Source organism: Oncorhynchus clarkii, chromosome 4, assembly GCF_045791955.1.
Source record: "Oncorhynchus clarkii lewisi isolate Uvic-CL-2024 chromosome 4, UVic_Ocla_1.0, whole genome shotgun sequence".
In the NCBI taxonomy this organism is placed as follows: domain Eukaryota; kingdom Metazoa; phylum Chordata; class Actinopteri; order Salmoniformes; family Salmonidae; genus Oncorhynchus; species Oncorhynchus clarkii.
The window spans coordinates 65063597-65124544 of NC_092150.1; the positions used below are offsets into that span (position 1 = coordinate 65063597).

Consider the following 60948-nt stretch of genomic DNA (forward strand, 5'->3'; position numbering starts at 1 on the left):
AATAAGGTAATTCTGTTTATTTATTTTTAATACATTTGCAAACATTTCTAAACCTGCTTTCACTTAGTCATTATGTGCTTTTGTGTGTAGATTGATGAGGAACTTGTTTTATTGAATCCATTTTAGAATTAGGCCTGTAACGTAACAAAATGTGGAAAAAGTAAAGGGGTCTGAATACTTTCCGAATGCACTGTATGCTACAGATCCTTCCTCTGGTCTATATAAAGTGACTCCAATCTGATATTGACGTACTCTCTACCAGACAAGCTGAACAATTACTCTTACAAGCTTGGTCCAGAGTGTGTGAGCAAGGCAACAAGGCCAGTAAACTCCTTTCACATCAGATCCGTGAATCAGAGGCCTCACATTTAATCCCACAAAACAGGACCCTGTCTGGTGCTACCACAGTTATACATAAAGAGATCAATGATCCGTTTTTTAAAAATTACTCTGCGCTGTACAACTCTGAATCTCCGCAAGACCCTTTGTTGATTGATTCGTTCTTCGACGGTCTGAATAGGCTTTCAATTGATACAGACTTTCATGACGGTTTAGAACAGGGGTGTCAAAGTCAAATGGACGGAGGGCCAAATAAAAAAATCAGCTACAAGACGAGGGCCGGACTGTTCGAATGTTCATTGAAAAATTTTTAAATGACGCATATAGTCTAGTGAACCTAATTGAACCTACTGAAAACCTAACAAATATATTACAATATGATCAGATAAATAAAGCAATATTTTCTTATGGCTCTGTCAGTAATCTTTAATTTTCAACAGACACAAAAGACAAATTTCCTTTATATAAATATCCCCATAACATGAACATTAAATGAAAGAAACCGGTATTCAAGGCACCATCAGTAGACTATATTTTCTATTTTAGCAAAAGTGGGCTAAATTTACTTCAAAGAAAAAACAATAATAGCAATTTTCTATCATCCACTCAACTGAAATATTTTTAAAATATAATTGGATTGAAATACAAAAAAATAAAGTGCAAAAATCTATTAATCAAAAACAACACTTTGTTTAAGGAGAAGTAACATGCAGTGAAAACAAATATTAAATTTTAACTTTTAAACTTGAACTGAGTAAAAACTCTAAATATGTGATTGCACAGTAATGTTCACTTGTTTGAGGTTGAGGGTGATACTTGGTGGTGTCCCATCTTTTCCACAAGTTCATCAATGTTCGGGGTAAGGCTCTGAGCTGAAGAAATCCTCAGAATTGAGTGGAGGTGTTCAGCAGTAAGTCGACTTCTGTGTGATGTTTTGTTCAGGTTCATCAAAGAAAACAGTTGTTCACACAGGTATGTGCTGCCAAACATAGACAACGTTTGAGCAGCCTGGATGCGCAGCTGGGGCATTGTGCCGGGGAGGAAACGGGCGAACTCCGCAGCACCCACTGCCGCATATTTTGCCCTCAGTGCATCATTGCATTGGAGGTCAATCAACTCCATTTGGAGGTTTGGTGGTGAGCTTTCCACGTCAACAGCAAATGGGTTACCGAGCAGTTCCAACCTGCTTTTTTGTGCTTCAAAGTCAGCAAATCGGCGTCGAAAGTCAGCGGCAAGCATACCTATTTTATCAGCCAACTGTGTGCTCGGGAACGCACTGGTAGAGAGCTTCTCTTTCATGGTCTGGCAGCTGGGAAAGTGGCTCAAATTTTCTTTCCGCATCTGCGTCTCCCACAGAGTCAGTTTGGTTTTAAATGCCTTCACTGTACTGTACATATCAGAGATGACACGATCCCGACCCTGCAGCTGCAAGTTTATTGCATTCAGATGACTCGTAATGTCACACAGAAAAGCCATTTCACACAGAAACATTTCGTCTCGGAGTTGTGTTGTGTCTTTCCCTTTGCTGTCCAAGAACAGACAAATCTCCTCACGAAGCTCGAAACATCTTTGAAGCACCTTTCCCTGGCTTAGCCATCGCACCTCTGTGTGATAAGGCAAATCACCATGCTCCGTTTCTAACTCCGTCAGAAATGCCTTGAACTGGCGGTGATTCAAACCTTTGGCTCTGATAAAGTTAACTGTGCGCGTGATGATGCTCATTACATGCTCCATTTTCAAGGCTTTACCGCACAACGCTTCCTGGTGTATGATACAATGATAAGCTGTCAGCTCACCTGTCGCGTTTTCCTCTTGCATCTTTTCCCGTATCTTCGCCACCAGTCCGCTCCTGTGTCCACACATCGCAGGTGCTCCGTCGGTTGTCAAACCCACGAGTTTTTCCCAAGGCAGCTCCATCTCATTTACACATCTTGACACCTCTTCATACAAATCATGCCCCGTAGTTGTGCCATGCATAGGACGTAAAGCCAAAAACTCCTCTGTCACGCTTAGGTTGGAGTCCACTCCGCGGATGAAAATTGACAACTGGGCAATGTCAGAAATGTCGGTGCTCTCATCCACAGCCAAGGAATATGCAATAAAATCTTTTCCCTTTTTCACAAGCTGCTCTTTTAGATTGATGGACAACTGGTCTACTCTCTCGGCAATGGTGTTTCTGCTCAGACTCACATTTAAAAAGAGTTGCCTTTTTTCTGGGCAAACTTCGTCACAAACTTTAATCATGCAGTTTTTGATGAAATCCCCCTCCGTAAATGGCCGGGCTGATTTAGCGATCTCTTCTGCCAAAATAAAACTGGCCTTGACAGCAGCCTGGCCTTGTGATTTGGCTTTTTTGAACAGAGCCTGTCGAGATTTGAGGCCTCGTTTTAATTCCTCTGCCTTTTGTAGCCTTTGTTCCATGTCCATATTCTTGTTTTTGTCCGCGTGTTTCGTTTCATAATGTCGTCTCAGATTATACTCTTTCAGTACCGCCACACTTTCTCCACACAGAAGACACACAGGTTTTCCAGCTACCTTCGTGAACATATACTCCGACTCCCACCTTGTTTGAAACCCCCGGTTCTCAGTATCCACCTTCCGTTTTGCCATTTTTGATGGGTATCTGAAAGTTAATTTTACTGTGATGCTGACGACTGCTGTGCCAATAAATATTGAAATGAAGCAGCCTACTGCTCGGTGCGTCACCTTTGCATTGTGGGAAATGTAGTATTGGTGCGTGTAAAAGATCTGCGGGCTGCCGGCTTGCTGCGGGCCGGTTCTAATAATAAATCAAGATCATCCCAGGGGCCGTAAAAAACCTTCTTGCGGGCCGGATGTGGCCCGCGGGCCTTGACTCTGACATATGTGGTTTAGAAGAACAATTTACACTTGAGGATATTGCAACTGTAGTGTCCGCAATGAAAAGTGGTAAATCACCGGGTTTGGACAGTTTTCCAAACTAATTTTAGAGGACCGAACGTTTTCCGGTCTGCTTTACCCATTCCTGTCTCGATTATTTGCAGAGTGCCTTGATACATCACAGCTACCGCCTAGTCTTTATCAGGCTTCAATTTCATTACTATTAAAGGAAAGCAAGGACCTCCTGGAATGTGGATCTTATCTCCCAATCTCGCTTTTAAATTGTGATTACAAAATCCGAGCCAAGCTCTAAGCTATCCGTATGGAGGGCTCGCTGCACCAAGTAATACACTGTGACCAGACTGGCTTTATGAGAAATAGGCATTTGTTTTTCAATATTAGATGCCTTATGAATATCCTGTATGCCCCAGCGTCTGGGAACCCGGAGGTGCTGGTCTCGCTCAATGCGGAAAAAGCTGTTGACCGCTTTGAGTGGGACTACCTAACAGCCGCCCTTCATAGATTTGGCTTTGGTCCCAAATTCATTGCGTGGGTAAAGATGATTTATTTCTCTCCCATGGCTTCGGTACGGACTAATAACTTGTCCTCTGATTATTTTCCCTTGGACCGGATCCAGACAGGGTTGTCCACTCTCCACCAAATTAATTACTTACAAATCATACCATGTGATTTTCTGGATTTTTAGATTCCGTCTCTCACTGTTGAAGTGTACCTATGATAAAAATTACAGACCTCTACATGCTTTGTAAGTAGGAAAACCTGCAAAAAGAAAGTGAAAAAGCACTAGACACCACGTCCTCGCCCCATTCTCTCCTGCCAACAATCATGTCCACATCTACACTTGGTTTCAGAAACATCCATGGAGGAACATTCCCCAATGCAATTGCCAGCCCTATCTCTCTCTCCCCCAGTCCATATTCTACCAATAAGATGTCCTTCTGATCTCCCTTTCAAACTCACTCAGTAGGCTAATGCAAGTTTGTCCTGCCTTACTCCTTGTCCTGCACCCACTCACAGTCTAAGGACCGTTGACGGTATCCTATCCAGGCGCCGTAGTACTGTTTTGGCTGCCAATCCATATACAAAGCACCCATAATCCAAAGATGACCTGATCAATGCCTGATACATATACAACAGTGTTGGTGTATCCAACCCCAAATCATACCCTGCTACTGCTTTTGTGAGGTTCAGCACCTTCCTACACTAAATTTCAATATACTCAACATGTCCCTTCCATGTAAGCCTCTCATTAAACCCCATACCTAAATACTTAAACTCAGACACCATATAGAATGGGGAGAACAAGTATTTGATAACCTGAAAAATCGGCAGTGTTTCCTACTTACAAAGCATGTAGAGGTCTGTAATTCTTATCATAGGTACACTTCAACTGTGAGAGATGGAATCTAAAACAAAAATACAAAAATCACATTGTATGATTTTTAAGTAATTCATTTGTATTTTATTGCATGACATAAGTATTTGATACATCATAAAAGCAGAACTTAATATTTGGTACAGAAACCTTTGTTTGCAATTACAGAGATCATACGTTTCCTGTAGTTCTTGACCAGGTTTGCACACACTGCAGCAGGGATTTTGGCCCACTCCTTCATACAGACCTTCTCCAGATCCTTCAGGTTTCGGTGCTGTCGCTGGGCAATACGGACTTTCAGCTCCCTCCAAAGATTTTCTATTGGGTTCAGGTCTGGAGACTGGCTAGGCCACTCCAGGACATTGAGATGCTTCTTACGGAGCCACTCCTTAGTTGCCCTGGCTGTGTGTTTCGGGTGGTTGTCATTCTGGAAGACCCAGCCACGACCCATCTTCAATGCTCTTACTGAGGGAAGGAGGTTGTTGAGCAAGATCTCGCGATACATGGCCACATCCATCCTCCCCTCAATAAGGTGCAGTCGTCCTGTCCCCTTTGCAGAAAAGCATCCCCAAAGAATGATGTTTCCACCTCCATGCTTCACGGTTGGGATGGTGTTCTTGGGGTTGTACTCATCCTTCCTCCAAACACTGCGAGTGGAGTTTAGACCAAAAAGCTCTATTTTTGTCTCATCAGACCACATGACCTTCTCCCATTCCTCCTCTGGATCATCCAGATGGTCATTGGCAAACTTCAGACAGGCCTGGACATGCGCTGGCTTGAGCAGGGGGACCTTGCGTGCGCTGCAGGATTTTAATCCATGACGGCGTAGTGTGTTACTAATGGTTTTCTTTGAGACTGTGGTCCCAGCTCTCTTCAGGTCATTGACCAGATCCTGCCGTGTAGTTCTGGGATGATCCCTCACCTTCTTCATGATCATTGATGCCCCACGAGGTGAGATCTTGCACGGAGCCCCAGACGGAGGATGATTGACCGTCATCTTGAACTTCTTCCATTTTCTAATAATTGCGCCAACAGTTGTTGCCTTCTCACCAAGCTGCTTGCCTATTGTCCTGTAGCCCATCCCAGCTTTGTGCAGGTCTACAATTTTATCCCTGATGTCCTTACACAGCTCTCTGGTCTTGGCCATTGTGGAGAGGTTGGAGTCTGTTTGATTGAGTGTGTGGACAGGTGTCTTTTATACAGGTAACGAGTTCAAACAGGTGCAGTTAATATAGGTAATGAGTGGAGAACAGGAGGGCTTCTTAAAGAAAAACGAATAGGTATGTGAGAGCCGGAATTCTTACTGGTTGGTAGGTGATCAAATACTTATGTCATGCATTATAAAATGCAAATTAATTACTTAAAAATCATACAATGTGATTTTTGTATTTTTGTTTTAGATTCCATCTCTCACAGTTGAAATGTACCTATGATAAAAATTACAGACATCTACATGCTTTGTAAGTAGGAAAACCTGCAAGATCGGCAGTGTATCAAATTCTTGTTCTCCCCGCTGTATTTGCAGCCTAAAATATTTAACCTTCCTCCTAGAATACACCATCAAGCAGGACTTGGCCAGAGACATCCTAAACCCCCATGTTAGAGACCAATCTTCCACAACTCTCTCAGCTTCTTGCATCTTCCTCATCACACATTTGACATTCCCACCTCTCTTTCATACTCATCGGCATACAAAGCCACGCCCACTCCCTGTCCCACCTCCTTAAAGATGCAATTTGCAGAGAAATCACTGCCATTTCCTGGTTGCCAAAATTCGAATAGTCAGCCTAATTTCAGTTTGTGACAAAAAAGCAGTCAATGTAAATAATAATTTTACCATCTAAACCACTGTGAATATATATTTTCCATAACCAAAAATATTGTATTTTCAGCTGTTTGAAGCTGGTGTATAAAAGTGAAGGTAAAATATGCAAAAATGAAACTTACAAACAGGCAGCATAGAAATCGTACACATGGAACAGATCTACTGCATTTTAGACTTGCTTTCTATGAGACTGACAGATCTATAACTCACATTTCTATGTTAATTTGGACAGATCGCCCAAAACGTTACATATTTTAAATATGTAATCTATCATCAGGGTTAACAACACCGGACTAACTACACTTCCCTGAGAAGAAACATTGCCCACTTAAAACCACACTGACAATTCTGACCCCACCTTCACCCATATGACTCAATCGAACTTGATCAACAACCCTTCCCTCCACATGGTATTGAAAGCTTTCTCAATGACAAAATACACAACACTCATCACCTCTTTTATTGTCAGGGCCTTGGCTATCTCTGTGCTAACTGTCATCAGGGCATCCATGGCAGACCTCCCTCTCCTGAACCAACTCTGTGCTATGCTCATCAAATCCTTAACTTCCCAGAGATACAGTACATCATCCTACTCACTATCATCTTTTCTGTCAAGTCACACATGTATCCATCTGCGCGATCGGCCGAAAACTGCACGCCCTAGCAGCATCTTTACCTAGTTTTACAAACGGCAACACCACAGCACATTTCCACCCAGCAGGTACCACCCCAGTCATCCACAGCATATTAAACAACCCTAACACAGCTTCCAACACACTGTCCGGTGCGTGCTTAAATATCACATAACACACCCTCGAGGAGCAGTCCGCCTGCAGCCCTCCAACACCCTTGTCATCTCAAACACCCTTGTCATCTCAAACATGCCCTTACGAAAAAAGATTGCAGTCAGAGTGCAGTATAACTCCAGTGCACAACAGTATGCTGCAAATACTGCACCCAAAATACTTTTATGCAGTAATTTTGCAGTGTAACGACAATACGAGTGCAGTACACTGCAGTTATTCTGCAATTACTGTGTCCAAAATACCACAGTCAACTGCAATTACTGCACTTTCAAAGCTGTAATAGTTTTTGTAAGGGTAGAGAACTCATCCATAGCTTCTCCTGACTCCCCCTTTCTCTTTAAGACATATCCATGCTTCTTTAACTTTTCAATACGTCTCTTCTTACTCTCATAACACAGGTGCTCACATCTATGAACCGCTGCATTTGTCTTTTCTGTACTTGATACAGCTGTGACGTTTTCTTCTACCAACACTGGAATTCCAACTCTGCTTTTACTCCGCTTCGCCTCTTCGCTGTAAACTGTCCCAAAGTTCAACAGGGATCGACTATCTCTGCTATCGATATATTTTTCTCTGCTGTGTGGCAGACTGTGTAGTCGATTCATAGCTTTAAAATGTGGCGGATAAATAAAGATGTCCCACTCAGGCCGTTTACAATTGAAAAAAATGGTCACAGTTCCGGTCTGCTTAAGGGGTGTTTCTCCCATAGGCACCAATGCATTAGCAGCTGGGTCTGGTCCGCTTAGTTCATTGATTTGTATATGAACCAGAAAAAAGGAGCGAGTGAGATGTCTCGCTTCCTGTTTTATCTCTGATTGCTATGATCCATATCCGATTTCGGATTTCCTGATATGATTAGGGGTTGGGAAAGAACGAAGTTCATTCAATTTAGCTAGTCTTTTCTGAAACGTAACTGTTTCGTATGATTTGGGCATTTAGAGTACGATGTAACTCAAGTATTACGATTCAGTAAACGTACAAAGGCAAAGCGCTGTTTTTATTTGTGAAAAGAAGCGGCTAGGTTAGCCAGCTAGATTTAGCTAAAGCCTTTAGCCTGCACTGTTGAAATGTCTGCCTCGGCCGGTGTCTCTCCGTCAGCCCAGGGCACTGCCCTGGTCAGTCCAGGCACGGGGATGTCCATGTTTCGGTGGCTTGAGGTTCTGGAGAAGGAGTTTGACAAGGCGTTTGTTGACGTCGATTTACTACTGGGAGAAATCGATCCAGATCAAGCTGACATCACCTACGAGGGTCGTCAAAAGATGACAAGTCTCAGCTCCTGTTTTGCTCAGCTTTGCCACAAAGCCCAGACGATTTTTCAACTTAATCACAAAGTCGAGGTGAGCACAAGCTTTTCTTGTATCAATGTTAAAAAGTATGTGTATGATCATCTGGTATGTAAGGGTATGCTGGTTATGTATGAATTATTAAATAGCTGTCAGAATGTCACTTTCCATGACAGTGCGTCTCTGCCCATCCAGCTGACTGTCAATTGAAATAGCTAATTGACATAGCTAATCAGGCATCACACACACACGATTTGAGTGCCCCTCCACGTTGACAAATCTATTGATGAGAGAAACAAAATGAAGGATCATGCTATCCCTTACTTCACGTATGACCTCACCATGCTCACATTAATGAATGTTTGATCAGGAGTGTAGTTGACTCTGTCAACAAGACTTTCCCAGCAATTCCTGACTACCATAGAGCTCTTATTACTGCATGTAAATCAATACTGCATTTCAGCCTTCAGCTTCAGCTCAATATATTGCTGAGGCCCCCAACAACACCAGAACGTCATTGCCTATTAGGCTATTTGACGTGGCTAAAGTAAACAACATTTGTGGAAAATCCGCTATCATGCAATTTGCGAAGTGCCTCAGTTTTCTGTCCATTGGCAGAGTGTGTGACCATTTAAAATGATTCTAAGATATATTTAGAGAAAATAGGTTAGATCTGCATTGTTACATCCTTACCTAGGCCTACATGTTTTCTACCGGCCTACAGTAGTTTTATGAGCTAATGGTAGGTTGATACAATGGTCATATTAGATGGTGGTTGTCCCCATGTCAGGTATCGGGTTTATAGCAGGAAGGGTAAGTCAGAAGCCCATGCTAAATATACATCAAAGGCCCTAAAAAATCCATGCCTTGTGCGGCCAGTGCCCATTGTGCCCTTCTCCCTGAGTGCTGCGTGCTCCATCACGTGATTGGGTCTTTCTCACAGGCTACAAGTGAAGACAGACACATCGGATCAAATTCCGAGGTGCATATTGAAGATATTGGAAGAACGTCCACATTTACTTTTCTTCAGCCAACAAGATGAGTAGGCATAATGGACAGCAAAAGCACTAGCCTATGTCAATCTACTATCCCCCATAGTACAAAAGTCAACCTATTCTGTGCGAGAAATAAATATTTGTTTACTACATGATTCCATATGTGTTATTTCATAGTTTTGATGTCTTCCCTATTATTCTACAATATAGAAAATAATAAAGAAAAACCCTGGAATGAGTAGTTGTCAACTTTTGACTGGTACTGTATGTATGCATTTTGTTTTGTTTTAGAATGGAGCATTATCATGCACCTGTATCAAAACAGGGGCATCGGGAAAAATACATGTCATCTATGCACTTAAATAGCGAATGGAAGACACTTTTATCCGTGGTTTATTTTCATGCCAGGCAGGTAGGCTATACTCCTGTTGTAAATATAAGCAAAGTGCTTAATATTAGGGAAGTTGAGAAATAAATATAGAAAGCTGGTGCGATTCTCCTCTTTTTAGTAAAGACCATCACTCTGTTTGCTCACGCAATTGCATAGCCTATGGAAATGTTGCGCAGCATGAGCTCAAGGGTTCTCATGAAGTGTTTGATTAGATTTTCAAACACATTTGCATTGTCGTCAGTGATTAGAGGGACAATAGAGTGCTGAGTACCAGGCAGTTAGCAAGTTTGGTAGGCTACTAATGACCAGCAGCATCAGAGCTTGGAGAAGCCTAATCACCGTGACTATACGGTCACTTGGAATTTGACTGCCCTCATGACTCGTGACTGCCGATGCGGCGGTAATACGGTCACCGCAACAGCCCTATTTAGGCCTGCCCTACTAGACTGTTATTGATTACCAAACATAAAAAAGTGATTGCTCAGCTATTAAGACTTCCTCAGTCTCGTCTCCGGACTGTTACTCGGGTATTGTTTATCAGGAAGAGGTCAGCCGGACGGACGCCTGTTTTTTCCTTCCTTCATGCTTAGAGAGCACAGTGTTTAGGAGCAAGGATATAGAGACTCCAACCACGAGACACACATTCCACACTTGCCCAACACTCTGTGTCAAATCAGGAAGTCCTGCCCCTTTTTGACGTGTGTGTGTGTGTGTGTGCATTTGTCTGCTTGCATGCGTGTGTCTGTATGTGTCTTTGTATTTTGTTGGTTTGGCGTGCGATGCCAGCAGCTGCACTGTGTAGGCTAATGTTTCTCCTGATGTAGCATACTGCCACCTGTGTGTCCAGACATGTGGGCTGTCTCAGTCTGAATAGGCAAAAGTGGTCAGCAAACAGACACACACACTCCTAATGTCCTGAATTATTTAAACTTTTTTTCCCCCTACTACCCTACATTTGAGGAGTAAATACAGGCTAAACTGTCTTAAATGGTGGGTTGTACTGTAGAATATTCTAGGCCTGTTTGATTTAGACTGGGTCTCTATTATAATGAAGGCCTGCCTGATTACTGCAATGATAGATGAGTCTCTGTCTGAGGATGATGATTGATAAATCATTTAGGAGACGGGTAGTTTAGTATTCAGGTAGATTCACATGATATAATCACACTCCTCTTTCATCATCATAGGTGGAGTGAATCCTAACCTTATTCAAAGCATACTGTGGATCAATTCATTCCTACAGCTGTGACATGCAGGTGGCCCCATTTCAATGCCATAAATAAATAGATGAATTGTTCTCTGCACTCCACTCTGCTTCCCGTGTTGCCAAGCTGAATAAGCTCCAGAGACGAGCACAAATATATCTATTTTTTTCCCAGGGTTTTGTTGTGTACAATAGACAACCTTCAGCGCAAGATCTGTAGGCCAATTCATTTTGGCACAATTCCTTCAGGCTTGAATAACAAGGAGCCTGCTTTCTAAGAAAAATAGCATTGTAAAATCTGATGGAGAACAGAGTGGAAATGTAAAACGGGAAAAATCAAAAATGGAATTTGATCCGTGCTGGGATAATGATTTGGGCCTGGTACACTTGACTTGACTAAACATACATGATGATGAGGGTTCCTAAGAATCTAGGAAGTCTGAAGAAGCGTACAATTATGTAACTCTGTCTGTCTGACTCTCTCCCTCTCTCCTCCAGGCTCAGCTGGTTGGCCTGCGATCGGAGCTGACTGACGTGCAGGCAGAGAGGGTGGTGGTGGAGAGGGAGGTTCACGACCAGCTCCTCCAGCTCCATGCCATGCAGCTGCAGCTTCACGCCAAGGCTGGGCAGACCGTGGACTCGGACTCCATCAAAGACAGGATGGTAGGGCACCGACCACACACCCTTACACCCACACGACTCTCGCTCTAGTTTCTACTACGTACGTCCTACTGTGGTTTCTTATGTCGCTATTCCGTCCGATAATAAAACTACCTGTATGCGTCTTGGACATTCTTGGGAAGAAATACAAAGACCTTTTTTATTTTTTTTACCGTTGTTGATGCGTTACTGTACCTGAATCTTCGGACTGCTAAACACATTTATGGTATACCTGCTAAGGTTCCAGTGGGCCTGTAAAGTGGTAAATGGTCGCATTCTTCCCCACTGCTTGGCTGTGATTTTCTAACCTCTGACCCCTTCTCTGTTCTTCTCACCTTAAGCCTGTTCCCTCAGTGGAGGAGATGGTAAGTGTGTGCATGTCCTCTGTGTGTTTGTTTCTTTTGGTTGGGGATAGCTGTGCGTCTGTGTCTGTACTCATCCCACCCTCAAGTTCTGTCTTTTCCTGCTCTTGCTAACAACAGTTCATCAACAAGTCCAACAGGCTGCCTATGGGGCTCATGCTGGCAATGACTGACAGTGACAACTGATCTGGAATTATTGTAGCTTTGTTACATTGTCTATAATTGCCTATTCATGTATGTCCGTGTTGCCCCATTTGATTGGAACGTGCATGTTTTGATACTTGGAACATGTTTTGTTTCAATTGTCAAAAAAGTGCAAAGGGAAGTCAATGATTTCCAGGATGTGTGTGTGTGTGAGTAACCCAGTTTGTGTGTTGTTCGTTCTTAATCAGCAGAAGTGTCAATGCTTTGAACTTATGACAGCCAAACCCACAGTCACCTATCTTGTTTGCGTGTATTTTGTTACCAAGTAGATATTTAATTTCTGCTTCACCGATACTGTGTATTGTATCCATGTTTGTCTGTGACATGGTCTTTGTGGCTGCAGCCCAGCCTGTGAGGATGCAGCAGTGGACTGCTCTTTTCCTGCTCCCTGCCCTGCGGGCCGGCTGCAGTGCCTGTCGACTGCGCTTCCTCTAATGTTGATCAGAGGAGATTGCTCCAACCTCCAGTCATGGCCCATTCTCTCTGACTCCTCAGTGGAGCAGGGAGGGGTCTCTGTACAGCAAAGTGCCAGCTGACCGGAGTAAAGCACTTTCTCTGTAGAGTTTAACTCAACCATTTCTCTTTGTGTGTGTGTGTGTGACAGGAGAGGGAGCTGCAGGACAACAAGAAGGAGAAGGTGAAGGAAGTGAAGTTGGAGGCAGAGGTCAAGCTGCATAAGAAGGAGAATGAGGCCCTCCGCAGGCACATCGCCGTACTGCAGGCTGAGGTCTACGGGGCTAGACTGGCAGCCAAGTACCTGGACAAAGAGCTGGCTGGAAGGTAACCCTAGCTCCAGCTCCAACCCTAGCTCCAGCTCCAACCCTAGCTCCAGCTCCAACCCTAGCTCCAGCTCCAACCCTAATCTTGACATAACGCAAATAGGATCTTCCCCTCCAAATTCCCAATTTAACCCCTGATCAGGGCCATATCCATTTTTCCACAAACAGAAGCAAGCAGATTTGAAATAGGGAGGGACTACCTGAAACCAATAATGCTGGCATTGGTAACTGGTTGTTTTTGTGTCCATTGTCTCCAGAGTTCAGCAGATCCAGTTACTGGGTCGGGACATGAAGGGGCCCGCTCATGACAAACTATGGAACCAGCTGGAGGCTGAGATCCACCTCCACCGCCACAAGACAGTCATCCGAGCCTGCAGGGGGCGCAACGATCCCAAGAAACCCCTACCTTCTCCAGTAGGGCATGTGAGTAGACATCAGAGCCATCGCTAGGGGATTGATCTTAATTGTAGTTAAGGTATTTGTACTGTTTGCTTTTCACTATTTATTTGCCTGTTTGATCTCTCCCTCAGGAAACAGATGTACTGAAGAAGACCCAAGGAGTTGGTCCTATTCGTAAAGTAGTGCTGGCCAAAGAAGATCACGAGGGACTTGGAATTTCAATCACGGTAACCTCCACCAATTTAGCCCAAACCAGAAAGTGTTAAATGCTATGTCTTAACCCGTAGTGTGTTGCTCATCTGTCATGGTCCATACCTTAATATGTGTTTGTATGTCTTATTTCCGGATGGAAAGGGTGGTAAGGAACACGGGGTGCCCATCCTGATCTCAGAGATCCATCCTACCCAGCCTGCGGAGCGCTGTGGGGGGCTCCATGTGGGTGATGCCATCCTGGCTGTCAACAGCATCAACCTGAGGGACGCCAAACACAAGGAAGCCGTCACCATCCTCTCACAACAGGTCAGACTCGGGTCCTGGGAGAGAGAAGGGCTGAGTGCTCGCATCTTGAATTCAGGCAAACTTAGCCTGCTGGTCCAGATATGTTTGCTTTGTTATGTTTGTTGTCATGCTATACATGTATGACATAATGACTGCATTGAAGCGTTGGTACATGTACACTAAGGGACCATTCTAAGTAAAACAATAGTAAAAAGCTAAGACATTCTTTTTGTGATTTCAAAAGCATTTATTGAGTTGGGGACACCTTTTTGTGTGAGTCTGTGTGACCATTTAGTGGTTAGCCTGGGAGTTAAAGCTTTTACTGAGAGTCAGTCATCTCTCCTCTCTCTAAACATCAGTGGTGACCTCGGTCAGTCTACAACCGGAGGTTCATGCTGGGGTTAGTCAATTCAGCCTGCGGGACTGCTGCTCTGCATTGGGGGGGAAAACAGTTAATCATGCCTCAGCAAACCAACAAATGAACTAAGTAAGCTCTTGTTAAGTTTTGTCTCACCCTCTGTGGTGTGTGTGTGTGTGTGTGTCTCCTCCAGAGGGGAGAGATAGAGTTTGAGGTTGTGTACGTAGCCCCGGAGGTGGACTCTGACGATGAGAACGTGGAGTATGAGGATGACGACGGCCATCGCTACCGGCTCTACCTAGATGAGCTGGAGGAGGGGTCAGCCTCCAGCAGGAACAACGGCACCGCAGACTCCGCATCGCTACAAGGTATGTTATGTCTACTGTACCTCATTATTCATAGAAAACAAACACATTGTTTTCATAATAGTATGGCTTTATTTTAATGTGCGTGCATTTTAAACAATGTTGTCTTACTTCACATTTCGCTTGCTTTATACAAATGGGAGTCTTTGTGTTAATGGACTTTAAAGAGTGCCAAAATGCCATATGAGCATATGGGAATGAACCGAAAATGTAGCGTTTCATCCACCTGAAAGGCCCACAGAATGTGATGGTAGATCCTCCAGTAAAGAGAGTATTCATGTCTGTCTCTCTCTGTCTCTGTGCCTACTGCTGCAGCTCTGGAGAAGATGTCCGTGAGTGACAGCCCGGAGAACGGAGACACCGGGATCTCCAGTGAGACGACATCGGAGGAGACCATGTCTAAGGCTGCTGAGTCCGGAGAGAGCTCGTCATAGAGCGAGGGAGGGGGGGGGGGGGGGGCTGAAAGACTGAAGTGCATGTGTGTTTGTGTACTATACTGTATGAGATTTGAGAGACTGGCCTGCACCAGATTCCCCCGGAGGATATATGTGGGGATAGAGTTGACTCATCATTAAGTTGTTATGGAAACACACTCGGAGCTCTGTTGAATTCACGTTACTATCTTCGTGCAGTGGTGAGGAGCCAATTAGATGAGACCCGATATTGAGGAGAGGATGTGGGTCTAGTTTGGAGAAGATGGTAGATCTCTCAACTGAGTGGTATTTTTCTCTGTTTGCGTATAGTTACTGATCCTTTTTTCCCCCACACTGACGACACTACCTTACTGGGACTGCCCTGCTGGTAATGAAAACTATTTTATAAGGCCGAGAAAGATTTTCTCCCTTCATAAATGTTGGCTTTTATTTCTCTCTTCCACATGTAGCTACTGTAGATGAGGGTTTTTCTCTCAACTTGAATGTTCATCTTCTACCACTGATTATGGTATCGATGTTGAATCCCACGTCAAACCTGCACCGCTCTTAGATCCACCTACCAGTAGGCCTAGTCCTTAGTGTTCAGAATATGAGAGAGCTACATTCACCTACTGTATGTCAAAACAGAATGTACAGTGAAAGAATTCTAACTATATCAGCTATGAGGGTGTTCCATCTGTGTTTGATCAATGGTATCACATAATGTCACCATAGTTCAGTGTTTAAATGCTGGATACATCTGTTTTTCAGTCCTCTGAGCACTCATTACACAATGTTTTTCTTTAATGGCTCAGTTAAAAAATATATATATAAAAAAACTCAATATAAAATCATTTCTGGGTAGCAATCAATTAAAATGGTTAAATAGAAGCAAATTGCTCCTTAGCAAGAGCAGTTTCTCAAGCAAGAATTGTGGTAGAACTGTCTGAGTGGTTTGAGTGAGGAGGTAAAAACTAGCTGTTATTGGCAGAGAGGTTTGGAACTCTCTCTTTCTTATTGGTCTAACAAATGTACCACCTGGTGATGTCACCAGGCAGGCAAAAACTCCATCCCACCAAAACTGGCTGAAATGTCAGGTGATCTTTTCAAACAGCTCTTATACTAAAAGGGCATTATCATAGTTAATGGTGTTTAACTGACCAGTGTTTTTGCAAAGTTGGGCTATATCTTCAACATTACACGGACAATGATATGATTCGCCTGTGTATAAAGCACTGCAAATTGAGTCGTCTGTAAGAGGAAGTGAGCGGTCAGGGGGACAACTCAAAAGGACAGAATAGGGAGACACCGGATTGGAGGGCCAAATCTTGTCTTTTCAGTTGTTGTCACGTTGACCGAAATCAGAAGTGCAATGTCTTTATTTTTCCCCTCTTAAACTCAACTAGGATTTCTCCTTTGTTCTATTCCCTTTTAACAAAGTACATATCTTGCCTTTTGGATGCATCTCCCAAAAGTCCATCGTTGGTTGGTTTTCCCCACCCTTCTCTACTGTCAGTGGCAGTCAAACTGTCTTCAGACTCGTTAGGACCCAAAGATGACTGACAACAGTGTGTCTGCTGCACTGTGTTCTGATATCTTCTTTAAATGTATTTATGTCACCTTTATTTAACCAGGTAGGCCAGTTGAGAACAAGTTCTCATTTACAACTGCGACCTGGCGATAAAGCAAAGCAGTGCGACACAAACAACACTTACAAACAAACTTCGTCAATAGAAAAAAAATATGTACACGCCGTCATAGGTTGGTAACCTTATCTGAGTGATGGGGGTTTGTTTTCTAGCTTTATTCAATTCATTTTACACAACCAAAAGGTTTCTGTATATGCAAAGGATAATAGCAATAGAATATTTTTATGCACGATCCATTTATTCAAATTCACAAACTATCATCTTAGACTATAGTAATAAATCTGTATATGCTATATTAATGTATTAGCTATTTTAAAATAATAATTTTTGTACATCATATTGGAATTTAGCTACTGTAGTAGCATCTCTACTTATTACAAATGTACCCCCATGGGTGGGGTCATGACAATCTGCAGCCTTGTGTTGATTTCATTCATGGCCATTTCTTATCAGTGAGGCTAAACTGCAGGTCCGGTTTTGGATGTAAATTGCGCTTTGATCTAACGCAAATGCTCTGCATGAAGGATGTGTCCACACCCTGCTTAACGTTAGTGAAATGAGACCGAGGCGTCATCCCAACACTGGCGCTGCATGTCATGCCATAGAGAATGTTCTTCTTTCCGCTTGTTGCCAGGGATTTCGCCTGAAGGAACAAAGGCAACCTTTTTGTACACAGTTTTTTTTAACCCGACCTTGTTTTCTTAATGTTATTTTAAAAGGGGTCTCTGAAGTATCTGTACGTAATGTATAACATTAAATAAACAAATGTATTTGCCCAATGTGGTCTGTGGATAGCCCTGCCGTCAGGGCTCAGATCTCTTGAAGGATTCAATCTTCACTAGGTTGAAATGTGAAGATCCAAATGTTTGAATGAGGAACAGAATTATTAAGTGGAAGTTAATTTTTTCTGATCTGTTTGTTACTATAATATTGCTTTTGTTCAGTGAACCACAATGAACACCAGGGGGCGATGTAAACTGTAGAACCAGTCGGTAGTCTGAGTTTATACATACATGAAATGTTGCTAATTAAAAGTTATGATTCAAACTGCTGATCTTAGTTATGGTAAAAAAAATTGCCAAATACTTTAAATAGGCTGCAATTTTAGATTTGAACCGTTTAAGCCGTTTCGATGGGAGGCACAGTACAAAACAGATGGGCCTTCAATCAATTGCATACTCCTCACGTCCTTTCATCTCCTCAAAACCCATTGGAGAAGGTCAGAGGGGAGGGACATCAGGCTTGGTTTTGAGGATACAGAGGTCTCGAGTAGTATGCAATTGAGAAAAAGCCATACTCTTCAAGCTCATATGAACAAAGTCAGCAGTCTGCAAGAAGAGACATGACTGGAATTTGAGGGGATAAGCTGAATAGCTAGGAGCAGTATGTTAACAGAGAGCTGCTCTGAGTCTGAGCTTTCATGTAGTTTTGGGTTGGAGGCTGGAGGTGTAAACAGTGTTCCACACCCCTGTGTGAACGACCAAGCCGAGGCCACTGGCAGACACCACTTCACACACACACAAAACAGGCTCTACTCAAGCCTAGTCTATCTCCATCAGACCATCACCCTACCCCCTGCTTCTGAAGAGACCAGTGACGTGTTATCAGGGTCCTCAGATAGGCCGTCATACCCCCCACAACCCAGCTCTCTCCCCTCGGGTGGGCCCATAGCTGGGAGGACTGGGCAGCAGCAGTGTGGCTGATCATCAGCTGCTTCCCCACGACCGACACCAAACTGCCACATTCCTCCACAGACAGACACAGGCTGAGTGGAGGTGGGGGGGATCCTGCAAACTTCCTGCTTCTTTGGGCGCTGGGACTGGAATGCCGGGCATCCTAGGGCCGAGGCTACGGCTGCTGAGAAACACATTTTCACATAGTAAAGAGACCTTGACATGAAGAAGTCAACTGCTGGTGTTTTTATTCAGGGCTCAGCTTACAGCCAACATGCAGTAGACACACAGAACATTTTGAAAGAGTGACATCACAGAGAGAGTCTGAAGAGAATAACTTCTCGCAGTACATGTACATACAACCCAGCTGAAAAGATCTCCCAAAAATATTTCACAGAAATGAAAGAGTTCTTAGCTCGATCCCAAGTTCTGTCTTCAGTACACAGCAGCAACACCACACGCACAGGTGCTTTAAATACAGTCGACAGCATTTATTCCATTTCTTTTTTTCTTTCCTCTTGGCAATATACATTTTCAAACTATGCCCTTGTATGTACACACCTATACACAATCGACTAGACTGTAGTATTGGTACCATTCAACATGGCTTTGTATTCAACATCCATTTAAATGGAACTGGCCTGTATAGTAGTTCACCATGTCCAGCTAAACAGAGCATCTGAAAAACACAGCTCTGTGATGTGTTTCAGTCCAGTTTACTCCCCTAAATCCCCTGCCGGGCGTTCCTCAATACGCCAGACTAACTGTAAACACTCTCCTGTTGCCTTTTCATTGGCTCGCTGATCCCACTGACCAGATCTGCCTTCAGACTGACACAGAGCAGCGATGCAGCCGTCGGCTTCAGAGCCCCCTGCAACATAGTGACAAAGCCCCCATTGTGGGGGACCCCATGCGGTGACACCAGTCCTTTCAGTCACTTCATTCAGTGTGTACTTACAATTCTTTGTTAAGAGCACGGACTGACTTTGTTAAACATCCTATAGTAGGACCCGCTGGGGACAAATCTACCACTTTTAACTGGGGTGCTGCTTTATTTAATAAAGCACTCTGCTTCCTCTATGCTTCCCTGCTGAAAGCAGCTTAACCTCAGACCGAGAGATTCTGAAAGCTTTATCGTGACCTCAAAATATACTGTACAGTTAAGGAACGAAGTCACATTATTTCGTAATGTATGTTACAGTCACAAGCATCAGTCACAGTTGAGAATGAGGAGAGGTATTTTCCCATTTTCAGGATATTTCCTGTCTCCATCACCATTTGCTTTTTAATAAAATCACCCCACCCCTTAAAAGAAATAGGACAGTTGAAGTAACCATCCGTATTTTCTTATTCACAAAATGTCTGCCAGCACAGCCTCAGATACAAGCACTCTCGTCTCCCACATTCCTGAAAGTCAGTTGAGAAATAATTTAGCGGTTGTGTTTGCTACAGTAAGCTCAGTCCAAAATGGCCGTGAACTGATCAAAATCACAGTTTGACAGTTTATTCCTGTAGTCCCAGACATGTTCCATCTTCAGGTTCCTCCAGAACTGCCCTCAGGGTCTGGTCTATGGTCCGGCCTGTGGCCCATGGTGGGAGCCACCCTCACACAGTCCCTGGGGGTGGAGTAGGATTCCAGCACGCCTGGCTTGGCCTGGGGCCTCTGGTAGTCTGAGAGGCCACTGCTCTGGCCCACAGGCTTGTTCACCTTGGGGCTGTCGTAGACCCCCTCAGAGTTACTGTGTCCCCGGTCTATTTTGAGCTGGGGTATCTGGTAGCCCCCGGAGGAGCCCACCCCTGCCTTCCTGTCCAGGGTTTTAAAGGATGGGGTCTTGCTGAGGACCACACCTGGGACGCTGTAACTAGCCGGGTCGGGCAGGAACCCGTCCTTGTGGAAGGTGTGATGCTCGATGATGGGCGTGGCGTACTCTGGCTCCTGGTTGGTGAGAGGCAGGGCATACTGGTTGGCTGTGTGCAGGTAGTCGTAGTGGGTGGAGGGGTTGCTAGGATCCTCTTTGGTCTCCGTGTCCATAGGCCGGAACGTAGAGCCCTTCCTGGCCACTGTGCCAACCCCAATCATCAGAGGCTGCTGGTACTCTGGAGGACAAGGACACAGGCCACTTAAGAACAGAATACTACCAACTTTATTACTGGTGATCAAACGTGACAATCTGTTTTAGAATGAGCATATTAAAACACCAAATCAAAAAATTGTTTTCACTCAGTTATAATGAATAACATGACTCTGTTATAGATCAAAAGGACGCCAATTTTTCAACACGGACATTATCTCTTTGATTTCTCTGCATATACAGGTAGCAGGTTAACAGTGCACAGGGAGCCTGTGATCTATCTAAATATAGAATATTCAACCCTGGCAAAGTATGTGAATCATTAATAATTGGTGCCCTGAAGGGAAGCTGTGGATTATTAACAGTAGCAGTAGACCATTATTCATCTGGCTGCCTCTCAGCCTGTCAGGAACTATTCAGCAGACTAGTAGAGGACTTTCCAAAGTCAAGGATTACACCGGCTAGCCTCCTGCTGACTCCAGCTTTAATGATCAAACCCTCTCCAGCTTACCCAGAATTACATGTAATTACTGATAAGAGCCAGAGAAGAGAGGATCGTCAACTGGCTTTACAGGCCATTGTGTGATGTCTTCTTACTTTGTATGGTCGGTTCACACACTGAGCCAGGAGCTTACAATGAGTTCTAGATTACCTTGGCCATGGAGTGAGCAGAGAACTGTAAAGCAGAGAATTGTGTGTGCGAGAAGGGTCACAGTTACTGTGAATGGAGTTGTCTGTAAAGAGTGGAGAGCTTGACTTTCAGAGTTCACCACAACACACTGCCTGGGTGATGGAGTAATTATGGATCAATACAAGTAACCCAGCCTCTCGTGAAGGAAGATGGAAGTTCAATAGCAGGTGGTGGTGCTTAGGGCCTAGGGCTGTTACGGTGACTGTATTACCGCCACACCGGCAGTCACAAGTCATGAAGGGAGTCAAATTCAATGTGATCATTTAGTCACGGTGATTAGGCTTCTCCAGGCTCTGATACTGCTGATGGTCATTAGTAACCTACCAAACTTGCTAACTGGTACTCAGCACTCGATTGTCCCTCTAATCACTCTGACATCAATGCAAATGTAATCGAAAATCTAAATCAAACACTTCATGAGAGCCCATGAGCTCATGTTCTAAAACATTTCTATAGGCTATGCAATTAGGTGAGAAAACAGAGTGATGGCCTCCACTAAAAAGAGGAGGATCCCATCAGCTTTCTAATATTAAGTAGGGCTGGGCGATATGACGATGTATACCGTGTGACGATAAATAAAGTATATCGTTTCATATTAAGCTCTCGTTTATTTCATTGTGTCGCAAATCACACTATACGGCAATATTTTTAGTCAGTTGGGCGGCGCTTTGCGTTCTTCCACACGGCACGTGTGAAAGGAAATTTGCAACACAAACAAACATGGAGGAAGGAGAGTGAACGTGACACAGAGCATGGAGGCACGGAGCTCGGCCCTAAAAGAGGGGCTACTTCGGTCACATGGACGTGGTTTGGGTATGAAAAGTCTGACACGGACCAGAAAACAGTCCTCTGCTAAATATGCCGCAGGCCTCAAATACCACTAACCTATTTTACCACCTACGCAAGAATCATGTCAAACAGTACGGTGAGAGTATGGATGAGACCCCAAAAAATGTGTAGAGTGCTCAAAACAAACCCCCAACTTGCTGAGGCTTTTGCCCGCGGCAAACCATATGAAAAAGAATCAAAGATGGAAGGAGATAACAGCTGCCGTTACAACTTACATCTGCAAAGACATGGTCCCAATTTACACGGTAGAGAAACGGGGGTTTTGTGAGTTGGTGCTAACACTCTGCCCAAGGTACCAAATGCAAATTGATTTGTGACATGTATTAAATGCGAAAATAACATGCAAAGCGGGCAAGCTGCCCGAGTTACACCAGGAACGCACAATCCCTGCATCAGTGCTCAGACTGTCCGCAATAGGCTTGATTGAGGGCTTGTAGGCCTGTTGTAAGGCAGGTCCTCACTAGACATCACCGGCAACAACGGTGCCTATGGGCACAAACCCACCGTCGCTGGACCAGACAGGATTGGCAAAAAGTGCTCTTCACTGACGAGTCACGGTTTTGTCTCACCAGGGGTGATGGTCGGATTCGGGTTTATCGTCGAAAGAATGATCGTTACACCGAGGCCTGTACTCTTGAGTGAGATCGATTTGGAGGTGGAGGGTCCGTCATAGTCTAGGGCAGTGTGTCACAGCATCATCGGACTGAGCTTGTTGTCATTGCAGGCAATCTCAACGCTGTGCATTACAGGGAAGACATCCTCCTCCCTCATGTGGTACCCTTCCTGCAAGCTTATCCTGACATGAAAGTTACATTAATTAATCTAAATTAATTATTTCTTTGTTAAACGCTCAACACAGAATTGCCGCATGTGCACACTCCAGCAAATTATTTGGAGAAAATATCCCTTCTATTTTATTCAGCTTTGTAAAATAATATAAAATAATGCCACGGAATTCTAAGCTAATCTTGTCCACTAAATGAACTAGTGTAGCCCACAGCCATATGGCATAGTCAGATCAGGACCTAACATAAAGACAACTCAGTATGCTATTCTGTTCTTCTGAAATAGACTACATTTTCTTAATTTCATGTTTCTTTAGAACTTATTGTGAAGGTGTAGGCTATATTACATGGATTTATTCAAATGTAGTTGTTCCAAAGGTCTGCATCAGTGGCTTGTAGGTTGTGTGTGGAAGCCAGGAGATGCTAAAAGTGTTCATGCTAATTAACGGTCAATTACCATGGGACAGGCAGTTATTTGTTTGACAATCACCGGCTGACGAAATTTCGTGACCGCCACAGCCCTAGTGGTGCCGCCACAGCCCTAGTGGTGCCGCCACAGCCCTAGTGGTGCCGCCACAGCCCTAGTGGTGCCGCCACAGCCCTAGTGGTGCCGCCACAGCCCTAGTGGTGCCGCCACAGAATGCTTCTATTTCACTTCCATGGGTGCCTCAGCCTCTTGAGTTGTGATGATTGGACATGTACGTCCATACTCTCACGTCTCAGTGAGTGCATGTGTCCTCACCTGCCATGGTGCTGGTGACCAGGTCTAGTTTCTGTATTGGGTCTTTCTCTGAACTGTAGCTGATGGTGAACTCTGTGGACTGGTGCCTGGCAAACGGCTGCTTGATCTGCTTCCAGCAACCTGAGGGCCGGCAGGCAGTAAAAAGACAACTCCACAGACAGACATAATGACAGGACTCTAGCATGGAGAGATAGCACATATATAAGCCCCAGATGCAAGCCCAGGCCTGACTGAATTTTCACTAACCACAACCCCCCATTACACAGCACAGACATGTTGTCACAGAACAACAAATGGGCTCTGGTAGTTTCATTAAAGCAGCCATAATGATAAGGAATGATATGTAACCTGTCCACTGCCTGGGTATCACTATAACATGGATTATCCTGCCTACAGTTTGTAAACAAAGGATTCTAGGGCTCATCTTCACCATACATGTTGTTTCTCACAAAAAAAATGATTCAATTTTGATGTGCAGTAATATGAATGACATCTTTTACAATGTCAATTGTTCACCGACCTGGTTTCTGGGCATCTGAAGATCCGTACGAGTTCTCCTTTGTCTTCTTCCTGTGACAGAAAGACAAATGCCTTTGTGAACTCCAGTTACAGGGAGGACAGTGGTGCTCCCTCACCCCATTCCTCTGATAACCTCCTGGGGGGAGATGAGGCACCACTGCCTGGCTCTGCTGAGCACCCCTTCTCTCGTTTCTCTTCCCCCTCTCCCTTTTGCTCCCTCTCCTCCCCAGTGGAGTCAAACAGCTGGCCACATCTTCTGACACTGACAGATGACCCCGTAAGGCATTAGCATGCTTCAGCCGAACCGAATGAGAGTGCTCGCATACTCCGTTAGAAAGACCTTCGCTTGAAAAACGAGAATAGTCAATAGTACTGTTTGTCCATTTTGAGACGCAATAGCCAGTTCCTAGTCTGAATTAGGGTTGCGCATTTTCCATGTGAAGTTAAGCCCAGGAATTTTGCTTAAAATTCATCAAAGAAGTTAGCTTATGACAGTGAACCTTTTTTTGTGGGATATACAAGGCAATTCTAGGTCTTGTGGCATATTTTGGTTAACCTATCCCCAATTCAATGGAATTGCAACCGTCTGTATGCACAGTGCACTCTTCCATTACATGTACAGCTGATTTTCAAGATCTTTCACACTAATGTGATGCTATTGAGCCCACACTACTACACTGTCTGAGCCAAGGACTACATGCTTTGATTACAATACTGGGTGGAGTAAATATTTTATATGACATACATGTTTTTTAGTTAACAAGTAAATAGTAGCCTACAGCAAAGTGTGTTTAAATCATTTCTAACTAGTTAGTTTTTGCTACCATGTGGGTTTTAGCTTGCCTGCTAACTGAGGAGTGTTAATTCACCTGTTTCCATACATGTTTCATTTAAAAAAATATATCTTACACAGGAGTTGTTTAATCTAACTGCTTAACAATTTATCTGTGGAATTGTATTTGTTTGTTTTTTTACTATTGTTTTCTAATCTTTACAGGAAAATGCCATGGGCACTATCTGATGTGTGGAGACATTTCACTGCTTCTAATGTAGTAGTAAAAGCAATTTGCAAATAATGTGTCAAACCATATGAGAAGAATGCAACAAAGATGCAGAATAATCTGAAGTGCATAAAGTTGCCTCAGTGCTCACAACAAGCAACCTCTGACAAAAGTCCCTCTGCCTCTCTTCGAGGTGAAAATGACAAATCAGACACCTTATCAATAGCAACAGCTCACGGTCCTCCTGGAATCAGAAGTTTTTTTTTTACCTCAATGGAGGAACGTAGTCAGAGAAATGCTGATGAATGTCTTGCTTGAGCTGTGTATGCAACTGATTCACCTCTTATGCTCACAAGCAATGTGTATTGGAAGACATTTCTGAATGTTCTTCGCCCAACATACACCCCTCCAACCAGACATGCTTTATCTACTAATTTGCTGGATGCCGATTTCAGAGTTCAAGTGAAGGTCAAGCAAATCATAGAGAAAGCAGACTGTATTGCAATCATCTCTGATGGGTGGTCAAATGTTTGTGGGCAAGGAATCATCTCCACCTCTCAACCAGTATTCTAAAAGAGCACAGACACAAGGGACAACAGACACACCGGTCTCTACATTGCAGATGAGCTGAAGGCAGTCATCAATGACCTTGGACCACAGAAGGTGTTTGCACAGGTGACAGACAATGCTGCGAACATGAAGGCTGCTTGGTCTAAAGTGGAGGAGTCCGACCCTCACATCACACCCATTGGCTGTGCTGCTCATGCATTGAATCTGCTCCTCAAGGACATCAGGCACTGAAAACAATGGATACACTCTAGAAGAGAGCCAAGGAAAATGGTTAGGTATGTGAAGGGTCATCAAGTTATAGCAGCAATCTACTTCATCCAGCAAAGTAAGAAGAATAAGAGCACCACATTGAAGCTGCCCAGCAGCACCAGTTGGGGTGGTGTTGTCATCATGTTTGACAATCTCCTGGAGAGGAAGAAGTCTCTCCAAGAAATGGCCATATCACAGTCTGCTGATATGGACAGCCCCATCAAGAGGATCCTCCTGGATGATGTATTTTGGGAGAGAGTGGTAAGCAGCCTGAAACCTATAGCAGTAGCGGATTGAGGGAGACAATGCCATCCTGTCTGTTGCTCCAAGCAGAGGAAACTGCAGTTCTGAAATACATCAAAAAGCATGAAGACTTCTGCCTGAAGCCCATACACGCTGCAGCGTTCATGTTGGACCCCAAGTATGCTGGCAAGAGCATCCTGTCTGATGCAGAGATCAACAAGGCTTATGGTGTCATCACTACCGTGTTTCGCCACCTTGTCCTGGATGAGAGAAAGTTTATTGGCAGCCTGGCAAAGTACACTTCCAAGCAAGGGCTTTGGGATGGAGATGCAATATGGCAGTCGTGCCAACATATCTCATCAGCCACCTGGTGGAAGGGACTTTGTGGATCTGAGGCTCTTTCCCCTGTTGACTCCATCATCCTCCAAATCCAACCAACATCAGCCGCCTCAGAGCGCAACTGGTCCTTGTTTGGACACACACACACCAAAACACACAACAGGCTGACCAATACAAGGGTTGAAAAATTGGTGGCCATCTGGGCAAATTTGAGGCTTTTTGATCCAGACAACGAACCATCCTCAACAAGGTTGGACAGTGACAGTGAAGATGAGGCCTCAGAGTCTGATGTTTAAGAGGTGGACATTGAGGAGGTCCAAGGAGAAGACATGGAAGTCTGAGAGGAAGACAACCAATGCTTTAGTTTCTACACTATCATTTTACAGATGTATGTTGAAAAAGTTTTTTGGGGAGATGTGATGGATCATTGGGGATCATTCAATATTCCCTTTCTTTTGTTGTTCAGTGAAATCATCCCATGTGAAGAGTCAACTCATTTAATTAAAGTTCAACTTGTAACTATTTTTTTTTTTTCTATTGGAAGGATCTACTTATGATAAGTATGGTAAATATATCCAATGCAAAAAAAACAGCTACATTTAAATGGATTAATATTACATTTGTATATATTTCCATTTATTCCCAAGGAAAGTTTCCACCTCTGAATATTCCCCTAACGAAGACTCAAGAAATCTGTAATTCATTTTGAAGTTTTTGCCGAGATCTTAGAAGCGCAATTTATCTAACCAAGTTGTTTGGTTTATTATTTCTTAATGAAAAAAACTACATGAAAACAAGTCGTCTCTCATTGAATGGCAACAAAGACTTTATTGAATAATCCCTACTGTTTTTTTTGCACTTTTTACCCCTTTTTTCTCCCCAATTTTGTGATATCCAAATTGGTACTTAGTCTTGTCCCAACACTGCAACTCCCGGACGGACGCACTTGGGAGAGGCGAAGGTTGAGAGCTATGCGTCCTCCGAAACACGTTCCTGCCAAGCCGCACTGCTTCTTGACACAATGCTCGCTTTACCCGGAAGCCAGCTGCACCAATGTGTCAGGAGAAACACCATACAGCTGGGGACTGAAGTCAGCGTGCATGCGCCTGGCCTCCACAAGGAGTCGCTAGAGCGGTATTGGACAAGGACACAAGGCCAAACCCTCCACTAACCCGGACAATGCTTGGTCAATTGTGCGCCGCCTCATGGGTCTCCCGGTTAAGGCCGGCTGCGACACAGCCCGGGATCGAACCCGGATCAGTAGTGATGCCTCTAGCACTGCGATGCAGTACCTTAGACCGCTGCGCCACTCAGGAGGCCCTATAATCCCCACTGTTGACCAATCACAGACAAAGAAGCGCAAACTTCAGCTACCGACTTCGGTTTGCCTCCAGAAATAAAATGTGCCGGAACAGCCGACCAAACAAACATTTCACAAAATATCGTCATAATATAAGCGCAAACTCTTCCGAACTGTTTTGGCTGGGAACCTTGAGGAAGCTTTTAAGCCCCTCTACCTTCCACCTCCACATAACTAAAGACAACAAAGGCTGATAATAAAAAGATGAATGGTATACAACCACATACAGTGGGACAAAAAAGTATTTAGTCAGCCACCAATTGTGCATGTTCTCCCACTTAAAAAGATGAGGCCTGTCATTTTCATCATAGGTACACTTCAACTATGACAGACAAAATGACCAAAAAAATCCAGAAAATCACATTGTAGGATTTTTAATGAATTTATTTGCAAATTATGGTGGAAAATAAGTATTTGGTCATTAACAAAAGTTTCAATACTTTGTTATATACCCTTTGTTGGCAATGACAGAGGTCAAACGTTTTCTGTTAGTCTTCACAAGGTTTTCACACACTGTTGCTGGTATTTTGGCCCATTCCTCCATGCAGATCTCCTCTAGAGCAATGATGTTTTGGGGCTGTTGCTGGGCAACACGGACTTTCAACTCCCTCCAAAGATTTTCTATGGGGTTGAGATCTGGAGACTGGCTAGGCCACTCCAAGACCTTGAAATGCTTCTTACAAAGCCACTCCTTCGTTGCCCGGGCGGTGTGTTTGGGATCATTGTCATGCTGAAAGACCCAGCCACGTTTCATATTCAAAGCCCTTGCTGATGGAAGGAGGTTTTCACTCAAAATCTCACGATACATGGCCCCATTCATTATTTCCTTTACACAGATCAGTCATCCTGGTCCCTTTGCAGAAAAACAGCCCCATAGCATGACGTTTCCACCCCCATGCTTCACAGTAGGTATGGTGTTCTTTGGATGCAACTCAGCATTATTAGTCCTCCAAACACGACGAGTTGAGTTTTTACCAAAACGTTCTATTTTGGTCTCATCTGACCATATGACATTCTCCCAATCTTCTTCTGGATCATCCAAATACTCTCAAGCAAACTTCAGACGGGCCTGGACATGTACTTTTTTTTTATTTTTATTTTACCTTTATTTAGCCAGGCAAGTCAATTAAGAACAAATTCTTATTTTCAATGACGGCCTGGGAACAGTGGGTTAACTGCCTGTTCAGGGGCAGAACGACAGATTTGTACCTTGTCAGCTCGGGGGTTTGAACTCGCAACCTTCCGGTTACTAGTCCAACGCTCTAACCACTAGGCTACCCTTAAGCAGGGGGACACGTCTGGCACTGCAGGATTTGAGTCCCTGGCGGCGTAGTGTGTTACTGATGGTAGGCTTTGTTTCTTTGGTCCCAGCTCTCTGCAGGTCATTCACTAGGTCCCCCCGTGTGGTTCTGGGATTTTTGCTCACAGTTCTTGTGATCATTTTGACCCCACGGGGTGAGATCTTGAGTGGAGCCCCAGATCGAGGGAGCTTATCAGTGGTCTTGTATGTCTTCCATTTCCTAATATTTGCTCCCACAGTTGATTTCTTCAAACCAAGCTGCTTACCTATTGCAGATTCAGTCTTCCCATCCTGGTGCAGGTCTACAATTTTGTTTCTGGTGTCCTTTGACAGCTCTTTGGTCTTGGCCAAAGTGGAGTTTGGAGTGTGACTGTTTGAGGTTGTGGACAGGTGTCTTTTATACTGATAACAAGTTCAAATAGGTGCCATTAATACAGGTAACGAGTGGATGACAGAGGAGCCTCTTAAAGAAGAAGTTACAGGTCTGTGAGAGCCAGAAATCTTGCTTGTTTGTTATTGACCAAATACTTATTTTCCACCATAATTTGCAAATAAATTCATTAAAAATCCTACAATACTATTTTTTTTTCTCGTTTCGTCTATCATAGTTGAAGTGTACCTATGATGAAAATTACAGGCCTCTCATCTCTTTAAGTGGGAGAACTTGCACAATTGGTGGCTGACTAAATACTTTTTTGCCCCACTGTATGTTGTGCATCCTCCTCCAGTGTTCTCTCACTGACACGAATGACTGGTTGTGTTGGTGGTCAGGCTTGTTATGTGAGCTGAGCAACAGACAGGCAGCTATTTCAAAGGACCGTTCTAGGAATCTTCCTGACCCTCATTGTCCCTTACATCTCTCCCTTGCTCCAATCTATTCCTTGTCCTCACCTCTCTCTTTTCCTGAAAATATCTCCTCCTCAGGCACATCCATACTGACAGACACACAGGCAGACAGACGACATCTCCCACACATAATTAACAGACATCGTCTAGAGAGTAGGCACACGGTAGAGAGAACCCGCTGCTACGGGGCCATATAAGGTCAGGCCAATCTGAGCTAGTCAGTCACGTTGTCATGGGGACAGGAACCCCATGAGTCATTAAGGTGCAAGCTCTTCTTACACGACCTTACACTACCGTCTCTAAAAGCATTACATTATCTATTCAAATGACATGAACGACCCACTTACTTCTGCAGCATCTTGAATAGACAAATCCCAATGAGCACCACAGATAAGACTGTGGGTACGATGATGATGGCCAGCTTTACTGAGAATAGAGAGGAGAGAGCATGTTAGCCAGCTATGACACAAACAAACATCTGCTGGAAGCAATGTTTTAATGAGATGGGTACCTAGGTCTGCCTGGGAGGGCAACGGCTCAGTGATCTCCTCGTCCCCCACCGGAGGCTTGGGTTTGGTGGGTACCGTCTCCAGGGTGACCTGGGATGACATGTTCACTGAGGGTAAAGAGGGAAAGGGAGAAGAGTAGAGAAAAAAAAGTGGTAGCGAGTGAGCGTTGAACGATCAACAGATGTGCCAATAACATTCAGCAAAATTACAGATCTATCCTACTTCCCCACTTTATAGTAAACGTACTGTAAAACAATAGGTCAGTTCCCTACAGGAGCTGATCTTCCTCACCAAAGCTTCTCTAAAAGGCAGTCATCAATCGCAAATACTGACTCACTGATAACACCATCTTGTCCTGCAGCCAAACCCACTCAACCAGACTGTTACAGTGGGGAGAACAAGTATTTGATACACTGCCGATTTTGCAGGTTTTCCTACTTACAAAGCATGTAGAGGTCTGTATTTTTTTTATCATCGGTACACTTGAACTGTGAGAGACATAATCTAAAACAAAAATCCAGAAAATCACATTGTATGATTTTTAAGTCATTTATTTGCATTTTATTGCATGACATAAGTATTTGATACATCAGAAAAGCAGAACTTAATATTTGGTACAGAAACCTTTGTTTGCAATTACAGAGATCATACGTTTCCTGTAGTTCTTGACCAGGTTTGCACACACTGCAGCAGGGATTTTGGCCCACTCCTCCATATAGACCTTCTCCAGATCCTTCAGGTTTCGGTGCTGTCGCTGGGCAATACAGACTTTCAGCTCCCTCCAAAGATTTTCTATTGGGTTCAGGTCTGGAGACTGGTTAGGCCACTCCAGGACCTTGAGATGCTTCTTACGGAGCCACTCCTTAGTTGCCCTGGCTGTGTGTTTCGGGTGGTTGTCATGCTGGAAGACCCAGCCATGACCCATCTTCAATGCTCTTACTGAGGGAAGGAGGTTGTTGGCCAAGATCTCGCGATACATGGCCCCATCCATCCTCCCCTCAATACGGTGCAGTCGTCCTGTCCCCTTTGCAGAAAAGCATCCCCAAAGAAGGATGTTTCCACCACCATGCTTCACGGTTGGGATGGTGTTATTGGGGCTGTACTCATCCTTCTTCTTCCTCCAAACACAGCGAGTGGAGTTTAGACCAAAAAGCTCTCTTTTTGTCTCATCAGACCACATGACCTTCTCCCATTCCTCCTCTGGATCATCCAGATGGTCATTGGCAAACTTCAGACGGGCCTGGACATGCGCTGGCTTGAGCAGGGGGACCTTGCGTGCGCTGTAGGATTTTAATCCATGACGGCGTAGTGTGTTACTAATGGTTTTCTTTGAGACTGTGGTCCCAGCTCTCTTCAGGTCATTGACCAGGTCCTGACGTGTAGTTCTGGACTGATCCCTCACCTTCCTCATGATCATTGATGCCCCACGAGGTGAGATCTTGCATGGAGCCCCAGACCGAGGGTGATTGGCCGTCATCTTGAACTTCCATTTTCTAATAATTGCGCCAACAGTTGTTGCCTTCTCACCAAGCCACTTGTCTATTGTTCTGTAGCCCATCCCAGCCTTCTGCAGGTCTACAATTTTATCCCTGATATCCTTACACAGCTCTCTGGTCTTGGCCATTGTGGAGAGGTTGGAGTCCGTTTGATTGAGTGTGTGGACAGGTGTCTTTTATACAGGTAACGAGTTCAAACAGGTGCAGTTAATACAGGTAATGAGTGGAGAACAGGAGGGCTTCTTAAAGAAAAACTAACAGGTCTGTGAGAGCCGGAATTCTTGCTGGTTGGTAGGTGATCAAGTACTTATGTCATGCAATAAAATGCAAATTGATTACTTAAAAAATCATACAATGTGGATTTTTGTTTTAGATTCCGTCTCTCACAGTTGAAGTGTACCTATGACAAAAATTACAGACCTCTACATGCTTTGTACGTAGGAAAACCTGCAAAATCATCAGTGTATAAAATACTTCTTCTCCCCACTGTATATTTCTGCTGTAGTCAGGTTAGATGTGGTTAGGATTTGTACCTCTGACATAGTTGCAGCCCAGCAACTCTACTGTCATGGCAATCCTCTGGTGCCAGGTGTGAGGTATGATGCGTAAATAGCGGGCTATGATTGGAGGGTGGAAGGTGTTCCTGGTCTGATGCAGACTGTCCTGGTTCCCCTCAAATACCTGACCGGGAGAAAGGGAGAGACCAAGAGAGAGAGAGGAGAGGGTCAGAGGGACTGGCAAGCATTCTTGTGACTCATGAGTAACAGAAGACATTGATTATGCATATAGGAAGGTCTGTTGTTGTACAATAATGTATAAAGACAGTTAATTATGGAACAATAGACATAACAGGCAATTGAATATGGAAGTCAGATATCAGACAACTGGATTTGGAATACTCACCATGTTCTGTGTTCTATTGTTCTGTGTGTAGGTCCTCCACCGACGACTCTCCTTGTGATCGATCACAAAGCTCATCACATAGTAGTTATAGTCCAACATTGTGGAGCCAGTCGTGATAATTCCTGTAGAACAAAAACAGAGCGCATTTTCTTTCTATTGCTTAACATGTGTCCCCCCCCCCCCCCCCCTTCCCTTTAAATGTTTTATCTCGGTGTCCGAGGCAGTGATGTCACCCATTGGTCAGTCCTGGAATGTACTGGAACTGGGACAGGAGACATCACCTCAGAGAGCAGAACAATCACTGAACCACCACGTGGAAACCGTCACAGTCATTTGCAGCTCCCAGACAGTATGATTGAGCATTTTTGTGGCAGATGAGCACCTGACACTGGGCCAGAACAATATGGCGGCAGACGGGCGACCCGCAACATGTCATTACTCCACATTACACACGGCATTGTGGGGCATATATGGAGACGCAGCACACCTATCATTATAGGAAATGACTGTCATAATTCCAATACAGGATCTCAGACCCTCAAGGTATTGAAAGTAACTATTGGATTGTTGGCTCATGGTTGAAATTGTACTTTTGGTGAACTTTGAGTGTAAGAGTTTCCAATTCATATTTGTTAAATCTAATTTTAATTTGCCACGCGCAGAATACAACAGGTATTCCTTACAGTGAAATGCTTACTTACAAGCCCTTAACCAACAATGTTTTAAGAAGTTAAGAAAATAAATACAATTAAGTGTTAAGTAAAAAAAAAATAGATAAGTAGAAAATACAAAAGTTACAAATAATTAAACAGCAGCAGTTAAATAACAAGTGAGGCAATATACAGGGGATACCAGTACAGAGTCAATGTGCGGGGCCACCGGTTAATTGAGGTAATATGTACATGTAGGTAGAGTTCATTAAAGTGACTATGCATAGATTATAAACAGAGAGTAGCAGAAGTGTAAAAGAGGGGTCTGGGTAGCCCTTTGATTAGCTATTCAGGAGTCTTACGGTTTGGGGGGGTAGAAGCTGTTAAGAAGCCTTTTGGACCTCGACTTGGCGCTCCGGTACCGCTTACTGTGCGGTAGCAGAGAGAACAGTCTATGACTAGGGTGGCTGAAGTCTGACAATTTTTTAGGTCCTTCCTCTGACACCGCCTAATATAGAGGTCTTGGATGGCAGGAAGCTTGGCCCCAGTGATGTACTGTGTCGTAGGCACTACCCTCTGTAGTGCCTTGCGGTCGGAGGCCGAGCAGGTGCTCCCCGGACAGCCCCGTCGATGAGAATGGGGGCATGCTAGGTCCTCCTTTTCCTGTAGTCCACAATCATCTTCTTTGTCTTAATCACGTTGAGGGAGAGGTTGTTGTCCTGGCACCACACGGTCAGGTCTCTGACCTCCCTATAGGCTGTCTCATTGTTGTCCGTGATCAGGCCTACCACTGTTGTGTCATCAAACTTGATGATGGGGTTGGATTCTTGCCTGGCCATGCAGTCATGAGTGAACAGGGAGTACAGGAGCGGACTGGGCACGCATCCCTGAGGGACCTGCATGTTGAGGAGCAGCGTGGTGGATGGGTTGTTCCCTATCTTTACCACCTGGGGGCAGCCCGTCAGGAAGTCCACAATCCAGTTGCAGAGGGAGGTTTTAGTAGCAGGGTCCTTAGCTTAGTGATGAGCTTTGAGGGCACTATGGGGTTGAACGCTGAGCTGTAGTCAAATAATAGCATTCTCACATAGGTGGGGAAGGGCAGTGTGGAGTGCAATAGAGATTGCATCATCTGTGGATCTGTTGGAGTGGTATGCAAATTGGAGTGGGTCTAGGATTTCTGGGACAATGGTGTTGATGTGAGCCATGACCAGCCTTTCAAAGCACTTCATGGCTACAGAAAAATGAGTGCTACAGATCGGTAATCATTTAGGCAGGTTACCTTCGTGTTCTTGGGCACCTGGACTATGGTGGTCTGCTTGAAACAGAGACAGGATGAAAATGTCAATGAAGACACTTGCCTGTTGGTCAGTGCATACTTGGAATACACGTCCTGGTAATCCGTCTGGCCCTGCGGCCTTGTGACCTGTTGAAAGGTCTTACTAACATTGGCTACGGAGAGCGTGATCACACAGTCGTTCGGAACAGCTGGTGCTCTCATGCATGTTTCAGTGTTACTTGCCTCGAAACGAGCATAGAAGTAATTTAGCTCGTCTGGTATGTTCGTGTAACTGGGCAGCTCGTGGCTGTGCTTCACTTTGTTGTCTGTAATAGTTTGCAAGCCCTGCCACATCTGACGAGCGTCGGAGCCGGTGAGGTACGATTCGATCTTAGTCCTGTATTGAAGCTTTGCCTGTTTGATGGTTCGTCGGAGGGCATAGCTGGATTCTTACAGGCTTGCGGGTTAGAACCTTGAAAGCGGCAGCTCAGTGCGGACGTTGCCTGTAATCCATGGCTTCTGGTTGGGGTATGTACGTACAGTCACTGTGGGGACGACGTCATCGATGCACTTATTGATGAAGCCAGTTACTGATGTGGTGTACTCCTCAACGCCATCTGAAGAATCCCAGAACATATTCTGACAACAGAAATCCAATCTACCATAATGTGATTATCAGAAAAGCATGACCGTCTAGGAAAGAAAGGGTTGTATTCCTCAGACTATAGAATCTTATGATTGTTGCACAACAACAATTCTACTATAAAAGTGCTTCCATTTTCAATAGCTCGCATTCCAATCAATACAATGTTCCCCTTAACTCTGAATTTCGGAAACAGCAGACATTCTTCATTGACTGGAACCCAATGTGTTGTAAAGCAGCATGACATTAACTTGTGACTTGCTGATTACACACACACCACGCTCAAAATAAATTGTGTCCGGCATGGTCCTATATTTAAACCAGCCTTTGTAAGTCTCTCTCTTATTTGTAGAGGAGCAATACAGAGGGGCATTCTCTAACGCTCTGTGTGTGTGTGTGTGTGTGTGTGTGGTGCACATGTGCCACGGTTTGGCAGTGGTGAACCGTCCTCCAGAGTTAAATCACGAGACAGACCCCTTTATAAGGATAACTACCCCCTCTAAAACAACCTTAATCCCTTGATCCCATTTCTATCCATCCTCTGCTTTTTCCGACAGATGTGTTCATGTTGCGCCTTAGCCCTTTTACCATCCTCTAGAGGGCTACGAATGAGGGGGGGGGGGGGGGGGGGGGGGGGGGCAGCCAGGCAGGAGAGAGTTAAAACTGAAGGCCTGTTTTTATATTGATGCCACGGAGGGAGGAACTCTACAGCAAAGCTCTGCCATTGATCCTTTATGACTTGGCCAAGAACACCAGGGCTCCTACTTAATTACGGTTAACGGTTACAGTATGCTGAGCACGGAGCAGGCCCAGTAAGAAGGGATTGCCATTCATCAGGACAGAGAGCGTGGCAACGGTGGAAATATGTACCAGTAGGCTACAACCAAATCTCAAAATTCCAACAACAAAAAAACTTAAGCGTCGCCTGGTAACCCAAAGGCATGCTGGGCAAGCAAGACATGCTCTGTAGGGTGTGGAGCCAATATGGGAATCCAAATAAATCTTATCTCACCTGTGATCCTCTTCTTCTCCCCCAGGTCCAGCAGGAGCCACTGCAGGCTGTCGTTCTGGTCTGCAGCCCAGGAGCGGCTCCCTGATCCTGGGTCAGCCTGGGAGCTGTTGGGCGCCCAGTCAGACTGATGACCCATCTCCCCTGCCCTCTTCCACCATGAACTGGCACTCACAGACACTGTCCGCAGCACTGACTGGTTCTTACAGTCTAGAAAACAACAAAGGAAGAGGAAAAAGTAAATAAGTTTAATTCAGGAGAATTATAAGTTAACGGAAATATTTCCACTGTCTCCCTCCAACATGACTGCTTGTTTTTGTTTTTCTGGTTTATTATGTATTATAAGTGATGAAGTTTAAAACCAAATTCAAAGGAGGGGGACTGTATATTGTTCCTCAACTTTGCACCAGCGTTTAATTAACATAAAACGCATGTGGAACCAATAACACAGCCACTCGTGGCGAGCATTGACTCAACAGAAAAATGTACACGTCTTAAAAATCTGCCTCTGTACTCCTAACTGGAGTCACATGTTGTAAATGTTTTAAAAGAGCACAAAGGCAGTGGAGAAGCATTAGGGGAATCTGAGCCCAGCTTTTCTAAACCCCACTTCTTTCTGATGGGAGACATTCTGTCAGAACAGTCACAGGAGCACCTAGTCTGACTAAAGCCCTGTCGACTCCACAACTAACTAAAACCCTATGTAACAACTATGACTAAAGCCCTGTCGACTCCACAACTAACTAAAACCCTATGTAACAACTATGACTAAAGCCCTGTCAACAAGCTAAACCCTTATGCACTAGGACCCGAAGGCAGCTATGACTCCTGTACTCATCACCATTCCAACATAATGAGTGTGTGGACAGAGGACAGTCAATAAGGAGCTAGTCTTGATTAAAGTGCAGGACATCGACGTTCTTGATGAGGTCATGACGCTTCCAGACTAGGGAAAGTATGTCATGGCAGCATTTGTCAGTGTCAGGACATTTGTCAATGTGTCACGTGAACATTGATGCTGTCTAAGTCCATCGGAGAGATCTCTCCACTCAAAAGATAGATTTGTTAAAGGGAGTAGTCCTCGAGGCAATAAACTAACGATCACATATTAAAGGCCAATAGTCCACGAGAAACATAACTGAATTGGAAATGTTTCACATCACAAGTTCTTAGAAACCGGTACCGTTGTCCAGTTACTGAGCGCAAATATGACTAATACATGCAGCCATTACTATGGCAACAACACATCATCAGTAGGGTAAAACTGAATTAATACTTCTGCTCTCTATACTTAACACCAACGGTTCATTTCAAATCTTATTCGTCACGGGCTTCGTAAACAACAGGTGTAGACTAACAGTCAAATGCTGACGGGCCCTTTCCAACAATGCAGAGAGAAAGAAGAGAGAAATAGAAAAGTAGTAATAATGCAAATAAATAGACAATGAGTAACGAGTCGATGTGCAGAGGTACGAGGTAACAACTTGGCTATATACACTGGGTACCAGTACCGAGTCAATGTGCAGAGATATGGGGTAATAACTTGGCTATATACACTGGGTACCAGTACCGAGTCGATGTGCAGAGGTACGAGTAATTGCGGTAGATATGTACATATAACTAGGAGCAAATAGATAATAGTAGAAGCAGCATACGTGAGGAGTCAAAGGGGTTTGTGCAAAAAGGATCGATGCAGTTAGTTAAATAGTTAACCAAATAGCTACCCGGACTAACTATTTAGCAGTCTAATGGCTTGGGGGTAGAAGCTGTTTAGGGTCGTCTGACTCCGCCTGGTATAGAGATCCTGGATGACAGTGTGCTCGGCCCCAGTGAAGTACTGGGTCGTACACACTACCCTCTGTAGCGCCTTGCAGCCAGATGCCAAGCAGTTGCCATACCAAGCAGCGATGCAGCCAGTCAAGATGCTCTCAATGTTGCAGCTGTAGAACTTTGAAGATCTGAGGGCCCGTGCCAAATCTTTTTAGCCATCTAAGGGGGAAGAAGCATTGTCATGCCCTCTTCACGACTGTGTTGGTGTGTGTGGACCATGATAGATACTTATTGATGTAGACACAGAGGAACTTGAAGATGACGCAGCCTATGGGGACGTGCTCAGCCCTCGGTTTCCTGTAGTCCACGATCAGCTCCTTTGTCGTGCTGATGTTGAGGGGAGAGGTTGTTGTCCTGGCACCACACGGCCAGGTCCCCTCCCTATAGGCTGGTCTCATCGTCGTCAGTGATTCGGCCTACCACTGTCGTGTCGTCAGCAAATTTAATGATGGTGTTGGAGTCATGCATAGCCACTTAGTCGTGGGTGAACAGAGAGTACAGGAGGGGACTAAGCACGCACCCCTGAGGGGCCCCAGTGTTGAGGGTTAGCGTGGCGGATGAGTTGTTGCCTATCCTCACCACTCGGGGGAGGCCCGTCAGGAAGTCCAGGATCCAGCTGAAGAGGGAGGTGTTCAGTCCCAGGGTCCTTAGCTTAGTGATGAGCTTGAGTTGAGTTGAGTTTGAGTTTATTTTTACAGGGACAGTGCACATTAATCAACGTTTCAGTAAAAGTGCCGGTTTTAGCCAGCCGGCTAATTTTCAACCGCAGTCCCTGGGCAGGTTATTAAAAACAATTACAATATAGACAATAGCAGTATAGAACAAGCAAGACATAGCAACATAGGACAAGCAAGACATAGCATACAGACAGAGCAACATAGGACAAGCAAGACGTAGCATACAGACAGAGCAACATAAAACAAAAAGCAGCAAGACAAAATTCATAAAAGCAACAAAGTGTTTCCACACCTCACAAGCTACAGACAACATGGAAAGCGGCAACACACAGCTAGGGACCATGTTCACAAATCTGATTGACCTTTAGCCATGTCTTCAAGCATTTTGTGAAAGTGTGATATGTGGTGCAGTTATGTGTGTCTGATGGCAGTGTATTCCAGACATGGGAAGCTCTCACAGAGAATGCAGATTTACTAAAGGTGCTTTTCCTTAGGGGAACTATACAGTCACCTCTCATGGCAGACCTTGTGGATCTGCTGCCATATGTCTGGGTTTTCTGTTTAACAAAAATATTGAGTGGAGGGGGAGCCAGGCCATTAAGGATCTTGAATACAAGACATGCGTCGGTGTATTGCACAAGATTTAGATTTAGCTTAGAGGGCACTATGATGTTGAACGCTGAGCTGTAGTCAATGAAGAGCATTTTCACATAGGTGTTCCTCTTGTCCAGGTGGGAGAGGGAAATGTGGAGTGCAATATAGATTGCATCATCTGTGGATCTGTTGGGGCGGTATGCAAATTGGAGTGGTTCCAGGGTCTCTGGGATGATGTGAATGTGATTATTTGTGGGTGTTCCCTGGAGGCCTGCCTGCCTGCTGTGAGATAGCCAGAGCCTATCTATCCATCTCTCTCCACAGGTAGAGTTGACTGACTGGATGAAACTGTGCCAGATTGCAAACAGCCGTATTAAAATAAACAGACAGGAGATAAGGGGTTCCCATGCTTCCCAAGATAAGATGCGACTACGTTAGCTTTCATTTTTTCCAAATCAAGTAGGTATTTTGCCCATTTTGCACCTGTTGACTGTTAACTATTTCCTTTTTCAACACCTATCAGCAAATTGTCAGAAATGCCAGCGTACTATTTTTCATTTAGTAAGTTGTTTGTAGGCTTTGACAAATTTCTGCCTGATAAATTCAGCACATTTTGTTTGAAATACAAATATTTAAAAGCATAAAATCAGTAGCGAATGAGAACAAAACAAATCTTACCATTAGTGACGAACGTGAAGAGAGCATCGGACAAAGAACCGCTGGAAGAAGAAAAATAAGATTTCCATCAATGGCGGACTTTATTACAATGATGCACTGAGGGCCTGCCATTGTGGAGGAACATCCATTGTGGCCACAAAGGAGCATCCCCACCCTGTTCTCTTCCCAAATCAGCCTTCCCCCAGGACCCAGTGCCTCGTTTCCCCTACCCTTCTACACTCTCTGTGGAGTCTCTTCTCTCCTCGCTGCCTGTAACTAGGGGATTAACATGAACACATTAAGACACCGGGGGTGGTGTGAATTAAAGGGAGCTTGTCGGAAGAATTATCTTTCTCAGCCATCACTCAATATCCTGTCATTTTCACCAGCTTCCTGAATCTTTCTGAACAGTTCAAAAAAGCAGATCTGGTGGTTCAATTATATTTTGGGACGATTACAGAGGTGTGTCAAACTACAAAAAGATAAAACCCTTTAATGTAGGTAATACATTTCACCTGAGTGTCAAAATAATCAAAGTATCTCAGTCAAAACGTAACTGATCCTGCTACAACGTGGATACAGTACGAACAACACAGGTATCCATCGTGATTTGACATCATCCAAATTCATATTACAAACAAGATATTGATCTTTTCTTCCAGAGACAAAGACTTACATCTTCTGGAGGTGGGATGGGGCTCGAGTGAAAGCGATGTTTTTCCTTCCAGAATTTCATGTCCAAATCCAGCAGAATCCAACGGGAAAATGTCAAACTTGCCTTAACAGCGTCCAATACTTTCTGCATTTCATTCATACCACCTTAAGTTGGAGTGTTGCAGTTAACAGTGGGTTCTGACAACCCAAGTACTCACCCCTTTTAGCAAAGGCCAAGCATTTGGAGAATTAGCCTTGTACATTTACAAAGGAGCAGCACTATGCTTTATGTAGATCTGATGACATAGCACTTTTTAAGGGAAATCCAAATACTCAAGGTCTATAAGGAGGTGTGTATTCAATTCAGCAGTGCATGTATAGCCAGTGAATCCAACGAAGCATTAAGAAAGTGATTGCTTGATGAGCAGCGTTCAACGATACGTGTAAACCTAACACACACATTTCAAAATGTCTCCATTTGAATTGCCAACATAGCTTTAATGCATTCACATAGCTATAGGCCTTAGGGCTCTGAAGTCAATTTGTGATATCCATGACTTTTCAGGTCATCTTTGCATGTATTACTTCTAAATGACAGAAACCTGTGCCCAACTGAATATATTACCGACAGCTTAAGTGATGGCCAATATTATTCTCTCCTCGGCCACCTCAGACCTCCATCACACATCTCGGTGATTGCCATAGGCCATACTGAGTGTCTCTGACGTTAGCGAGGAGCTGGCTAATCTTATCGCTGAAACAGTGCAGGAATGCAAGCCCGCTAGCCCTGCCTGATGAATCCTGTTTTGACTGAGGTAAACTATCCAAGGTCAGGGGCAGTGAGCAAGTGCCATTTATTTAACTCTCATAGCAGAGATGACACAGAACATGAGGTGTCCCATCATGCAACCACTTCTTTCAGAATCTTACAACGAGCTATCCTAAGCCAGTAGATAATGTTTTTGGATACCAATTGGTACCTCTGCTTAGGCTGAATTTACACAGGCAGCCCAATTCTGATCATGTTTGACCAATCACATCAGATCATTTCACATCAGATCTTTTTCACAGATCAGAATTGGGCTGCCTATCTAAAGAGCAGCCTTAGTAGTAGCCTTCAGTGCTGTTAAGGGCAACATATGATGCCTGACATTCACATCTACTGCTGTTGTACTGCCCGCCCTCTTAATCATGGCATGTCATTCCGCAGTACTCACTCTTTGGACTGGATCCCATTGGCTCGGGTGGCGGGGTAGTGACTCAGGCCTTTTTGGGTCTCCACGGATACCCAGCCTCCTAACTCATCCAGGATAACCCCGGCATGGACCGCAGCCTTACACAGCACAGACGTCTGAAAGCAGAGAGATATGAGATGACACAGACAGTCAGCACAGATAACCACGACGAAACGCAGTGAGAAGAGTGAAACTTCGCACACTGGTAACGAAAGTCTGACCGTGAGCTAGCCAAAAACCACTACCACACAGAAATACTACGCATGGCAAAAACCATTTCATCAAGACAGTGTAGGTCACGGAACATACACATTTAAACATGGACAGCCTAAGTGAAAAGGCTTGCACCACGGCTTCTATCAGCACATCTCTGTTCATTACAATGCACCATCCCTCCATCCGAGGTTCCCCTTTACGGGGACTGGCCCCGCCCCATGATAGACGGCGTGTACGCAATGCCGCACCCCATCATTCATCTGTGTCAGCAATGGGAGCACAGGCATCTCAACACAAATGAAAGAGGCAATCTCATGACATGGAGCCACAGTCGACTCTAATCTTATTTAAGGTCCATGCATTCTCAATTACGCCATACTTAACTTAAGCATGGGAAAAAAGGCACATTGTGATTGCGTTCTAGGGGCGACAATGACGGTAATTGTAGCTATAGGAGGAATGTCAAACATATTTCTCGGTGATGAGTTACTTAGAAAAGCAGTACCTTGTCACAGAACATAGCTCTGGAATAGCTAGCTGCCTACCGCTCAGTGAATGACCCACCCTGCTGCTGAAATGAAAGACTGGGACAGGTAGGAATGACCTCAGAGATAAGAGTATAAAACGTGCATTTTCTCCAAACAGACAGGATTGATGATTTACAATTGACGACTTACAATTAACATGGCAATCACTGGAGCGCTTTAAAAATGTATCCGAGCTCTGCTGATAACATTCTCCATTAGGGTCCATCAAGGATCAATTGAAACAAGCACTCAAACACATTAATACAGACCCCCAAAAAATGAGTTACTGAAAACATATTTGTATTCAAATGTAAAAAATAAATATATATAATAACTAACTTTAACATGGGGACAAGGTGAAAGCTCTGTGCTAAAATCAGTTTCGGCTCATTTCAGCCTGCAGCAATTTCCTCCCTTTCCATGTAAAAAGCCATTACAGACAGGCTAGATTCCAGACAGGCTGGTCTGGCAACTAGGTGTTCACTGAGCACATATTCCATGCTGGGTGGGAGGGATGGGAGGGAGGGCTGCTGCTCCCATAACAGGACCAGTGGCTGGGACCCTGAGGACCTGCTTTACAGAGTCTCTTATCTGGAATAACAGCTGCTCTGGGGACAGATTTAACTGCCTCGTGAGTATTACCCTGATCTTTTATATACTGCAGGGCAAGACAGCGTAAATACAGATAACCCTGTCCTGCTGCCCGTCCGTCTGGCTGCCGATAGATAGAGCAGATGGATAGGCTCTGGTAGTTTGTATATTAGATCATGGCCCCAGTCAGTTATGTCTAGAGACTAATCATGGACTGGTGCTAGAGCAAGGCTGGGTTCAAGGTTGCTGCTGTTACTAGGAGAGGCATAGACTAGATAATGGCTTTAACACTTCAGCCAAGGACTGTCTGGTTCTAACTGAGACTGGCTATGTGTCCTGCCTCAGTTAACCTTCTCGTCTATACCTCTGCTGACTACTCTATTTCAGAGAAGCATTTACCATTTTAGCAGCGCGGGGGGGTTAATAACACACAGTAGAAGAGGAACCATCAACAGTTACTTACTTCCCCACTGTCAATACCCAAGGGTCATATTCACTAACTAAAGAGACAAATGACCTTTCAACAAACAGAACATATTGCGAAATGATTCATTTACTACAGTGCTTCTTCACACGGAATGGCGACATATGGTGTGATAACCACGTTAATTACCTATATGCAGTGTATCAAAACAATGTGAATGGTTACACCAAATATACTCTGAGGAGCCATTAATGCAACAGACCGCCCAGAACAGGTACAAACGGTTGCGTTAGTCTAAATGCTAATGAGCGTGTCTATTGAATGGGTGCAGTGGACAGAGAAAACAACTTCTGTTCCACAGGCTTTATCTCGTAATCTAGGCCCTCCACCAAACCCTCCCTATACAATAGCCAACGTGGACTAATCGATCGCTCTGGAGACGAGCTCTATGGTTCAGTCCCTCGGCCCTCGACCCCTCATGCTTCTTCCCAGCAGCAGACGGTGGAACGTTGTTGTTGTGCTCCAGCAGCCTATTGTTGTGGGGCTTGAGCTCCCTGCTGGGCTTCCTAAGCCTGAAGCTGTCTGTCACATTGTCACACTGACCTCTGGCCACTCAGTAGCCCTGATCACGCCCAAGAGAGAGCTGACCCTCAGGAGCCCGAGAAAGCCCCTCTCTTTTTAGATACACCAGCCAAGGCAGGGGTGGACAGGGCAGGAGGACCACAACTGGGGTTGATCCCCTCCAGGGGGCCCACATGAAAGGTTTCCCAGAGCCCCATAGAGATCATATAATTGATTTTATATGTCCTGAGCCCATAGGTGGGAGGGCTGGTAAAACTACGGTTCTGAAGTGACTCTGGACATCAGTGACCAGAACTTTCTCACAGTGCTTAGTTCTTAAGTCTGTGTGTGTTTGGCTGTTTACCTTAGTATTACACATCTTATGGTATTACTATATAGCTACTATTTCCAGGTATTACACTGAAAGGTGGCAAATCTCTAGCTCTAAATATGTGTAAGGAGCCCAAAGCGTTCTACAGTACAAGACCTCTAAGCCAGTTAGACACAAATACTTTTTGTTTGGTTTTACAGTTGCCTTGCTTCTGTGGTTTGACTGACCTGTGATGCAACCTACTAAACAGCAAAACCCAGCGCTGCTGCTGAGGAAAAATGCACGGCAGTTACATAAACAGAATACCCATCCAGTATACCTCCACAACCTCTGTGTGTGTGTGTGTGTGTGTGTGTGTTGGGGGAGGGTGGTGGGGGTTTATCACGGGAACAAAGGGCCCCCCCCCCCCCGTATGAACCCTGAGGTAGAAATGACACAACAAGCACCCTCGGGCAACACAGCAGTGTCCCAACAAATCATAACCACTTGCACAGCAGGAGCCAGACAAAAGCACCAGCAACAACTGGTTAGCCTGGGGCCAACTCCTCATATCCAGCTTTTGGTGTGTCTGTTTCTCTGGCTAACAAGGGCCCATTCAGTAAACCTACTACTACTCGAAGCACCTGTGGGCAGAGGACGGTGGTGGTCTAAGTGGCGCCTCTGAACAGTTTAGTTCCTCTGACACAAGACAGGACAGGCTAATGTAATGAAGAGTAAACAAACAAGTGCATGGCTGACTGGCTGCTTCAGGGGACTAGAACCTGTCAGGGCCACACTGCTGCCAAGGCTTCGAATAACGAATCCAATGTCTGTGGTTACACTTTCCCCAGGGAGGAGGCAGAGAGCAAACAGCATTTGTCTGCATTTAGAAACCTGGGAACATACAGTAAAAAAAGCATGCAGTAGGCTACCCTTGAGGACAGTAGTAGAATTATACTGACATGTCTGTAACCCTGGGAAATATCCCCGGATATGTCGCCCGCCACTGCTTTGCATCCTGCCGGACAGTACTTCCTGTGGGGGTAGACAACAACAGACACACCAGAGACACCAACATTACAAGTGAGTAAGTGGACAAAAATTGACTTAAATGGAGACGTATAAGATACTGGAATCTAAATTGTATAAATATTTCAGAATATTGAGGAAATGAGAAGCCCATCTTTGACTAGCTGATGGGTAACAAGGTGTAATATTTTCCATTAAGGTTCATGATCAATCTAGTCATCTATTGCCATTACAGTTCATCAAGGACACAAAGGAAGACATCTGACTGGTCGTCGACACACACCCCTACGTACGAAACACCCTTACCTGTACTTTAAGTCGGAGAAATGGCTGCCTTTGTCTAAACATGTCAGCAGATCTGAGGGGGGGGGGGGACAGGAGAGGGAAGAGATACAATGAGAGCTAAAAATATAAATCTGACCAGAGGCTTCAGAGTAGAGCAGACAGAGGAAACCAGCCCTGTGGAGCAGAAGGGACCATAACAGGACACGATTAGAACAACAGGGTGAAGACCCTGGTTCCTTCCCTCCCTCTGGGATAAAGATTCATGTACACACACCTCTTACATGCTGACCAAACCGGCCATGTTGCAAGCGTTGCAAAATAAATGTACACCTACATATTATTCAATAATTTCATCCAAACTGCTCGCACGCGTCTGCCTAGCCAGGCCCAAAAATATAACTTCTATTTTAGACACTTGATGCGAGAAGTCCCACTTCTCGCATCTCCTCATTGGTTTTGAAGAGCATATGCCCACGTAGGTGATTGAAAGATGAAAAAAGTCCACACTCATGTCCAGTTGGTGGCGGTAACACACCTTAAAGTTGGCAGGCCAACTGCCATATAAAATCCACAGACGAAGGATCAACGAGGAGAGACTAGGTTTCCCTGTTTTATATGTGGATTAATTGTCGGAGTAGAGAACACACAATTGTGTATAACTCAAAATGGGTCAAAAGTCTACAAAGATACAGCAACAAAAAAATGGACCATATAGATTTCAGGTAAAATAAACAACCCGATGTTTATCTTCCAGGACAAATGAGCTAGCAACAGCAAGCTAGCTGAATGTTTCATGTGTGTTTCGACCTGCCCCCACGGTTGGTATTGGTATTTGTATTTTAACCTCTTAGATCTCTAGGGGCGCTATTTCATTTTTGGATAAAAAACGTTCCCGTTTTAAGCGCGATATTTTGTCACGAAAAGATGCTCGACTATGCATTTTTTACAGTTTTGGAAAGAAAACACTCTGAAGTTTCAGAATCTGCAAAGATTTTGTCTGTAAGTGCCCCAGAACTCATTCTACAGGCGAAACCAAGATGATGCATCAACCAGGAATTAGCAGAATTTCTGAAGCTCTGTTTTCCATTGTCTCCTTATATGGCTGTGATTGCGCAAGGAATGAGCCTACACTTTCTGTCGTTCGCCCAAGGTCTTAGCAGCATTGTGACGTATTTGTAGGCATATCATTGGAAGATTGACCATAAGAGACTACATTTTCCAAGTGTCCGCCTGGTGTCCTGCGTCGAATTCGGTGCGCAATTGCCAGCTGCTTCTACTTTACCATTTGATTCAGGGGAGAAAGCATGTGTCCAAGAACGATGTATCAATGAAGAGATATGTGAAAAACACCTTGATGATTGATTCTAAACAACGTTTGCCATGTTTTCAGTCGATATTATGGAGTTAATTTGGAAAAAAGTTCGCGTTTTGAGGACTGAATTTTCTGGGTTTTTTTGGTAGCCAAATGTGATGTATAAAACGGAGCTATTTCTAATACACAAAGAATCTTTTTGGAAAAACTGAGCATCTGCTATCCAACTGAGAGTATCCTCATTGAAAACATCAGAAGTTCTTCAAAGGTAAATGATTTTATTTGAAGGCTTTTATGTTTTTGTTGAAATGTTGCGTGCTGGATGCTAACGCTAATGCTAACGCTAAATCCTTTGTTTGCTAGCTACTGTTACACAAATTATTGTTTTCCTATGGTTGAGAAGCATATTTTGAAAATCTGAGATGACAGTTTTGTTTACAAAAGGCTAAGCTTGCGAGATGGCATATTTATTTCATTTCATTTGCGATTTTCATGAATAGTTAACGTTGCGTTATGGTAATGAGCTTGAGGCTGTAGTCACGATACCGGATCCGGGTTTGGGAGATCAGAGAGGTTAACCAGCGTCATAAACACGTCTGGTGGGGATAGACAAAATCAACATGCGCATGATGGCGGACACACGCACAGAGACGGTTTGGTCAGCATGTTATCCACCAACGGTCATCTACATTATGCTTCGGATAACAACGGTGGAAACAGGGATATCCATCAAAACCAGTTTGCAAACTGACACCTATAATCTCCTGGATCAGCACACTGTGTGAAATGTGTGCCTCATTCAACTTGGCCTGACTGACAGCGGTCTACGCTGTGTTTGGAAACGATGCCTGTAGAAACAACCCCAAGTTCACCCTGCGCAGAGAAACGAAGAGGAAAGGCAAGCCGTGGCATGTGGCAAAGCTGATTGGTTTACCGGGAGCACTGTCTGTCCGGTAAACCAAGAGGGACGGAACAGGACACAGGTGCAACATTCAGACTCTGGTGTTCAATACTAAAACAGCATAACCGTTAGTTTAGGAAGAAGAGCTTCAAACCTCTGTTGTCCCCGGTGGAGTAGGAGAGAAGAAACCCTCGGCCGGAGTTGTGACGCCCGCTGCGGAACTGTACGATGACCTCATTGGAGTCTGTGTGCATCTCTCTGGGGTAGGACTTCAGGCTGCCACAGAATGTCCCATACACTGCAACCGGAGAGAATGGCAGGTTTATCAAAACAACCAATGACCTGCATTAATCTGAATTTTGACAGCAATGTGACCTTATTTCATATTCCAAATTACCAACACAAGACGGTGCCACCAGTGTTCTCCCTAAGTGCCGGCCAAACAGCCGGTAACAGACTCAATTTTCGGCCTGCTACTTTTCCCACTTCATAAATTAACTAGGATACTTTTCATTTAAAAGTACGCTAGTACGCTTGTCAGAAAAGTCTGTATAGCCCTCTCCCGCTAGAATGAACGATATGCCTTGTCATATTTTGATAAGTGAGCGATGACAGAGAAACTGCTGGTTTGTCAGTCTCCTGGCTGTCTTTCCTCCTCCGCACCGGTGTACATTTTGATAAGTGAGCGATGACAGAGAAACTGCTGGTTCGTCAGTCTCCTGGCTGTCTTTCCTCCTCCGCACCGGTGTACATTTTGATAAGTGAGCGATGACAGAGAAACTGCTGGTTCGTCAGTCTCCTGGCTGTCTTTCCTCCTCCGCACCGGTGTACATTTTGATAAGTGAGCGATGACAGAGAAACTGCTGGTTCGTCAGTCTCCTGGCTGTCTTTCCTCCTCCGCACCGGTGTACATTTTGATAAGTGAGCGATGACAGAGAAACTGCTGGTTCGTCAGTCTCCTGGCTGTCTTTCCTCCTCCGCACCGGTGTACATTTTGATAAGTGAGCGATGACAGAGAAACTGCTGGTTCGTCAGTCTCCTGGCTGTCTTTCCTCCTCCGCACCGGTGTACATTTTGATAAGTGAGCGATGACAGAGAAACTGCTGGTTTGTCAGTCTCCTGGCTGTCTTTCCTCCTCCGCACCGGTGTACATTTTGATAAGTGAGCGATGACAGAGAAACTGCTGGTTTGTCAGTCTCCTGGCTGTCTTTCCTCCTCCGCACCGGTGTACATTTTGATAAGTGAGCGATGACAGAGAAACTGCTGGTTCGTCAGTCTCCTGGCTGTCTTTCCTCCTCCGCACCGGTGTACATTTTGTGCGCCGTGGTTGGTTGCAGTAAAATGTATTTTCAGGATGCTTCTTTATCGTCTCCTGTGCGTGAATTTACACGTCCTATGTAAGTGGTATCTTAGCCTAATTATTGTTTTGTGGCACCTTCATGTGTTTTCTTTCACATGTTTCATATAGCCAGCCACAGAGACGCGGTGCACAGGCTACTTACAAACCATGTGTTTGATGCATGTGAGACCATTCCACTTATTCCGCTCCAGCCATCATCATGAGCCTGTCCTCCCCATTTAAGGTGCCACCAATCTCCTGTTGTGGACTGGGGAGCTAACAGCAGCCCAGACAGCTCTTGCAAGGAATGAATAAGCGGAGCAGGCACTTTGATCTTAGCACTATAAAAGGGGGCTGCACTGACAGACTTGATCCTCTCACTCATGTGAGACACATTTGACAGAAGTAACAAAAATTCTCGTACCGAACTGTGTTTTAAAAAAATATATATTTAAAAAAGTACACATTTCAGTATACCGTGAAACTACTCAAGAGAACAGGTTTAATGTTCTCTTTCTTAGAAAATAGTCCTGATCATATAGGACTAGACAATATCCAAAACTATTAACAAAAACACTGAATTCATACAGTACATTTTCAGTCATTTTAATTGTCTTTCTACTCAACTCTTCTACCAATGTTGGAGGTAAAATAGTTGAGTTGTGTATTTCAGAAGGAATCAAGGCATTAGAATGTAACAGGCCACCAAAATAGAGCAAATAATTGCATATTATCGGAAAACCCCGACACCATATGAGGTCACAGACAAGGTCTGACCTGCTATCTACAGGGTCCCCCCTCCCACTGGGACTGTTTGTCCCTCCAGACCTCACTAACGGGCGCTCTATTTTCAGCCCCAACAAGCCAAGCCACATCATGTCATCTAAACCGCTCTTCCTCTCCCTTTCACACAGGAGGGAAAAAAAGCTTCCCTTTTGTCAACGACAGGAATCTCACTGTACATAATTTGCAGGGCAGACAAAGAGATGTGAGAGAGAGATGCCCAGGCCAACCTAGTGCCCAGGGCCCTTTCCAATGAGAGGGAACTCAGCCAGTGCTGGTTGTTCTTGGTCTCCATGGCCTTTGTGGCTTTTCTTTCACCTGACGGCCATGAGACACGATGCCTCCACCAGTCAGCGCCATGGAAGCCACAGCCTCTGGGGTGGAAATCACTATATCCACCGACTCACGGTACTACACGTCAACAACACCAAGGGATTTCACGATGAACAAATACATTCCTCAACCCTATTGTCCTACGGAACATTAGAAGGGTCATATAAGAAAAAGTGTCAAAAGAACTGTGAAAATACCACTTTCAAGGTCAGGACACGATTTCCTGTTAGAAAAGTATGACCCGGGAATGGGATACTGTAAACAACACTAATTCCTATGGATATTTATGCGCAACACACGTTGTGAAACCTGGTCGGTAATGGAATGCTTCCACCAGGAAGCTGTTGAGGGGAGAAGCCAAGGCATGCAGTGTTTCACCACTGAGATTCCCAAGGGCCCTTGACACCCTGGCCTCTGTACTGGTAAACTCAGCCGTGGGCGAGTTGCAACATGGGCATGATAATCATTCACTGCATTAAGATGGATCTGGCAGCTCAACATTACCCTCAGCCCATACCCTGCTCTTCTCCCCAGCCTGCTCATTCTTACTCGCAGTGGCAGGCTGAAGGAGAGACTTCCTGCTCATTCTTACTCGCAGTAGCAGGCTGAAGGAGAAACTTCCTGGCACAGTGCTGCATGACAAATGCTTCTGTGTGGGGCTCCGCTAACAGCCGGCAGACGTTTCATTGCTCGTCAGATATACCGTGACTAATTGTCAGGTGAGGTGGCGGTTGCGTCTCACATGTTGTAGACACTTGCGTCACTATTTCCTTAGATGTGTTCAATACAAAATTGATCGACTTCTAACAAAATGTAGGACAATCAAAGTAAAGAAATTGGAATGAAGATTACATGGAGGGTCAAGGTTCACAATGTCTTACTGTACAAGTCAGTTAAGAGCACACCGTCTGTAAGGTCTGTCTATTCAACTCAAACATTCTACATATCTGCTGCAAAGCCCTGAGCATTTATTCTCGTTAGTCCATATAATGGAAAGAACAGCAATAAAACTGAAGCGAAACGAGAGTCCATTACTTGAAGTTCAGTCAATCCGGAAAATGTCAAGAACTTTGAAAGTTTCTTCAAGTGCAGTCGCAAAAACCCTCAAGCACTATGATGAAACTGGCTCTCATGAGGACCGCCACAGGAATGGAAGACCCAGAGTTACCTCTGCAGCAGAGGATAAGTTCATTAGTGTTAACAGCCTCAGACAATTGGGATTTAACTGCACCTCAGATTGCAGCCCAAATAAATGCTTCAAAGTTCAAGTAACAGACATCTCCACATTAACAGACAGCGACTCCGCAAATCATTCTTGGTTCCAACCGCTGTGTCTTTGTGAGACGCAGAGTAGGTGAACGGATGATCTCCGCATGCGTGGTTCCCACCATGAAGCATGGAGGTGGGGGTGTTTTGCTGGTGACACTGTCTGTGATTTATTTAGAATTCAAGGCACACTTAACCAGCGTGGCTACCACAGCATTCTGCAGCGATACGCCATCCCATCTGGTTGCGCTTAGTGGGATTTTCAACAGGACAATGACCCAAAACACAACTCCAGGCTGTGTAGGGGCTATTTAACGAAGAAGGAGAGTGATGAGTGCTGCATCAGATGACCTGGACTCCACAATCACCAGACCTCAACCCAATTTAAATGGTTTGGGACAAGTTGGACCACAGAGTGGAGGAAAAGCAGACCAGTGCTCAGCATGTGAGAACTCCTTCAAGACTGTTGGAAAAGCTTTCCAGGTGACTACCTCATGAAGCTGGTTGAAAGAATGTCAAGAGTGTGCAAAGCTGTCATCGAGGCAATGGGTGGCTACTTTGAAGAATCTCAAATATATTTTGATTTTGTTGATCACTTTTTTGGTTAGTACATGGTACCATGTGTGTTATTTCATAGTTTTGATATCTTCACTATTCTTCTATAATGTAGAAAATAGTCCAAATAAAGAAAAACCCTTGAACGAGTAGGTGTCCAAACTTTTGACTGGTAGTGTATATTCAAACCCTATCAAAGCACAGAGATCAAGTTTATAGAGACTTTAATAGAATAGTCGGTGGGCTTGAATTCTCGGACCAGCAGGATCATCCCCACCGCCCTCTTTGTTGTAGTTGCGAACAGCCTCAGAGACATCCGCGCCCTCCTCCAGCTCTCTATATAAATAGTCAAATCTCCCACAAGAACTCTGTCCTTGGCTACGTTATTAGGGATCCGCAGTCTGACATGTGCTTTTCATCTGTGGGGGAGGAACGTTGTGAAGACTGTTCTGTGTAAAACCACCACTACCACAGCTAGCTAGCTAGGTCATACATCAACTCATAGACCCAGTGACAATAGCCAAGGCCAAGAAGGTTGACTCAGACTCACCATGTTCTCCCCCGTAGCCCCCCTTGAGGACCTTGACGTAGTCCGACTGGCAGTCCCGTGCCTCCACGTCGAGGTCACCGAACATGATGACTAGGCTGTTGCCCTCTGGCACCTGGATCTTCCACTCACACCAGGTATTGTTGGGGTAGGTGCCCGGGTAGCTCTTAGAGGAGAGGACACCGCTCTCTGGGCCCAGCACTGAGTGGCCACAACCGTCATCTGGACAAAACCATAGGAGAGAAGTCGAGTTAGATTAGGATGAAGCTCAGTCTCTACTTTGTTGTTGTATTTCAGCTACATCGCTGAAGACCTGTTAGACCATGATATGAGGAATGTGTGATGGTGGAGCTAGGTGGAGAGAAACCAATAAGGTGCAAAGTGCTCTGTCATCTGGAAGGCAAATAAGATTTTTTTTTGTAAGACAATCAACATTGTACATTCAGGGCTCAACTTTCACTTCACAACCAGTAAAGACGACATTTATCAGTCTGCTTGACAACATTACTAATGTCGGCAGCAGGTCTACAAAGAGAACATGCCAGTACATATAAAAACAATCACTCATGGTAAGTAAACATTGTGTGAGGGAGACAAGTCAAGACATGCCAAACATACTGTAAAATGTTGCATTGTGTCAGTCAAATACAACGCCTAATGAGAGCTATTTGAAGTCATAATTACATCAATCACAGTGAGTCATAATGAACCAATGTCTCATGAGCCAATATCTTCTCCTTAGACAGACAAGTCAAAACAAACAGGAGTTACTTCACAGAAATACCTGCTGCATCTCTGCTTAGGAACGCACAGCATAACACTGACACACAACCTCCAAGAAAGGCAATGCTTTCTCCCAGGAGATCCCCATTGGGTGAAAGAAGAGGTGGGGTGTTTGACTGTCTGAGACGCTCAGCTGCTGGGGCCAGACCAGATCCAGGCTCCTGCAGGTGTGGGGCTGCCCTATGGCCATGTGTGTGTCAGTGGATCCCACGCCTTGGAGCCCTGGTGACACAGTGGCCCCTGTTTACAGGGTGGTTAATCCACTGTCCCCCAGGGTGTGGCATTAACACCTGTGACAGCACTAACAGGCCTGCACGGGCCTCATGGCAGCTGTGTCCCACAGAGACCAGTCACCAGACTGCTTCCCACAGACCTTGACCCAGTCATAGTCTCTAATCACTTGCGACTTATTGTGGATAGGACATTATTGCTTAGCAATATGGTGAAAATTAAACCTCTTATCAAAGGCTAGGTTGAGCTACTAAATTCTTCAATCATACCAATCTGTCATTCAGATTTATACTGAAATATAAAAATGCAACATGTTAAGTGTTGGTCCCATGTTTCATGAGCTGACATAAAAGATCCCAGAAATTGTCCATGCGCACAAAAAGCTTATTTGTCTCAAATGTTTTGTACATCCCTGTTAGTGAGCATTTCTCCTTTGCCAAGATAATCCATCCACCTGACAGGTGTGGCATATCAAGAAGTTGATTAAACAGCATGACCATTACACAGGTGCACCTTGTGCTGGGGACAATAAGAGGCCACTCTAAAATGCGCAGCTTTGTCACACAACACAATGCCACAGATGTCTCAAATGTTGAGGTTGCGTGCAATTGGCATGCTGACTACAGGAATGTCCACCAGAGCTGTTGCCAAATAATTTAATGTTAATTTCTCTACCAAAAGACGACTCCAACGTCGTTTTAGAGAACTTGGCAGTACGTCCAACCAGCCTCACAACCACACCAGTGGCCAGGAGGTAGGGGCTAGGGGTTTGTTTATGTGGACTGGACCCTTAAACTCAGATATATGTGGCACATAAACACTGTCCAGACATCAATGGTAGGTTCTGTGTGATGGTGGAGCATTTTGTATAGGAATAGACATGTATTAAAAAACACTTGACTTGTAGATAAGAATCCTTAAAGTTAGATTCTTTCTAAGGAAGGTAAATCAAATTTAGCGGAAAAACATTTAAGCAAAATTAGCAGGCCCGTGGACAAATGAGGCTCTTAAAAAAACAAGATGGGAGCTTTGGCTTGTCTGGCCAGTCCCAAGCCATGGAGCGGCAGGCACACACAGTGGCCTTTGTGGTCCGAGGCTGAACTAGGTCCAGATGTGAGGCTGGGCGAACAGCACAGCGGGACAGAACATTTTAAAAACAGGATGCAGCTACCCACCTGGGAGAAGGTGCAGGAGCGGTGACATCATTACCACAATGGTAAAGGAGGAAATAGACTACACCTATGCCACAGAGCATTACTGACCATAGGTGTGTAAACAGAGAAGGGCAGAGTGGGCCCTGTAACATCAGCTCAAGAATATTTTCATGTAGTGGTTTGTTTGGGACAATAACAATCAACCTCTGTCTACTGTATGTTTAAGTTTGAACCTTTTCGTCGTTTAAAAAAAATATATATAGTTAGTCCAGATGTACTTTTTTTAAACACTTGACAGCATCCCCAGCAAACGCGACCTAGACATTTTCCGATCCGCTCATATGGGGTGCCTGTGTTGGTGGTTTCAGTCTGTCTTTTTTTTTTATGCTCCTGAGATCTCATTCATAGCAAGGCAACATTTGTCTATGCAGTGCCTATAGCTAGCTTGACGATTCACACCGACTCAATTCTTCAGCTGCTCTGTCGTTCGCTACATACTTTAGCCCAAAACTCATTGAAGTTGTTTTGTAGTGACGAGTGGCGTTGTACAAAAAGTCCAGAACAGACTCTGGGAAACACACTGCAGTTGTCACACAACACAATGCCACTGATGTTAAGGTTTGGGGGAGTGTGCAGTTGGCATGCTGACTGCAGGAATGCCCACCAGAGCTGTTGCCAGATCATTTAATTTTAATTTCCAACGTCTTTTTAGAGAATTTGGTAGTACGTCCAACCAGCCTCAACTGCAGACCACGTATAACCACATCAGCTTAAGACGTCAATATCCGGCTTCTTCACCTGCGGGATCGTCTGAGACCAGCCACCCGGATAGCTGATGAAACTGAGTTTGCACAACCAAATAGTTTCTGCACAAACTGTCAAAAACAGTCTCAAGAAAGCTCTGCGTGCTCATCGTCCTCACCAGGGTCTTGACCTGAATGCAGTTTGGTGTCGTAACCAACTTGGGCAAATGCTCACCTTCGATGGCCACCGGCACGCTGGAGAGTGTGCTCTTCACGGATGAATCCCGGTTCAACTGTATCGGGCAGACAGCAGACTGTGTGTGGCGTCGTGTGGGGGCGAGCAGTTTGCTGATGTTAGCGTTTTGAACAGAGTGCCCCATGGTGGCAGTGGGGTTATGGTATGGGCAGGCATAAACTACAGACAAACAAACACAATTGCATTTTATCGATGGCAATGCCCATGCACAGAGATACCATGACGAGATCCTGAGACCCATTATTGTGCCATTCATCCGCAGCCATCACCTCATGTTTCAACATGATAATACACGGCATCATGTCGCAAGGATCTGTGCACAATTCCTGGAAGCTGAAAATGTCCCAGATATTCCATAGCCTGTATACTCACCCATTGAGCATGTTTGGGATGCTCTGGATCAACGTGTACGACAGCGTGTTCCAGTTCCCGCCACAATCCAGCAACTTCGCACAGCCATCGAGGAGGAGTGGGACAACATTCCACAGGCCACAATCAACAGCCTGATCAACTCTACGTGAAAGAGATGTGTCACGCTGCACGAGGCAAATGGTCACACCAGATACTGACTGGTTCTGATCCACGCCCCTATCCTTTTTAAAACGGTATCTGTGACCAGTAGATGCACATCTGTATTCCCAGTCATGTGAAATCCATAGATAAGGGCCTAATGAATTTATTTCAATTGACTGATTTCCTTATGAACTGTAAATCAGTAAAATCTTTGAAATTGTTGCAGGTTGCGTTTACATTTTTGTTCAGTGTAGTTGTCGCGGTATTAGACTAAGCATATGTGATTTGATGATGTTGAAACATTGAAATGGTGTTGGAATAGTGCAGGCAGGTCCTGTTTTCCTTGCAACTTCCAGGTAACTCTCCATGGTTCCAAATCAATAGGTGCTTAGTAATCCGAAAAATTCGGAAACATTAAAAAAAAGAAAGGTTCACCCATTTTGAATGGTACATTGTTTTTGTGCATCTCTGAGTGGTGTTCTATCGATTCCCTGGGTCATTTCATGTTTATCTGAGTTATTGGCGTTCAAACAGGCAGATATCCAGCCAGTATGATGTAACACTGTTAAAAGTCGCTCTCGTTTGGAAACCCAAACAGATATTTGACTAAAACATAATCATTTCAAACCTTGCTTACATTTGTATATGATCACGTTTCTCTATTATGCGTGGGAATACTTGGAAAAGATTTCCCAAATTAAAAATCACAGAGCTGATTTCCTGGTGTTTTTACAATTAAGTTGAGCAGATTAGAGTATTTTCTTTGTCTTCTCTTCACAGCAATAGCCATTTCAAATCAAATTTGCAAATAAACTAACTAAATAATAGTCCAGGGAGCCATTTGATTCATTGTTCAGCAGTCTTATGGCTTGGGGGTAGAAGCTGTTAAGGAGCCTTTTGGACCTAGACTTGGCGCTAATCATCTCTTTACTATTTGCCACGCAGCGCTGCCCAAATTGCTGGCCCTTCCGACAGGCTATGCAATTTAAAACAAGCTTTTATTTTAATTTTTTCGAGAAGCTAATGATCATCCAAATCATGCTTTCTGGTGTAGCATTTAGAATATTATTTTTCTTTTTTGGATTAAATTATTTTATTGATTATTTTACCCCTTTTTCTCCCCAATTTCGTGATATCCAAATTGGTAGTTACAGTCCTGTTCCATCGTTGCAACTCCCGTACGGACTCGGGAGGGGCGAAGGTCGAGATCCGTGCGTCCCCCGAAACACAACCCAGCCAAGCCGCCCTGCTTCTTGACACAATGCCCGCTTAACCCGGAAGCCAGCCGCACCAATGTGTCTGAGGAAGCACCATACGTACACCTGACTACCGTGTCAGCGTGCATTGCGCCTGGCCTGCCACAGCAGTCGCTAGTGCGCGATGGGACAGGAACATCCCTGCAGGCCAAACCCTCCCATAACCCGGACGACCCTGAGCCAAATTTTGCACCCCCCCCCATGGGTCTCCCGGTCACAGCCAGCTGCGACAGAGCCTGGACTCGAACCAGGTTCTCTGTGGCACAGCTAGCACTGCAATGCAGTACCTTAGACCACCCGCGCCACTCGGGAGGCCCTTCATTTTATTAATTTCTGTATAGACAGGAATAGGCCAATTAGGCTAACTAACTTGTGCATTTCAATTTACTTTAGGGGAAGCTTAGCCTTATAGATGCGCCGCCTATGCTAATTCCCCCTAAACGGTGTGTATCCTTATTTCACTCCAGGCATACTGATAAACACCAACAAACTCGTGAAAAATAAAGTAGTAGCAGACAATATAATGATGCAATTTCAATTTAAAATGCCAGCGCATCTCTCATCGTCTCTCCTGATCACCTGGCTGACTACTGCACTCGGGACAAACATGAAATATTCACCTCAAACACTCAGAGGGGGAGCCGTGGAAGTAGACAATGTGACAAACAGGGAGGCTCAACCTAATGCCAGGTAGAGTCGGTGGGGTGAAAGCACCATCAAGGAATGACTGGAATCAATTCTTCCCCAACTCTATGTTGAACTATAATATGCATCGGACTAAAACTGCTCACTGCATGGATCAACATTAGAACCCCAAGGGCAGCCAGAGAGATTTAGCTGTCTCCTAAACTGACTGCTTGTGAGTGCTAAGGCATGCGTGGCACCACAGTTCATTGTTCAAGAGCCAGCAGCGCCTCCTTGGTAATGAGAGACAATACCACAGGAGCACAGGCACAAAAAGATGACCCAGCTTCTAAGGGAGAATCTCAATTGCATACCCTCGCCTCCTCAAAACCCATTGGATGAGAGAGCCAGAGGTCCTTTTCCTCCAATGGGTTTTGAGAAGGAGGTGAGAGGATGCGAGGAGTACGCAATTGAGATGCGTCCAATGGCACGTAGCCTACTATGAGCCTAGAAGGTTACATGAGTACGAAATCGAGCCATGCTGTCACTGTGGTGTGAGAGGACAATCATAGCTAGTATAAACACAGCTCCAGTCAGTTCCTTCCTTTTGGCAGGTTTGTCACTGGTGAAAGTCACCTACTGTATCTTCTCGAGGATTGTTAGATTACAATTGACGGGTATAGTGTGTTGCCCTACATGTCAACAACATGATAGTTCAAAGACATCCTAACTGACAACACATTTGAATATTTAATATCATGGAAGCCTGCTGACAATCCCATACGAGTAGGGGATTTGCTGTGGACACTTTGAAACAAACCGTCTCTGCTCAGTAGAAAGGTTGAAATATTTAAGCAGAGTGTGGATGGAGATCAATGAATCTATAGGAGTGCATTTTTAAACTAAAGTCAACAGGTCTTAATGGTTCATCATTGCACATTCATCATCTAATATAGTAAGTACAGCTCAAGGTGTAATGTTTGAAAGACAACTGTTAAAACATGACTGGTTACATTTGAGTCAGAGTTCTCAACGTTTTGCATGATTGATCGCAACTTAACGTGGCCTAACAATGATATGTAACAAATGTATGATGCATAAGATACATTGATTGTAGTTATGCCACACACTATTGTTACATTTGACTGTTGGCAACCCAGTTATCACACACGTAGGCTACTTAACATTCGAGGCTTGTTGAACATGCCACACAGTGTTATTAACCCTTGATCTGCCATGTGGCTCAGGCACACCAAAAGTGAATGAAGTCTAGTACAAAGTAAAACGATCAGAACCATGGTGAATTACATCTTTTTTTTCTCCAATCGAATGTAAGGTAACTATATCTATGTTAAATCTCATCGGTTGTAGTACAAAAAGTATTGGGTAATCGTGTAAATCACTGTTGCTTTAACAACGGTTAGTTTGCTTACCGAGTTTTTCACCGACCGCGGAAAGTATAGACCAAACGACAAAGAATCCATTAACTTTCTTCTTTACAGACATCTCAGCTTTTATCCACAGTAACGCAACGAAGGCGCATATGGAGACACATTTGTTTCGTTTTCATGGGATAATTTCCTTTAGGAAGTTTTGTCGTAATAGAAAGGATCCCGACGCGCTCCGTCTGTTTCTATCCTGCCTGCTTCTCCACAGTATAGTCATTCCTTGAATGAACTCTTCCGTGTTTCATCCACAGGCGTCACCCAGTGGTCGGGTCGACCAACCAGTCTGGCCGTGTCGTTGGGGGGGAGAGGGGATAATTGCTGAGCAGCCGAGAAAAGTAGACGCGCAACACAATTAATAAAAAATAATTGTTGAGTTCAACTGCCCAACCCGGCTGAAAGGTATAGGCCTATGATCGTTAATACTAGGTTTACTTCTTACATACACTATTCTGTAATCATTTGCCAGTTTGCCAACCTACATATTCGAGCCTATTTGATGACAGCAACACTATCACTTAGGTAAGGTGTTTTTTTTTGTTTAACATAAAGTGATGACCATAGGGCAGTGAGGTATGAATGACCCTGTTAATGTGTTAATTAGATCAAGTTAAATCTAATCAAATAGTATACCTGCTTCTCTTTTGCTCTGTCTCTATGCATCTTTATCCTAAACATTCAAATCCACTTTTGATTGACTGGTGTTATTTCGCTTTAGGGGGGAAAAAAAATGTATTCCTTGTTTTTTTGAAAAATGTGAATAGAACCAATGCTATTGGTTGATCAACAAGATCTACTTGATCAATG

General features: G+C 44.5%; 2 protein-coding genes across 3 annotated transcripts; one reads left to right on the forward strand and one right to left on the reverse strand.

Moving 5' to 3' along the window:
* Window positions 1-8027: 8027 nt before the first annotated feature.
* Window positions 8028-17564, forward strand: LOC139407101 (golgi-associated PDZ and coiled-coil motif containing). Of its 2 annotated transcripts, XM_071150496.1 has the most exons (9): window positions 8028-8562; window positions 11597-11761; window positions 12100-12123; window positions 12929-13104; window positions 13361-13526; window positions 13634-13729; window positions 13857-14021; window positions 14552-14726; window positions 15039-17564. In XM_071150496.1, the coding sequence occupies exons 1-9, from the start codon at window positions 8293-8295 to the stop codon at window positions 15155-15157; spliced, it is 1356 nt and encodes a 451-aa protein (XP_071006597.1). In that variant the 5' UTR covers window positions 8028-8292; the 3' UTR covers window positions 15158-17564. The 2 variants fall into 2 exon arrangements, with proteins under 2 accessions (XP_071006597.1, XP_071006598.1); XM_071150497.1 differs by lacking the exon at window positions 12100-12123 and having other exon boundaries at window positions 8072-8562; window positions 15039-15180.
* A 1125-nt stretch (window positions 17565-18689) lies between these two features.
* LOC139407141 (discoidin, CUB and LCCL domain-containing protein 1-like) lies at window positions 18690-60370 on the reverse strand. Its single transcript, XM_071150590.1, has 15 exons — window positions 60130-60370; window positions 53140-53358; window positions 48468-48611; window positions 46122-46173; window positions 45749-45821; window positions 42140-42273; window positions 40290-40330; window positions 36514-36720; window positions 32933-33054; window positions 32563-32710; window positions 30536-30640; window positions 30372-30450; window positions 24118-24167; window positions 23598-23717; window positions 18690-20555 (listed from the first exon to the last, which is right to left on the reverse strand). The coding sequence occupies exons 1-15, from the start codon at window positions 60200-60202 to the stop codon at window positions 19993-19995; spliced, it is 2130 nt and encodes a 709-aa protein (XP_071006691.1). The 5' UTR covers window positions 60203-60370; the 3' UTR covers window positions 18690-19992.
* Between the last annotated feature and the right edge of the window lie 578 nt (window positions 60371-60948).

What these genes read in the sequence shown, in the direction of transcription:
- LOC139407141 (XM_071150590.1), bottom strand. Translation starts at nt 60,202, where the DNA reads ATGTCTGTAAAGAAGAAAGTTAATGGATTCTTTGTCGTTTGGTCTATA. An exon ending in GGGCTACGGGGGAGAACATG is followed by an intron (nt 48,612 to 53,139) that starts GTGAGTCTGAGT and finishes CTCCGGTTGCAG; the next exon opens with TGTATGGGACATTCTGTGGC. An exon ending in GGTCACCAGCACCATGGCAG is followed by an intron (nt 20,556 to 23,597) that starts GTGAGGACACAT and finishes CTTGTCCTCCAG; the next exon opens with AGTACCAGCAGCCTCTGATG.
- LOC139407101 (XM_071150496.1), top strand. Translation starts at nt 8,293, where the DNA reads ATGTCTGCCTCGGCCGGTGTCTCTCCGTCAGCCCAGGGCACTGCCCTG. An exon ending in ACTCCATCAAAGACAGGATG is followed by an intron (nt 11,762 to 12,099) that starts GTAGGGCACCGA and finishes TCTCACCTTAAG; the next exon opens with CCTGTTCCCTCAGTGGAGGA. An exon ending in GACTTGGAATTTCAATCACG is followed by an intron (nt 13,730 to 13,856) that starts GTAACCTCCACC and finishes CCGGATGGAAAG; the next exon opens with GGTGGTAAGGAACACGGGGT.